The sequence below is a fragment of the Lemur catta genome, chromosome 18, assembly GCF_020740605.2.
Source record: "Lemur catta isolate mLemCat1 chromosome 18, mLemCat1.pri, whole genome shotgun sequence".
Lineage (NCBI taxonomy): Eukaryota > Metazoa > Chordata > Mammalia > Primates > Lemuridae > Lemur > Lemur catta.
This window is the reverse complement of record NC_059145.1, coordinates 47560324-47631935: the sequence shown is the minus strand read 5'-3', so window position 1 is coordinate 47631935 and position 71612 is coordinate 47560324. Positions and strand designations below refer to the sequence as shown.

The 71612-nt window shown below is 48.9% G+C and overlaps 3 long non-coding RNA genes across 3 annotated transcripts; 1 reads left to right on the top strand and 2 right to left on the bottom strand.

The window, feature by feature from the left end:
• Window positions 1-14680: 14680 nt before the first annotated feature.
• Window positions 14681-28344, bottom strand: LOC123623157. Its single transcript, XR_006729810.1, has 4 exons — window positions 28233-28344; window positions 22398-22659; window positions 22134-22216; window positions 14681-14784 (listed from the first exon to the last, which is right to left on the bottom strand). It is a non-coding gene; the product is annotated as an uncharacterized LOC123623157 (long non-coding RNA).
• A 31319-nt stretch (window positions 28345-59663) lies between these two features.
• On the top strand, window positions 59664-64353 carry LOC123623533. The gene is made up of 3 exons (XR_006729877.1): window positions 59664-59816; window positions 60272-60456; window positions 62526-64353. It is a non-coding gene; the product is annotated as an uncharacterized LOC123623533 (long non-coding RNA).
• A 634-nt stretch (window positions 64354-64987) lies between these two features.
• Window positions 64988-65897, bottom strand: LOC123623534. The gene is made up of 2 exons (XR_006729878.1): window positions 65576-65897; window positions 64988-65434 (listed from the first exon to the last, which is right to left on the bottom strand). It is a non-coding gene; the product is annotated as an uncharacterized LOC123623534 (long non-coding RNA).
• Between the last annotated feature and the right edge of the window lie 5715 nt (window positions 65898-71612).

Below are 71612 nucleotides of genomic sequence, written 5' to 3'. Positions count from 1 at the left end.
TCATAATTTAATTTTTATAGGTTTTTGTTGTTGTTGTTGTTGCTGTTGTTTATGGCCCATAATAAGGGCTGTTGGCTTACCCCGTAGTAAATAAAGGGGGAAAGTTTTGACGTCAAAAATTTCAATGTTGTTATCACGTTTCACCGTTGGCAATGCTCGACTATCCAGTTTCAGCCTAAGGTTGTGCTACGTTCATAAATAACAATCTCAGAGAGGCGAGTGTGTACACACACAAACTCGCCTCTGTTTTTTAAAAAGTGACATTAACTCATTTTCTTCTTTTCCTGTTAAAAATGTTCTTCTCTCCTTAAAAATGAGACTGAGCAAATTTTACATGTCTTTGTCTTGAAATAACCTGTGCCAACCTGTGATCATCCGTAAATATTTCCTAAGAATCCTCTGGATCTTAACAGCAACACAGTCGGTAAGTCCCTCCGCAAGCCGGGGACTCCGCTCAGGGCTACAGAGGATTTTGAGAAATTACGGTGCACACCCTTGTTCCCAGGGGTTCAGTCCTTCATAAACTGTGAGCTTTCAAATGGCAAAATAAAAAAACTTCTGGATAACTCGGGAGCTGATGCCAGGCGGTACGTGTTTGACAAAGGAACACAGAAGATCTGTTGGGCACTACAGATGCAGAGATTGGTCCAGGATTTAGCTTTAGAATAACTTTCAATCGGTCCAGATAAAAACATCTGTGTTGAGCAAAACACGGGAGAGCAGGTGCCCTGTGCCAGGCACAGCTGTGAGCACCTGGCCCATCTGGTTCTCACAACACACCGTAAAGTCAGTATTACTGTGTCCCCCTCTCATAGACAGGGACACTGAGGCCTAGAGAGGTCACGTAGCTGCTCCACGCCCCTCGGAGAATGGCAATCGTGGTGTGGCGTTTGTGCGGCGGGAGGGGACTCGCGCTGCTCCGTGGCAGGGCTCTGAGCCTCACCCCAGGGTGTCAGGACGGCACCTGTCCCCTCTCCCTCAGCACACCTGCCCCCTGTCCCGCGTGGCTCTGCGTGGAATGTGAGCTCTTGCCCGGGAGGTTCCAGAACGACCAGGCCATTCTCTGGGGGCTGCACTCAAAAGCGTGGTGCTCTTATTCCAAGACAGCCAGGGCCATCTAATTCTGTCATTAAATTAGTAAACGTCATTAAATTAACAAAACTCCAGGGGCTGGCCAGTGACAATCGAATTAAACTTTACAGAATGCAGCGCAACTATGTAACAAGGTGGGCTGACTTTCAGATTAGTTTTTGATACACATTAGCTGGTTAATCAATCGCCTGCCACGTCGTGTAGACTGGGATTAAACATTTCCTCTCACGCAATCCTAAGTACGTTCTAGCCTCAGCTCAGAGTCTCCTTCTGGGGGCAGAGGTCAGCAAAGATTATGGATTAAGTTAGAATTGCCGCCTGCCCAGATATGACCCGGGCAGGCTGGAGTTAGAGGTGTCTGCTTGTCCGGGACACATCAAGACAGCCTGACAGTTGTTTATTAAGAGCTTACGGCCGGGTCATTCCACTTCTCTGGAGAGCAATTGGCAATATCGAATACAGTGAAGGGGCACGCTTCACCACCCCGAAGTTGCACCTGTGGATATGTCCCCTAGAGAAACCCCCACACAGGGGCACGATGAGAGGCACATAAGAATAGTCCCTGCAGCTTTGTTTGTCATGGAGAGGTGCTGGAAATACATGTTTAGGGGCAGAATGAATACTAACATTTTAGTACATTTTTATAATGGCATTTTTTTCAGTCATTAAAATAAGTGAATTAGAGCTGAACATATCAATGTGGATAAATCACAAAAAAATGTTGAATGAAAAATACGAGCTATAAAATGACACTTATAGTATTCTGCCAACTACATAAACCTGAATTTACTATTCATGGGTATATATGTTCACAGACGCTGCAAACATCAGAGCATTATTGGCACTAATTATATACCAAATCCACGATGACAGTTATCTTTCAGGAAGCGTAAAATAGAAAGAATTGGGGAGGTGTGTATGGGAGTTTTAGGCTGTAACTATACCGATTTATTCCTTCAAAATAACAAGAACTGAAGCAATGACGCGGATTACTGTGTTTAATGATACCAGATTATGCATCTTTATCATGTAGTTTTCTGCATTTGCTGGGATGCTCAGAATAATTCTTCATAGAGAAAGCGTCCTGCGGGCTGAGCTTTGGGGCACTCGGTACAGCAGCACTAATGCCTGCAAGCGAGACACGGGCGGCAGGGAGGGAGCAAGGCAGCCCTTCGAGATGTCCTTGTCCCTGGTCCCTCCAGCCGCAGACAGAACAAAGTCCTGACATGAATCTTGTCTTTGATACGAGCAGACTTTATACGACTCTTGAGCAAAATTTACTCCCAAAATAACTCCCTTTCCTGAATTTTTCTCTTTATCAATGTGACATTCATAGGCACTCGCATTTCAAAGCAACTTGTGTGGAATCGAGGACGAGTGCAGGAGGGTAGCAGACTTGCAGAGACTCCCTTCCTAGGGGGCGCCGGGTTGCAAACCTTTTGATTTCATTACTCATTTACAATTACTTTGGCTGGTGACATTATAGGGAAAGGAAGAAACACACAGGTGGCTCGGAGCACCTGCCGGGCTTTTGATGGATGGAAACCTGGGCTGGAGTGCGCCGCGGTCCACAGCAGGTCGCTACGGCACCTGCTCCTCAGTTTCCCGCTCGGGTTTTCTCCCTGGCTGTTTAGAAACAGCCTGATGCTCCACTTGTCACGTCCGCTCCATGTGTAGATGCATTTGGCAAAAGTCAGAGAAACAGTCAGTAGCCAAACAAACGGGAGTAGTTTAAGCTGCAGATCCTAAGCTCCCAGTGGGCAAGGACTGAGCCTTCACCTGTTCTCCAAGATGCTTCCCGCAGCTCCAAAAACATGCTCAGATGCTGATTAGCAGGACTCCGCGGACACGTAGCCCCTGTGGGACAGTGTGGCTCAGGATAAGTCAAAGTTACTTTCCTCGAGTTCGCCGATCCTGTCTGGAACGTGCAGATACGTGTGCTGCTCAGCACTCCTGGTATGAAGGACGCTGTGTTGCTACCACGGGTAATTGTTGGAGATCTGTTCTCCAAGGCAAGTGGAGGCCATGAGTTTGTGAAGAGGTAGCTGTACATGGAGGTCTAAAATGATGTTAAGAGTTTCTGTTTATTTGTCTTTTTAATAGCTATTTTATTTAATGAGGTACATAGCAAACACCTCTGATTCCCCACATCACATCTCATCAGTCCACATAAGGTTTATGTTTGTTTTTTTTTTGAGACAGAGTCTCGCTCTGTTGCCCAGGCTGGAGTGCAGTGGTGTGATCATAGGTCACTGTAACCTCCAACTCCTGGGCTCAAGCGATCCTCCTGCCTCAGCCTCCCGAGTAGCTGAGACTACAGGTGTGTGCCACCATGCCAGGCTAATATTTTCTAGTTTTAGTAGAGACGGGGTCTCGCTCTTGCTCAGGCTGGTCTCGAGCTCCTGACCTCAAGCGATCCTCCCACCTCAGCCTCCCAAAGTGCTAGGATTACAGGTGTGAGCCACGGTGCACAGCCCCACGTATGATCTTGGCTAAGGCGTGGTACACAGTTCCACGGGAGTGCAGCTGTCATGACAACATCCCACCCCAAACCCGTGCTGTTTATTATTCCTTTCTGCTTCCTGTTCTTAATACTTGCATCTCTTTGGAGATGTATGTGCATTTATTTAGCAAACATTTATTGAACGCTTACTAAGCACCAGGCACGCTGCTAGGCTGGCCAGAAGGTGACAATTCACTAACTGGGAGGTCTTTGGTGTTGGTTTTGGGGAGAGCTGTTGCATGCTGTGGTGGAGACGTTTGCTGTGTCCTGGCCAGCCCCACTAAACGCATACCCTTCCCCTCAGGGAGCCACAGCCATCATTCTAAAATTAAGATTTGCTCTTGTGAATCCATTTCCTAAAACATTCCAGTGGGTTCGCTTTGCTTTTAGCAAGATTGGCGGGAGATCCTCAAGGGGCCCACTGACGCCTGCAATTTCATAACCCTTCCAACCTATGCCCTTTCAAATCAACATACATTTAATGGGAAAAGCGAGAAACTTGTTTTTTTTTAAATCAAATACCATTGCCTCTTCTGTATAAAATAAGCCACTTGCTACACGCACTGAATAGTCACAAAATTACCGTCTTATACATCTTCATTTTGCAGTGACTTCAGATTCAACAAACCATTTGCCCCCTTTCCCCGGTCACCTACGGATGCCATCGACGTGGTTGGCACGGCCTGAACGAGCAGAACAGGGCATCATAGAAATGCCACAGCGTGATCGGTCTGCGCAGGTCACAGCACGTGGTTCATCCCTGAACCACGTTCCCACTCGAGGATGCTGTCTGCTTCCTGAGCCGCCGCACCACAACCCGCAGCCCTGGTTCCATCCATGGCGAAACAGACCTGAGTTACTGGCCACCCGTCTCCGGCTTGTTCCGAAGGTGGGTGCCTGGAGCAGCGGCCCCGGCCCCAGGGTGGGCTCAGCGCGTGGGATCCCACCAGCCACCACGTCTCCCCGGCTCCGTGTCTCCCCACTCTTCCGGAATTTCCCATCCTCCCTTTGGCTCCAGGTCCAACCCCGGAGCTCTTCCGGATGCCTGACACAGCCCTTTCTCAGACTCACCTCAGGTGGTCCCGCTCGTGTCCCGCCCACCTCGTGCAAACAGGCGGCCACCAGAGCTGTGTGTCTCAGGGACGTCATGGAGGGACTGAGCCAGGCGTGGATGAGGTTTAGGTGACCGGGGGAGGGGGACACACTGGGGCTACCACCCCAGGAGCTGGGGAGGGAGACCCCACGGCGCTCTCGCTGACTCCAGGGACGTGTGCCCCGCTGTGACAGCAGAGACAGACGAGCTGGGGACTCTGGGCCGGAGAGCTCAGTGAGGGGCTGGAGGAGGTGTCATCAGGGAGTTGACACTGGAATAACATCCTATAGGAACCAAATCCTTTTCTCTAAAAAACAAAGATTGATGAAAAGCTTTGTGAGCTCTTACAGAAAAGTACCGTGATAATTTGTACCTATCATTTTGCTGTTGAAAATTACTTTAGAGATCGCGTGTGTCGTATTTACAAACCTCATTATGAATATTTAAGATCCATGTAAAACGCTTACCTTTCGCATTTTGTGCCCATACGTGTTCCTTGCCGGTGTGCGTCTGGGCTGGTCCGCTCTGCGGCTGCTTTATGGTGTATACACACCGTTTTCATGGGATGAAATTCATTATGATTCATTAAATTTGCTCATAAAAAGAGCTCGGCATCCCCTGGGGCAAGTTCATTAAAAGAATCTCTTTGGTTCAATTATGAATCATTTTTCCCTGTATCCAAAGGCAGCTCCCAAGCTCCACTGTGGGCCAGGAGGCCCCACAAGACAGATTCGGGAATCCGAGAGCCAAAACCCAGGGCCTGCCCGGAAATTTCTGAATAAAAATACGGCAGTGGGAGCGGGGGAGCCAGATGGCTGTCGGTGGTGCTCTGGCTCCGGGCGACTGCGTTTCCAAGGACTGCCCTGCACAGACGGCGACCACAGCCGCGGTGCGGGGAGTGCTGGGCAGCGTCTCCGTGAGCTGCCGACGGGATCTCCTGGTAGATGAGAGCAGATCTGCTTCGTTGTTCTCCACTGAAGGATTTCAGACACGTATCTTCTGAAAGCCACAGCTCGCAAGAGAGAAATTTGGCTCTAAGACGTTGCTCCGTGGTTCTTTCAATCCTTCTGCAACCAAAGGACCCTCTGCACGAGCTGGTGTTTTCATTCCAGTCCCGTCCCTGGCCTGTCCTTGCAGGTCACCCGAGGCGGGACCCTTGCCCGGTTGCCTCACCGAAGAGTTCAGTAGCAGTAGCCGCAGGGACGAGGTATTTCGAAGAGCCACCTGCAAACATGACAGGAAGAGAGCGTGGGTTCCCAGAGCACGTGTCACAGGAGGGTCTCAGGGTGTCACTTGTGTGCCTTTTCTGGCACCGGTCTCCCCGCAGAAGATATCTGCAATGCTGACGGTATTTGTGCGCTTAGTGGAAAACACACCATTTGTCCCTTGCCAGGAGTGGCACAGCTCTGAATAGGAGGGTTATTTATGCATGGGGTCCTGTGGCCTGTGTGGCCCCTGTGGCCCGGGGCTGGCTGTCATATGGCGGGACGGATGGAGGGAGCCGCTGCGGTGGGGTTGCAGCTGAGAGCACAGCGCCAGAGGCCCCCAGTTTGAGCAAGAGATCTCCCCCCAGAGACCCCTCCCAGGAGAGCCAGAGACAGGGCTGGAGAAGACAGACATGCCCCAGAGCAGGGGCAGGTGTGTGCTCCAGCCGCTGTTCTCAGGGACTCTCACGTCACCTCCTGTCCTCGGGTTCCAGGGAAACCCCAGTGGGCTTTGGGAGCCTGCACAGATGCCCCCCAACCCCCCAGCTCTCCATGTGTGTTTTTAAATAAACACATTTGTTGGTTTCTTAATATTTTCCATCTTTCAAGAAACTTGGAGACCATGAAACGGTTGGGGGGGGGCTGTGTCACGAGGTTGTTCCTTTCTGTTGCTACGTAGCAGCCTATTCTGCGGATGAACCATGGCTTGTACAACCTTCACCCACCGAGGGAAATTTGTGCTGTTCCAGTTTTTGCTGTTACGAAGAAATCTGCTTTAAACATTCAAGGACAGCTTTTTTAGTGGACAAGTTTCCACTTCTCTGGGATAAATGCCGCAGAGTAAGTGCACTTGCTGGGTTACCTGGGAGGCACCTGTTCAGTGTTGCAAGAAAACGCCAACCTGTTTTCCAGAGTAGCTGCACCATTTTCATTCCCAGCAGTCGTGTACGAGTGATTCAGGTTCTCCACATCCTCACCAGCATTTGGTGTTATGACTATTTTTATTTTAAATGTCCTAATGGGTGAGTAGTGATATCTCATTGTGCTTTTTAATTTGCACATCTCTAGTGGCCAGTAGTGTTGAAAGTCTTTGCACATGGTTACTACCATCCTAGCCCCTCTTCAGCAAAGTGTTTCCTAAGTGGGCTGTTCCTTTACTATTGAGATTTGCGAGTTCTTCGTATATATTCACATGTACAAGTCCTTTGTCCAATGTGAGGTTTGCAACTAGTAACTCCCAGTCTGTAGTATGAGTTTCGTCCTCTCAACGTGGATTTTCAGAATACAAAATTTTCAATTTTGATGAGTTCTACTTTATCAGTTTTTTTCTGTTGTTTAATGTGGTTGGCATCATGTCGCTGAACTCTTTGCTCAGATTTAGTTCCTGAAGATTGCCTTTTACTTTTACTCCTAAAAGTTTTATAGCTTTACATTTAAATTAATGATCCATTTTGAATTAATTTTTTATACAGTGTAAGCTCAGGTAGGGCTAAGGTTCTTTTTTTTTTTTTTTTGAGTTTATTTTTTTCAGTTAACCACGTGTCATGGATATTTTTCTTTGTCATAAAACGATGTTTTACATGAACCATGGAGACTCCATGATCCCTGCAGATACGTGACGTGATGGGCAAAAAACGATGCGCAGAAACTACCCACATTTCTGAGAACAAAAGAAGAAAATGTTGAGTTACATGTGGCAGGAAAGACCATCACAAGATTTTGGCAAAGAATTCACAGAGGCTGGGATTACATTTAAAATAAAACAAACATCTGGATCAAAATTTCAAGATGTGAGAATGGACTGAACGGTTCCCGGGGACCCAGAGGGGCGTTTGGGTGTCTGTTCCGATGGGCGATTGATCCCAACGGGTCCCGACGGAAGCCAGTCTGTCCTGGACACTGACACAATCCCGCCCGGAGGAGGGGACAGAACGGGAGGGTCTCCAAGGTCCCCACCGAACCTGCGCTTCTGAGATTTATCTGAATAACTGATGCTCTAAATTGCAATTATTTCCCCCTGCAGGGTAGACGGGTGCACAAAGGCCGTTGTAAAGAAACACGTGCCGCGTGCGGATGCTCCCGTGGGTCGTTCAGATGCCGGGTTTTCCTACCTGCGCCTGCCGTGGAGTCAGTTCCTTGTGTTTAAGCGTCGTCACTTCGGGTGACACTTCAGTGTCACACGTCAGCCTACCGCGAACTGTAGCGACTTTCTTGTTCTTTTTCTGTATTTTCTTAAGACACAATGGATCACTGAGCAAGACATTTATTTCAGCCCTCCGTTGTATTACCCTTAGTAATTTGCATATCACAAGATTAAAACTTTGCAGAGGTTTTATAATTATCGTCTTAATCTGGTAAAAAAAAAAATATCTGGAGAGAACGAATTTCCCGGGATGCAACTAAGTCCTCACGTGCACTCAGTGACGGTGGCAGCGATGGGGCTGACCTGGGAGGTGACAGCCACAACGGGACAAGCCTTCGGAGCTGCCCTGCAAAGTGTTCCTTATGCTAAATACGCGACCTCCCTCCCCCAGGAGCACAGCCTGTCACCTGTGTTTGGTTTCACTCCTCATTTTCTCCAATTTTCACTCTACTTATACTTGAGAACCCTCCATTTCCCCTGGATGAAGTACATTAGTTGCCATGGGAACGGTGCTATCGGCAGCGAGGATGGAGCTGAGTGACAGGTACAGCTGAGGCGTGGAGTCGGCGGCCACGGTGGCAGACGGGGTGTCCTGGCAGGAGAAAACCCGCAGGGCCGAAATGAGAGGGACGACCCGGCCGGGAGGGGGCCCGGCGCCCGGGTGGGAAGTTCTGGAAGCAGCACGGATAGCAGAAGCCCCCCGGGAGGCAGGTCCCGGCAGAGGCTAGAGGCCTAGAGACTCCCTTTCTCAGAAAATGGAAACTGGACCTCCAGATGGTACTTGCAAAGCTAAAAAAAAAAAATTTTTTTAAAAAGACTTTTTATCTTGATCGGTGCTGTAATCATTCTGTTTAAGCTGATTTTTGTTTATTTTTGTATGGGATATGCTGTCCCTTCTCCCACGCGTTTTGAGCTCACCGTCCACAGCGCCACGTGTGGGCTCCATTTTCTGAGCTCCGGCCGCTCAGAGAGCTGGCAGGTGGGCGCCCGGCCCGTCCGTCTGGCCCCACATCCCTCTCTCTGCCCCGTCGGGCACTCGGCCTCTTCCCCGAGCTGCAGAATCCAAGGGCTTCACCCAGGTCTACGCAGAAGAAAGCGCCTCAAGGTCCACACCCTCCCCGGGGTCTTCCCTCCTGAACTTGCCCTCTGTCCATCTTAGTTTTTGGCCTCTGTTCATTTCTGGAAACGACAGGGAGCGAATTCATGAGAAAAGTAGCCCCAGGTAGCCTCACTTCCTTCTCGCTCATTTCTCCCTCTCTCTCTCTCCCCTGACTTCTTGCCTTATGGAGCTCTTGTCAAGCCAACAGGGCACTCTTTCAACATATATGAGAAAAGACGTTCTATAAATCTAATAAGTGGACAAAATTCAGCTGTCAAACCTGGACGTTCACGACCCGGCTCTCCCGTGTGAGGTTTTCAGCCGCACGGTCGCAGTTTCAGGTAGAGCCTGTAATCGCAACAACCACGTTATTAGCTGACAGCCCTGGAGATAAAAGTAAAAAACACAAACCCTTACTTGGGTTTGCAGGGAAAAGGCGCCTGCTGTATCTGTCAATCGAAACGAGAAAGTCGGTCCACCGGACCCGCGATGCTGTTACCGAAGTGGGTGCCCTGCGTCTCGGGCTGTAATAGGCAGCGATGTGATTAAGAGCAAGGCTTTATTACACAGATTAACGACACAAGGAAGAAGGAAGGGAACAAGTTGCTGTCTGGATGAGGGATATAGACTTAGGGACGGGTCAGAAATGATCCCAGTTTACCAAAATTGCTTCTTTGTACACAGAGGTGTGCGAGGCCATTCCTACATCACTCATCAACTTAAGTAAATCTCATTAGGGTTAATGATTCTTTTCTAAAAGCATCTGGCCACTTAAAAAAAAAAGCCAAATGAGCCCTACCTCCCTTCCCTTGGCCACTGGAACAGGAGACTTTTGCTGACATGGCTGTTCACAAGGCTGTAAAACCTCTCCGTGGATGAGGAGTTCTGGAAGCCACGCCAGACCCCGGGTTCACCCCTGGTGTGGCCGTGCCGGGGCCTTCAGTCCCCTGCTCCCCAGTGCTGGGCTCCACGGACAGCGAAAATTCCGGAAGGGGTGGGAAGGCCAGGGCCACTAAATCGCTTCAGGGAGAAAAATACAAGGCAGAAATCTTAAGTTTAACATGACGTCTTGATAAGGAAAGGCAATAAATGTTAATGAATAATTAAAAGGAGTGCTTATCAGGCATCAACCCAGCTTAGAAAATGGAAAGAATTACAAATGTAGCAAAGCTTCATGCATTTTAACGAGGGCAGGAGACCTGCAAGAACAGGGTCGCTCAAGTCTGAGGAAGGAGGAAGATTGTGGGGTTGCGGGAGAAGGACTCGCGTGGCCGAGGCCCGTGCCCGGGGACTGCGGGCTCCGGGTGCCGCTCCGTGCCCTGCGGGTGCCCCTGACCCAGGGCGGGCTCAGGGTCACCCGTGTCCTTCCCACGGGGAGCGGGGCTGCCACCGCCTGCATTGCGCTCACTGATAAACCCTTTCTAGGGTTGGTTCCTGCATTTAACAAATGGTAGGACAAAGAATTGAGGAGACCTTTGCTTTTCAATCAGCTTCTCTCTGCAGCATAGCAGGGTGACAAAGGGCACAGCGTTCGGGCCCAGAATGGACTGGTTCAAGTGCCCTGAGCTGCCACCAAAGGGCCTTCAGCTGCCCCACTGCACTGACCAGACGCTGGGTGCCACTGCGTCTGTGTGCCGGGCGGTCCGAGCTGCACCCACCTGCGGGCGTGTCTCGACGGTGGAGCCCAGGTACGGGGAAGTCCTGGCGTGGTCATGGCGGACGGTGAGTGCTGACACGTCAGAGCTGTCATCGTCATTCCAGTTCCCACAGCTCGGTCCCTGCAAGAGTGACACAGAATTCTACGCACGCACAAGGGTCCGACATAGGAAAATCACTGGGCCTCCAACGAAGGATCAAAGAATCTTTTATTTATAGGAAACAGAGAGATAAAAAATATTCCAGAGCTTCTCAAACTTTTCCACCACTGAGCCTCAGGAGGCCCCGGTCTTTGCACAGGGCTCTGCTCTCCACAGCTTGAGAGTCTTGATGCTTTCTGAGCGAGAAGCCTCCGTTTTGGCTTTGCATCGGGGCCCAGGACGACGGAGGCTGCACCAGCAGGGCAGATGCCCTGTGCACGGGGGGTGAGACTGGGGCTTCTGGGGCTCCTTTGCCCCTGGAATCCGTGTCTGAGAAGCGTGGGCTCCCGCTGAGGCTTGCAGAGGTGGTGAATGAAAATGCAAACATTGTGCAGGACGTCTACACAAATCACGATCCACGGTTCACCTGGAATTGAAACTCAACCGGGCATCCTGCGTTTCATCTGGCAACCCCGTTCCCGCCCACCCACCATCTAGTGATCCCGGGAAACAGGCGCAATAATCACCGAGGTTTCTCACGCACAGGTGCCAGACGCCGCTGTTTTGTGTCTGCTAACCTGGTTCATGCTCACAGCACACACAGGTGGGTGGTGCGGCGAGGGCTCTGTGACAGTCAGAGCAGGGACAGGTCTGCATCCGGCTGTCTGGCCGGGACTCCCAGCTCCTTTATCTTGGTGTCTGGCGAGGAACTGTGCCGCGATGGCAGAGCCGGGCAAAAGGCACCAGGAGCGGCAGGCCCTGCTGGGCTGCGACTTAATGATGCAGAATGAGTAAAAGTGACAGATCACATCTTTCAGCCGTCGTCCGTCCCGCTGGCCCTGTGAGCCAGCGCTGGTGTTTCGGAAGAGAACAAACCCGGGTGCAGGAAGAGCCCTTCTCGGAACGATGTCCTCCAGGGGAGCTCGGATGGGGGTCATTGAACGGGGCAGAAAGTGGGTGTCTTCTCCTTTCCAGAAATTCTCAAATATTTCAAGTTTGGGAAAATTCAAAGCCTTGCTTTGCCTTTTTTGCTGGGAGGCTGTAAACCATGTGTATTTAAGAAGAAAGGTGATCCCCAAATTCCAGCGTCCGCCGCACTTATCTCATCGGTGTCTTCATTTGTCAGCTGACGCCCAAGTAAAAGTTTAGAACTTTTTTTGCTACAAAATGCACAAATTTTTTAAAATCTATTTTATGGTATGAAATTTTAAGTTCCTGGAGAAATGCACACCGATGTTTCTTTGTATCTTTCTGCTGAAGTTTTCCCAGGCGAGAGCCTACAGTATGACAGTGCCAGGGGCTGTGACGGACAGTCCCAGGTCTTCCAGGGGTGGCCTTGCCGACAGGACACCCCCCCCAACCCCCCCATGTCTCCTGCCGTGGGCGAGGTCGTGGCACGTTCCATTTTCCCACCTGTGGCTTTGTTTACCTGCTGCGCCTTTGCTCCTTCTACTTTTCTGGAACACTCGCTCTGCCTACCTGTCCCACAGATGGAAAACTCCACCTGCTAACGGAAGTTGAATTTAAATATTAACACCTTTGAAATCAGTTGAATGGCAGGTTTCTAATGATGACTCTCGTAATTCACGTACTATCTTCTATATTTTTGCTGGGTGTATTTTTAAGATGATTAAAGCATTTAAAATAATTTCATATGATGGGCTGCTGGTTTTAATTATGTTTTAGAGGGTTGAATTGGATGCGTTTGTACTGAATGTTTGCAGACCTGTGAAGATGGGTACATATTTAGAGAGATACCGATGTTTAATATTTAAAGAGTGTTAATTGTTTAACAGATTATAATGAATGATTTGAGCTTTAAAAAACATATCGCTGACAGCGCCTGCATCTTGATGCTCCTTTCGGTTAACAAATACGTCAAATTCACACGAGTTTGTTGTGGATGCGTCAGAAGCCCGAATGCGGCATGTAGTTGAATCTGAAGTAGCCCGAGCCAAAGACGAAAATGTTACGAAGTCAGGTTTCTAAAACCATGGACTGTGGAAAGTTGGTGTTTTCAGGAAGATGTATAAATGCTCTGCAAAACAGAGTTTCGGGGTCACGTTCGCCCGGGCAATGCTGACTGCTGCGTCACCTCTTAGGGACACACAAGGCCAGAGAGTGTATCAGAGATCTCGGGAGTCCTGCAGAGTCCTGGCCAATAAAAAAGCATCTCGGATCACAAATGCCATTTCAGCTTTTCTCATAATCACCTTGGAAAAAGCAAAAAGGAACAGATAAAATGAATTTTAATAATATATTTGACCCAAATGTACTCAACATCTTATCACCTTAACATGTAATCGATATGGACATATTAATGAGACATTTTACGCACCTTTTGTCATGTTAAGACTAAGAAGTCCAGGGTCCATTTTGCACGTATGAATTCCTTATTTTGGACCAGCCACCATCCCGGGGCTCCAAGGCCAGGTGTGGCGGGGTTTTCCTGGGCGATCCCTGGTTAACCTCCTCCCCCCAGATCCCCTAAGTTCAGACGTCTCTCCCGTTCCCAGCACAAACACATGTTCTGTTTGGAACACCTGTTGACACCTCGTCTCAGTGGACCTGCCTGTGCACTGAGCCCATTTCTAGGAAGGTCACTGGGCGCCAGGTGAGTGTGTGACATCACACATCTGTCTTCTAGCGCACCTGGCACCTGCATGGCCCCTCCGCTCTGTAAGCATCAGCTGTTTCTCTAAGACATTCGGTGCTGTCCGATGGCCTCCAGGCATCCCAGCGGCCCGGGCCAGTCTCCTTTCTCCACCAAATGTCCTCCCTCGTCCCCCTTCTTCATGGCGTGATCGAGGGCTGCAATGGCATAGAGATACCTCTGTTCTTGTGCGAGTTAACATTTTGTTTTCCTCTGACAAGAAGGGCCAAGCCCTTAAGAGGATGTGCCCAGGGGCAGCAGGAGGGTGTCGGAGCTGCCGCCTCTCCAGGTGGGAGAGCCCATCGGCTCCATCCTCTGTCCTCCGAGAGAGAGCCGGGGCCGCTCAGCGGAGGGGGGCATGGCAAGGGCTGCGCTCAACCCCCTCTCTGGAGTGTCATGTCCACAGGACACCCTGAAACACAATGGGCTCCTCTCTAAACGGAATGAATCCAGTGTTGCTTAAAAAGCAAAATCAGGGAGGGACCCACTTCACAGATGGATCCAGAGATCTGACAGTTGCTAAGAACCATTAGGAAAAACTCCCTGGAAATTATCTGAAGTTCTTTTTCAAAAACGGTGCTTGTGGAGGCTGCTAGACCAGCAGGTGCAGAAAATGCACCCGCCAAGGACATTCGGTCCTGGATGTGGAGTCTCTGGGTAGGGGGGGCAGGAAGGCAGGAGGGGGTCACTGAATACTCAGCTACTAGCGATCCTGATTCACTCATTTTCTGCTTAAAAAGGCACTTCAACCTTTTCCAAACCCAAATGTATGCTTCTTAAGGAAGGTCATTTCTGTGCATAAGCAGCGGTGGAGATTTATAGGAGAAACCCTGGTAGATGGCTCAGTCTAGCAGGAGAGATGACGCTGCTCGTACTAATTGGGTAAATGATCTATTTTATGTGGCACTCTATGTACACGCATACAACGCATAAATTACACAAAATAATTTCAGCACGGTTAATGAACATGCTCAAAGGCTAATAAAAAAATGCTTAACTAGGTTCTTTTATTTTTCTCTCCTTTATGCATAACAGCATTTTACTTAACAGCATAAATCAAGCTGAAGGACCATCTGTATTAAACTTAAATAACGCTTTCAGGTGTGTGTGAGCAGAACACAAGGCTCCGAGGCTTTAGAGTCGGGGGGTCCAGGCTCACCTGCATCTGTGTTTCCTTTCCAGGGGTCCCATTACTTGAGTCTAAATACAAAAGGACATTCGAATTATTTGAAGGTTTTGCTTTTTTTTGATGGTCGGTGCCCACATGGCTTGTCCACTGTGAGCACAACAGGCTCATGCCAATGAATTGTCTTAGTGTCAGACACCCGGAGCTTGAATCACATCCCGGCCACTCCACACTTAGTTTGCCTCAGTGTCACCTCTGCAATGGGGACAACAGCACGGCCACCCCAGTGTGGCGAGAGTCAAATGAGAGACATACAAACCTCTAGCCCCAGGCTGGCCACGGGCCAACAGCACCACAGATGCATGCCAGCCACGGACCACGGCGAGCTGTGACTCAGAACCTGAATCGTATGAACAGGAAGTTCAAATACCGGTACACGGGCTGAGACCGTGCACTCCCCACCAAAAACATCAATCATAGCACATGGGCAACGAGCACACGAAAGACGATCGTCATCACTCATCACCAGGGAAGCCCAATTCCAACCACAGCGGGACAGAGACCACTTCACACCCATTAGGACGGCTACGATCAAAAAAAAAAAAAATCGAAAATAGCAAGTGATGGTGATTCAGAGAAATTGGAATCCTATGGAGACGTCGGTGCGCTGTCGGGGTGGGAAACGGTGGGAGGCAGCTCAGAGGATCAAACGTGGGATTACTACTCGGTCCAGGAGCCCCACTTCCAGTGTGGCACTGATGCGGTTTGGACATTTGTCTCCAACCGCACGTTGGAATTCTCTCCCTGGGGACGGAGGCTCCCCGAGGCACTCAGCAGCAGACGCTGGCGTCCTGCTCCCTGTCCAGCCCGCAGAACCGAGAGCCGAATGAGCCTCTTTACACACTGTCCAGCCTCAGGTGTCCCTTGTAGCAACATGAGCGGACGCAGACGTACCCACGAGGGTGGAAGCTGGTTCCCAACAGGTGTCTGCACACCCGTCTCACGGCAGCCTGATCCACAACCGCCAAACCGTGGGAGCCGCCCGAGTGCCCAGAGGTCACCAGGGCCGGGGTGGCGGGTGGGGCGGGCGTGTTTAATGGGCGCAGGGTCCCAGGTTGGGGAGACAAAGAGAGTCCAGACAACGGAAGGGGATGGTGTCTGCACAGCAGCCTGAATGTGCTGAACGCCCCCGAACCGCACACTTAAAAATGGTTACGATTGTAAGTTTTATGTTGTGTGTCTTTTGCCACAATTTAACAATGTAAAATCTAGTACAGTTTTTCATGTTTCAAAATATGAGTCGTGGTAAGTTGCTTCTGTGTTTCTCTTGTTTTCCTGTGACGATTTGTTTCTTCATTCACGTGTTTATTCACTCCCTCCTCTAGTAGTAAGATCTGCTGCAGCTCCTGCAGGATTCCAGACGCCCCCGGGGGCAAAGGGCGCAGAAATAAAGTTGGAGCCTGACCTGCCGGACCTGAAAGTCTAGAAAGGAGGATGATCTGGGAACAGAGTAGTCAGGACATGTGACAAGTGCAACGGGCGTACAAGGAGCATTTGTAAGATACCAAAAAAGTAAAACCACAGAGAAACACAGAAATGAGAATAGAAAAAGCGATCGAAGGAAGACGTTCTATGTAAAATCAATAGGTGACCACGGGCATCTCAGGTTTTCCCTTTATTGTATAAAAAAAATGACAGGATTTATGTTATCACTTCAGTCATTTGATTTAAAAATTTCTAATAATAAAAAATCACTAAGTTGCTCAGGATGCAGAAGGTGATGCGATTGCTCCCTGCAGCATTTTGCCCACAGGGATGGGGGTCTGTAAGGTTCAGAGGCAGAGTAGTAAAGTTCACACGATTAAATTAGCGACAGACGTGTGTCTAGAATCCAGGTTGCCAGAAAGTTCCCTTTCCTTACATGATAGGGCTTTTCCATTCTGGCCGGACACCTGTTTGCTACCAGTGATCCAACCACTGAGCTCACGTTTCTGTGACACCATCTACAAGCTTTTCAAATCACAGCACACGTCATAGGACCCCCTTTTCATAGGGGGTTGGATGAAAGGGTGAATGACTTCATTCTGGTCAGAGAAGACAGGGGTGGTCGGGGCCCCGACAGGAGGATGAGACCCACTTGCTGGAAGGGGACGTGTCTGTTCACTCAGCTGTGTTCATTCCAGAGTCAGCACACACGTGGGGTTGCGTGCATCACCTGCAGCCGGGGGTAGCCATGAGAGGGATGGCATGATTTTTCCCATAAGAGCTTATGAATCTGGTGAAAGCAAATTGCCCTTAAGAACTTAAGAATCTGTGAAAGTAAATTCCACCTTCCTAATTGGCTACTAGGAACTGGCAGAAAAGGCAAAACTTCAGGAATAATAGAGCAAATGTTTCAATAGATAGCCTTTCATTGAAAAAAAAAAAAAAAAACGCCAAAAAACCCCAAACCAAAAAACTACTTGCAAAAGCTGCCCTGACACTGAGGAACAGAAAGAGAGTTTGGAAGGGGCTTTTAAGGGCTATCTTAAGAAAAAAATATGTAGTTAAACGAACCTTTGTACAATCTTATGAATTTTACCTTATACACCGAGAGAGAACACTCTAAGTATTTGCCTCTATTTAGTCTTTAACTTTTTATACAAAAAGGAAGATTTTATTTTCATATTTTAAAGGGTAATAGAGCAGAATGCATGGTTTTGACCCAATTGCTAGACCCAGAACCTAAGTTGCTTTGTTTAATAAGTGATCTCAGGTCTTGCGGGACATGAGCAGCACCCGGAAGAACTTTCTGTTTTGTTTTGTGTTTTTCACGTACAGATCCTGCTTCTCACGCATCCTTGGCTGCAAAGCCCCACGCGTCCTTGTTTTATCTGGAGTTGGTCCCAACCTCTCTTTTCCCTCCCGCAAAGCCCCACGGCCGAGGTTTTTTCCCCCAACAGTCTTCCCCACCCGGAGTCTCTAACAGGTGTCAGAATGGTTTTTTCTTTGGCATTGCTCAAGTGCATCTCACACCTGGTTAAGAGTTGGCGTGTTCCTGATATATCGTCTCGTGGCTTTTGACTTTCTCTAGGTCTCGTTCCGATCTAGAGCCTGAGAGACTGAACATCCGCAGCACCGTCACGTGACTCAGGAGCCACAGGGAAGTAGGCAGGATTTTACGGGGAAAGAAGATGATGGGTTTCGTTTAGGGCAAATTGAATTTGAATTTGCAGCAATGTCGCATCTGGGAATAGTCGGCAGGCGTTTGGAGATTTGAGTCTCGTCCAAATGAGAGGTTAGCGCCAGAGATGGGGATTTGCAAGCTGTCGACCAGAGACAAGTGCTGAAGGCCTGGCCGGGGTCCAGGGAGCCGGGGGAGGGGGGTGTCGGTTCCTCCAGCCAGAGACCCCCCCACCCGGGACGCCCCGGGGTGGAACAAGCCGCAAGAAGGGAAAACACACACCCCAGGAAGTGTGAAGCGCTCTAACAAGAGGTGCCAGAAGAGACTTGTAGAAGGTGGGCTGGTGTTGGGTGGTTTGGGGGACAGTTGTAGGAACGGGGTCCACTGTGGACCGAACGCTGTCGGGAAGCAGGGGCGATTCCGTGTCGGGGAATCCTCATCCATCCCCCCACCACGTAGGGCAGCCTGCAACACGGCCGTACGTCACAGTAACAAAGTGGCAGTGACACCTGTTAGCCCGGATCACGGGACGCTGGGTCACTTTCGAGGGCTGTTCAATGTCCGTATTTTGTCTGTGTTTTGCATAGTTACATGGAGGTCTTGCTTTTACCTTGGTCCTTCCTGTCTCAGATGCCAAGTGGAATTGTTCGCAGCCGCGGGGCCAGCGTCCGGCTCAGCTGAAGGTCCAGCCGAGGTCCTGGAGGTTGGGGCTGCAGGAGGGAGGAGAGAGCATTTTGGGAACACTTCCCCTGCCCCGTTACCCCACAGCCACCAGGAAGGTGGCAAAGAAAGTGAAAGTGGAATGAGGAAAACTGGAGAACACAGGCAACTCTTTCCGCTTTGCATGTTGAACGGAGGCGCCTATGCAGGGACACTACCCGGGAGACGCCATAGCAGGGTGGCGTTGTCCAGAAATGCCACCTAATGGAATGGATGGCACCTGTGACTCGCAGCTCACGCAGACAACACGGCTAATTCACTCAACTGAATTCCCTGAAGTTTGCAGTCCAGCAGGTCATCCCTAAGGAACTCTACAGTTTGTAACGATTTGATCTGTTACCAAACCTCTCGGGCAATTCCTTAAGAAATTGCAACACTGTCATCAAATCCTTGTGTCTGTCTTTTAGTGTAATTTCAATCTGCCTGTAAGTGACTGACTTGATCCATTCCCACGGAGTTGGTTCTTGTTAAAATCGGGTTTTGACACCCTTGCCCTTGCTTAGACCCACACAGGCTCGTCCCTCCGCTCCGGGTAACGGAGCCACCTTGCTTTCAGGGCCTCTTCCCAGACTCGGCTCAGAGTTGCTGCAGATACCATGGTTACGCTCCTTTCTCCCACAGCCGATTCTGCGCGTTTGCACAGGGTGGGAAACTGGGTCCGGTGCCCAGAGTGTGCCCTGTTTCCCCAGTTGAATGTGGCTCCTTTTCATCCCGACCACATTCTCCCACCGTCCCGTCCCCGTGGCCCAGCGCCCTCCATCCCGGCACCACGGGGACCCCAACATGAGTCTCCTCTGCGCCCTCGTCACATACAATGCCCGGGGTGCTCCCTGCCACCGTGCTCACTGGGACGTGTGAGAAACCTGGGCACCCCGCAGCCTCCTCCGGCTCCCCACGCTGGCGGGTACGGAAGGAGGTGAAAGTGCAGAGAGGGCGACTGGCACGGAGCAGGCTGGGGGCCTCTTGGCCGCGTCCCACCCGCCTGCCTTTCCGGGCCACTTTTCCCCTGGGAAAAGCCCTGGTGACAACTGTGCCATGTGTGGGTGTTTTCACATCGGGACATTCAACCGCTCGCTTTGATGGCTCCATTAGTTATGCTCGTTTTGATCTCGCATTTGAAGCGTGAGGCCGTCCGCACCGTGAGCACATGATGGCCACAATGGAGCTATTGTCACGCCAGTGCTTTAGACGCATAGAGGGGCCTGGGACCGCGGGTAGGACGCCAGCAGCAGCCCTGCAAGGCACCTCCTCTTGTGCACACAGCTCACGGACAGAAAAGTGCCAAGTTACGAGCTGCTAGGAGCCATCCTCAATTCAGTGCAATGATTTGTTTGCAGATTAGGACTCAAATCTGGGCGGTTTGAGTGTCTGATAGATATTCACAGGGCACATAACACCATTATCATTTAAATACGGTCCTTTGGTACGGGCGGTTCTTATTGATCTGAGCCCTGAGCACTGTGCCCTCTTCCATCCCCACTAACGTGGACAGTCGGTGTGGCGTTTGCGTGTGTTCCCTGCCAGGCCAGAATCGCACGTAATCTGTCAACAGCTGACACTGTTAATAAAGGATTTACACGTATCAGGTGAAATGTCCACACGCTGCTGCTTCCGTGCCTGCCAACTGGTTAAATGCAACGCCACGGCAATATATTCTAGAACTTTTCTTGGAGCCCTTTTGGAGTCAATTGGCCTTTAAATGAAAACATATGGACAGCAGAGATCCCAGGTGCTTCACATTAGTGGAGATTTGGCCAACCCCGTGGATTTTGGTAAATTTGACATCAGCAGAGTTCATTAAATCCGGGGCCCACCTTGCACCTGATGTTAGCAGACTCATCGATCTTGAGAATTCCCCGAGACTTCAGCAAAATATGCATTTATAATCCCCACGTGTCTACAACCTCTTCCTCCACCTAGATGGGGCTGACTTTTACTACTTCCTAAAATTGCATGAATATTATGGGCTTCCCAGTTTACCTGTCTTCGAATCTTTCCATTGGGAGGTTCCAACGTGAATCTAGCAAATGGAAAAAAAATTTTCATTTTGTTTACGGAGATGTTTTTGTTCCTGTGAATCCTTATAACAGAGATGCACTGTCCGTCCTAACACAGTTGAGGGTTCACTTTTTGACACGACAGGTGCCTGGAGATGTGTACGTGGAGGCCGGCTACCGGTGTGCAGCCTCATTAGGTGGACACCCTGCAATTCCTAGGCGGCCATGGTGGCACTAGACAGATGAGGCTGAGCCAAAGACCAGCGGAAGCAGAGAGCCACAGCCTCATCCTTGATAACTCAGTTTCCCCCATTTCACTTGTGCATTTGGGTTTGCCTATTCATGTGTTATAGTCAGTTACGCTTTCTTTCTGCCATGCGGCTGGCTGCTCGACAGTCTCTCAGCCAATGTCTATTCCAAAGGAGATTACTCGATATTTAAGGTGGGAACCCAGCTTCACGTGGTATCGGAAATCTACTCTTAATAGGTGAACCCAACGTATAACGAATCCACATTAAAATCTCACAATGCAGAAAAAATGCTGCTTAAATTAGAAATGTGTTCTATAAATACAGTATTCCATTCTTTTCTTTTCGTTTTGCCACTAGGTTCTGCTTTAGTAATACAAATTTTAAAATAGAGTTTAGGGAAAGTTTCTAAATAAATATGATCCTGCTATGCTTGTAACAGTTTTTGCTTAAGCGGTGAGAGAGAATTACTTTCTCCAGATGGGGCCAAGGAAGTAAGAAAGTTGTCACAGTAAATCTGAGCAGAAATTAATCTAAATGAAAATATATATAAATATATTCTTCATGGATGTGGCAAAAGAATCGCACTGTTATTTTATGAAAATTCTTTAGAATAAGTTCATGGGAATTTAATTTTTTAAATTATGAAAACAACTATAGTACCTTAACTGAACAATAATAGGATTTCATATCACCACCTACCAAGATTCTGGATTACTAGAATAAATTAACATTTTTTAATCAGAAAGAAAATGTTATGATTATTTTAAAAATCTCTCCGCTGTACTGAGAGGCGCAGGCATTTTAAACCTTATGTCTTGTACCTTCGTTTCTCTTTAGGGCTGAATCTCAGAATTTTCATCACAAGTCAATTGTTTCATGGAGGGGGGATATTGCCCCTTGAATTCCACGACGCTTACATTCTTTCATTGTGTCAAATGATTTTAGAAAAACCACAGTCTTCTTTTCCTCTAACCTTGCTTGACCATGACTCTTTTTTGTTCCAGATTCTTGCTCTGATCCCCCCTCCCCCGCCTGGTGCTTTTGGAACGGCGACGGGGAGGAAGGTGTGGCTGGTGGGCACTTTGGAGGGTGCCGGTTCCAGCACTTGCAGGTGTCCCAGAGGAGCTGGGAGAGGCCACGCGGAGAGGCCACGTGGAGAGGGAGAGGCCACGGGGAGAGGCCACGGGGAGAAGGAGAGGCGCGGGCGGGGCAGGGGGTTCCAAGGAGCCGGAGAGCCCACTCTGGGGGGCTTAGTCATGTGAGCCTGTTCGCCCGCCCACCCAGCCCCTTACCTGTGTAATGAGCAGAACGGGATCCACTACTCAGGTGAGACCAGACGGGGTAAGGTGCTGCCTCCTGTCGGCCGTGCGGGTCTCTAAGGAGGGGAAGAGACGGAACTAAGAAAGCTGGGAGTGAAGAAAAACCAGGCCACAGCTGCCAGCCTCCTCCTCGCCTCTCTGATCCTTCAAACCAGGCCCCACACGGAGCGGAGTGCTGAGCTAACTGGTCTGGTGACCTTGGAGAACTTTGACCCCTCCGACCTTTGGGTTTCTTACCTGTAGAAAGTACAGGGAGGTGGATGGGAGGGAGGGCCCTGGTGCCCCTGTGGGGTCGCAGCTGGCCACCCTCTGCTGCTTCCTGTCCCTTCGAGGGTCAACGCCACCAAGGAGGACGAAGGGGGGAGGGACGGCTGCTCTCTCTGCTGTCACCGTCACCCAGCAGGTACTGAGGACGCGCCCGGCACTGGGCACGGTGGGCGCAGTGCCAGGGCCGTGATGCTGCTAGAAGCCCATGGAAACATCTTCACTCTAATTTCTTCTAAAATGAGAAAAAACAAATGGATACAGTAATAATAACTTCAGCTTGGATTATATCCATCTGCATATCAACTAAGTCATAAAATGTGCCTTTTAATGTTTCTATGGAGGAAGGCCCCATCCCCCAGGAAAAGGGGGTAGGACCCCGGAAGTCCTAATGCTGCCCCGATCTCTCGGGTTCCCCCTCATAAACCCAGCGCTGGTGATTCAGAGCTGAAAAAACACAGTTTAGGTGCTTGCTGTCATAGAACTTATATTTGAACATAGGAAGCTATGTTGTACTGAGTAGGTACACGAAACATCGGATATATGCACAGTGTCTGCAATGAGTAGGGTATAATTTTGGGATGTCAAAGAATCATGTGTCATTCATACCTAAAAAACAAAAATAGGGTGGCATTCAGGTAGCTCTGTTGACCCCTCAGCCCTGTCGGGTGGGCATCACCCCTGCCAGCCAAGCCCACTAAAGCTGTGCGTGGGTGGGCGGGTGTGTGGGACTGCAGCCAACCCACGGGGCTCGCTACGTGGGCAGGTTTGTGGCTCAAGTGCATTTTGGAAAATAAAAGTTCAGAAGCTCCAGAGAAGTGGTGGGAACCTAATGGCACAAACCGGGAAGTCTGCCTGGGACGTGGGTGTGCCATTTCCACGGTGTTCCTCAGTTGGGTTATACAAAATCAGGAGCTATTCTATGTGAAGCGACTCCTCTTGAGAGAGCACAAAAAGAAAATGTTGCTTTTTGCATAAGCGTGTCAGTGCTTCCAACTCATGAAAAACGCTGCTAAAAGCGGAGGTTCTATTTTCATTCCCGCAGCCTGGCCACAGCGGCGGGCCTCTGCTGCCAAAAGAGGAGGCACGCGCAAGTCTGGTCGATAAATGCCACCGGCTAGAGGATCCCAGCTGTTATTCCAGGGAGAATATTCTCACTGCTGTCTGTCGGGTCGCCCTTCCCAGAAAATAGATCCCGAGGGCTTTTTATTGTGGCGAAAATAGATGTGGTGTATAAGTGCACAGTTCAGCAGCATTTAGTACATGCATACTGTTATGCAACCGTCACCACCATCCTCCAGAATTTTTTAATCTTCTCAGACTGAAACTCTGTCCCCATTAAACACTAACCTCCCATCCCCCACCACCCCCGCCCCTGGCAACCAGCCTTGCACTTTCTGTCTCTGTAATTTGACGACTCTCGGGACCTCGAGGAGGTGGAGCCAGACAGTGTTTGTCTTCCAGCAACTGGCCTATTTCCCTAGCATGATGTCCTCAAGGTTCATCCACATTGTAGCAGGTGTCAGAACTTCCTTTTTCTTGGCTGTATAATATTCCACTGTAAGGATGAATGCTATTTTGCTTGTCCATCCCTCTGTTGATGGACGCGAGGGATGTCTCCACCCTTGGCCCATTGTGAAGAATGTTGCTATGAGCACGGAGGTGCACGTATCTGAGTTCCCGCTTTCAATGTTTGGGGTATGTATGCAGAAGTGGAATTGCTGGATCCTATGGGAATTCTAGGTTTGATTTTTTGAGGAACCGGCAGACCGTTCTGAGGAGCACTGAGGAGACCTGGGGCGTCCCGGCCGCTGCGCAGAGGAGAAGGGTGGTGCAGGCGACGGCGGCACATCCTACACCCCCACAGGCGTGACAGCCACGGGCAGATGTGCTGTTTCATTTGCAAGAAAGTTTAAAAATCCTTCAATTCTACCCACCCCTCTGAGAGGTGGAAAAACCCCATTATTCTGATGAAAAGAGAGTTGAGTTATGGCTCAGGATCAAACAGCCGCCTGGAGGCAGGGCTCTGGGGGTCCCCCAGGCCTCCCCAGATTTGCACCAAGCTCTGTCCTCCACGCACCTGCTCGATGACCCACCGGTGACGGCCACTCAGCCCGTCTCCTCCCGTGATCCGGTCAGCGCCCGCCCCGTCTCCCCCCGGGGAGGCACCTCTGAGGCAGGTACGGCTTCTCCTGCCCTGGGGGGCGTGAAGGGATAAATCAGGCGCAGCAGCGTCAGGCCATCATGTGCAGAAAATCACCGTTCAGGTTTTGGGGCTCTCTGGGCGGCCGTGAATACCGGGTGGTGATTTTCCTCCTGCGTGTGCGCGATTCCTCACAGACGGCTCTGCCATCTGGTGAATATTAAGCTGTTACCGCGGCGCGGCTCCCTCCACTTCATTTTATTTTACTGCCAAGGTTATGGGCTCAATGTTGTAGTTATAGTTTATTTCACTTATAATTAAAATCTATTTGGGTCACTTGTTGGCTTTCCCTAGCTTGTTTGTGCATCGGCTTCGTTTACGGGGAAAAGCTTCGTTTACGGGGCAGGCCGGGCGCGGGCGGGAGGCGTCACTCCCCGTTTTAGGGGCAGCAGCTTTCTGTGCTTTCAGCAGCAGCCTGGCCCCAGACCTGCTCGCGGTGAAATGGTTACTGTATTGGCATGATTGTTACTGTATTGTCCTTCCTCCTTCCTGTTTCCGTGTCCCTAACAGCTGCTCTGTCAACACCCCTGTGGTAACCATGTTTCTAGCTGTGCAAGCTGGTGCTCTCACGTCTGCCTGCACTGGACACGCCTTGTTCTGGACGACCCCGGGGTGTGCCCGGGTCACCTTGCCTTGCTGCCGCCTGCCCACGTGGGAGGGGTCCCTCTGGGCCTGCTTTCAGCCCCACCCCCTGCAACCTCGCCTGGCTTCATCCTCCAGGCAACGTCCACCTGCCCCATCCCCCCAGGGCCAGGTTCCAGGCAGCTAGGACAGTCCCCACGGCCCAGGGCCCTCAGAAATCAGCAAAACCAGCCAGTCCTGGAGCGCCCATGCCTCTGCCAGTCCTCCCAGCAAAGGGAATCTGTACTTCGCTGGATTCACCCAGGGGGGTAGGGGAGACCCAGCGTGATCTAGAAGCTGCGGAAGGCAGAGTACAGTAGGAAATCCAGCTTGTCATGGAATTAGACAGCAGGAAGTTTGGTGTTAGGGAAACTGGGGAAAGTGGGATGATACCGTTGGTTTGAGGCAAGATTATCCTGTGTGTCATAACTAAGTTAGCAAAGTCAACTTGGGAACAGACAGAGAGACCCCGTGCAGGAGAGCAGGGTGGGTGCGGTCTCCTGCTGGGGGGGGGGTTCTGACCTGGGGGGACGTAATCAGGTGCCCGGCAGAGCACCGCACAGCTGGACCACGGCTTGTCCCTCCTCCCTGCCCCTGGCGGGGGAGGGTAGCTGAGCTTTCTGTCCTGGTCTCAGTGGAGACTTGTCAACTCCTTTCCCAGGATGGCTTTTGACCAAAGATCTTGTGCCTCTTGTCACTTTCGGTAAGCCTGCTTTGCCAACTCCCCTCGGTGTGTTGGGCAGTTCTACCAAAGGGAGTGATGGAAAAGGCTTTGAACATGCCGAGTTAATGGGAGATGCAGGCATCGTTTTTAAATTGTCAGACCCTGTGCTGTGTTGTATGTTTAAAAAAATAGCCAACAGAAGACTTCACTTCAAAGTTTCTCACCCTTGGTACAGCTGCAATAATTATTATGCGTTCCGGGCGACCAAAACTCAGATCGGTAGTTGCAGATAGAGACGTATACAGGTGACGTCAGCGGCAACTTGTCAGTCTTTTTTGTCGTATTTTGGTGACAATTTACCTTTCACCTGCACGTATCGTCTATATCCGAAGGTCCCCTGAAAAGTGGAGCAGCTGTTTGAGTCACAAAAGATAAATGTATCCTGAAATGACTATTGTTGAGTCCACGAATCACTTCAAAGGACACTTGCAGTGCAAACAGACGATGTAGCTCTATGTGCTCTCAATAACACGTCTGCAGGTGAAGTCGTGTGAGTCCCAGGATGATACGAAGTCTGCACATAGACTGTCCCCCGCAGACAATATTGTGAATGAGACCCATAGAGTCCCCGTCCTGTGACCACACTGACCCGTGTTCTGAGCTAAGGCAACGTTCATTTTCTTAAAGGAACATACCTTATTTTATTTTGTTACGAGCTTTTATTATTGCAAACTTCCCGCACATAAAATGCAACAGTAAAATTTCTTTCGGTATGCTAGCAGCCTGCGTGCCACAAAACCGATAAAAAATAGATTAAAAATTAAACATTTATGACCCAAGGAACTGCTGAATAGACTACGTTGAGGAGAACATCTGTAATCATAAAAGCCAGACTCTTGAAATCCAAATTTGCCTGTTGTGCTTTCTTAATTACTGTGCGGAGCAACTGGTTGGGTCCAGATAGGGCAATGACTGGGTTGTAAAAAAATATTATTCCACCAGGGATTGTCGTGTGCAAATTCTAGAGGGGGAAATTCACTTTCTGATACCCAAGTGAGACTCCAGTCCTATTAAGTGGGGTCACGTGCACCGTGCAATGGAGTAGTGGCCCCAGAGTGGAGAGAGAAAGCAACAGTACCACGTCCCTAGATCATGGCAGCATGTTCTTTAACCTCTTACTTTTCAATCTGCAAGAAAAGAATAAAACTTGCACTGACGTAGTTAGGTGGATAATGCAGTTGTCGGTCGGTGCTTCCATTAATAAGAGTGTTGACTGACAACTTGGTATCTTCATAAAATAGAATACCCACTCTCAGGTTGAAATCCCTTTATACCAACTGTGTCCCCAGCTGGTTCTGTTCTGTTCTACGGGGGCCCATTTATTAGGGGGTCTGTAGTGGAGATGCTAAAGCCCTGTGGATGCAGCAGCCCTGGTGGGCACTGCGGAAATAATGGGCTCTTTAATCACGACCAGTGTGGGACGGAGGCAGAGGCCCTCCCAGCATTTCACAATACGGAAAATTCCTGGAGGAGAAACAAGCATTTGCGGGATATTGGCTAAGTATTTCACCAGTGCCCTTTAGGCCAGTACAGCAGTTTCCACGAAAACAAGCAGTTAGTTGCATGTGATGGATGGAGAGACATTCTAAACAGGGACACCCCTGTCGCAGCAATTATTCTAGAATGCATTCCTCCACACTTGTTAAGGTGACTAAGATAACAGTACTCTGTTATTTGGTATGGATTTTCCTAATTGCAAAACACCTTATGATTTATTATACAGTCTGTGATTAGATGAGGCTGAATCAATCGATAGCCTATTAATTACTCGTGGCTGTTTTACATGCACCCTACTAATATCTGCATTCGGAAAGTTGTTATCTCAGCCGGCGGCCAACATCACGCACATTTTTCATAAATACGAAAGGCTCATTTCATCAAAAGAGGAAGCCATTATGCTAAGAAAAATGGAATGCAATTTATACGGCAGCAGATAGATTACTTTGCGTTAAAGAGAAAATCGTTCAATTTGTTGATCATATCCTGTAGCAGAGAAAAAAGAACCGTTGGCGAGACCAGCGTGAGCTACCAGTAGATATCTCATAAAAATTAGCATGGCCGACTGTTCCTGACGATGTCATTATTCAAGGGAATACTAAAGTCTTTTGATTGATAAAACCCAAATCCTAATACAGCAGGACTCACGGTAACGGATGTGTCGTATACAACTGAGCCGGTTATTTCGATCGTCCCCTCCCTAGATAGGAGCAACTGGAGTCTCACGATTCCAAAACACATCACTCACCAGGCACATTCTTACCCCAGCGAAGCCGACAAGAGTGACCGGCCGGCGTCTGTCGGCAGCTGCTGACACTTGACCTGCACACAAATGTCTCCAGACATGTCCGGTAAGAGACTCAGTGACTTGAGGGGCCCCGTGACCCTGTCGGCACAGACCAATCAGAAGGGAAAAGGAAAAAAATAATTCCTGATTGTATTTTGGAATAAACATCACTCTTCTCATATCTCACATTTTACCCAGAAACTAGGAAATATACTTTTCTGCTTAGTGAAAATTTTCTCCTCTTGTAGGAGACACCCATGAAATGTTTCAGGTGACTAGTAAGGGTCACTGCTTCAGGCCACTGGGGACCTCATTCTCTGGTCCCCTGTCTGGGGTCCAGACCCAGCGCTGTAGACGGTGCACTGGCTCCAGGAAGGCGGCTCCCACCTGTCACGTGGCCCTGGCTCTTCCCTCCCCATCCTCTTCCTCTTCCCCTCCCCCTCCCCCTCTTCCCCTCCTACTCTGGCCCTTAAAGAACTGCTCTCCTGACGGGCCAGGCCAGCTCACACCCAGGCACTCAGCCGTCACTGCCTCTATATTACTGCTCTCCTCGTTCAGGGCCCTGAGCCGTCTGCTTCCCTGGGATTCTCCTCAGCAAATTATATTACGAACACTTGGCAGGAACTGGGATCTTCCCAGCTGTCATCAGCGCCCAACACTGAGCGCCGCCTGGAGCTTTTCTTCAATGGACAGAGAGAAAGAGCAAAGCTACCTTGAGCTTGCGGGGCTGCGGCGTCTCCCGGAAGACCCCACCGCCTTCTCCTGGAGCACAGCCTCGTCCTCACTGGCTTCGGCAAGCCGGCTGGCGAGTGGGTGCATACGGCACGCACGCAGGTGTGCGTCCCAATCCCGAAAGAATGACGAAACCCTGAAAGATGAAAACCTCTGAAGTCTAAATCCTTAAAGTCTAAGATCCCAAAGGTCTAAAACCCTGAAAATCACAATCACAGGGTAGTTGCGTCATGTTAGGTGGGACCATCACCTTGTCATTTTATTTATGCAGAAGAAAATGGATTTTGGTCGAATGAATCTCCAAACCATAATGACAGAAGTGGGATGAGGTTGATCAAGGCTTCTTAAAAGTGAATTTTAAAGTGTTACCAATAAAGTTAGTTTTTTGCATACAGCCCAATGCACTGGCGGACAACTCAGACGAGCGGATTGGCCATGTGACACACCAACAGAAACCTCCGTTTACAAATGCGTCACTCACCTGCCTGGGCACTCTCCCGCTGATGGCCCTGCAGGAGCTCTGAATGAATCAAAGCCGCATTGCGAATTGTGTGCGTGGTGGGCTGAGACGACACTTGGGCAACAGTGTTGCTTTTCCACCATGAGGATGGTTTCCGCCAGGTCTGTGGTCTGCGGAGAGCGTGCGGAATGGGTTTCTGTGCACCCAGAACAGCACGGAAATGCGGCACTGGAGATGGGAGAGCTAGCGAGGAACGCTCTTGTCCACGCATACAAATCACAGAGGAGTTTCAAAGAGAGCAGGGCCACGTGGAAACGAACCTGAGCTGCTTCTTCACAAAGAGCCATGCCCTAAAAGAAAAAACAAGCAGCTATTTATTATAATGCAAGACTTCAAAAAACGGTGAAAAATTGGGAAAGCCAACCAGCTCTTACAGACTGTCTCCCACAGCTGCCCATGATCTGTCCATCCGATACATCTTCCTGATGTCAAGATTTTTTTTAGTTTTTTTTGTTTTGTTTTCTTTTTCTTTTAGTTTTTCTTCATGATTTTAAATTGCTGTCATTGTTTTTTACAATTCATTATGCTATTTTATCTTCCCATCATGTCCATCCAACACTGGAGCTATAAATTGGGTAGAGATTTCTAGAGAGTTCTAACTCGTTTTATGCATTTTTGCAAATGTGCCTCCACGAACGTGCATTGTCACAATGCTGACTCTGTGTGTAAACATTATGTAAAAACATGGAAACTTAGTTGATAAGTGAAGAGATGTCCTTTTTGTACATCTGCATGTGTGAGAGATAAAATCACTCCAGAGCTTGGCTGTCTGGGCACCGCGTATGCAGTGGTGGTGATGTGGTGACCGTCGTGGTTTCTGACAAGGCCCTTAGGCTGTCCACCCAGGTATTTCAGATGAAATGTGAACCCGGAGATTTGAAAGAGGCCCCTGGGCTCCCAGAGTGGCCCTGGCCCAAGAGGAGGCAGGGGGAGGGGGAGGACAGACAGGGGCTTCGCTGGGAACCCATGAAGCAGGGAGCGGGAGAATTTCGTGTCCTAAACTCCATCTAAATGGCCCTAAACCCTCACCACACCCTGTCTGTGCTCCTACCCAGCCCCGTGGGGTAGGTGTAGATGGTTTTCAGGGTCCTGAACTGGGCTGGGTTGTCTTTGCCGACGGGGCATTAACAGCAGGGCACTTCAGTGGTCCACACTGATGGGGCCATGTCGCCAGCCAAGAAGGTTGTGATGGAAAACCGCAGACTTGTGGGAAGAGATGTCACTGGATTCGCAGGGTTGCTGCTCAGGAGTTGGGGGCACAGAACTGAGAGTGACACCGTGGGCCCCTGGGAGAAGGAGCCAGACCAGAAGCGCAGCCTCCCTGGCCCGCACCTGGGGAGTCAAGTGACACCCAGAACCAGACAGTCTGTTGGCTGCACCAGGGACAAGTGACCTTTCTTCCAGTCACATCTGGTCAAATCTCAGACTGTGCTGCACACCCGGCGATCTGTCCAAAAATGAGGGCTCAGCCCAAATTCCACATACCAGTCCCTGAAATCCCTGGTCTTGTCAGGGGAACACCTCAATCTCTGATCTTTATTGTGTTGTTTGTTTCATTCTCTGCGCTAGTTTCTTGTGGTTATTAAATAATTAGGGGAAAGAAGTGACACAAGCAGACTCCCCCGCCCCCGCTTCTGTGGCTCTGTTGTGTGACTGAGACCCAGTTCTCCTCCTGGAGGTGGTTGGGGCTCCCCCTGCCCCTGAGTCTCAGCCGAGACCCCCACGTGTGTCGGCGCTGGACCGCCCGACCCAGTGGAGCTGAAGAGCCATCCTGCAGAGCTATGGAATAACAGGACGTTTGCAACACTTGTGACTTTAAACCACTACGTCTGGGCGTGGCTCATGACACAGCAACAGGTCACCTACGGCAATTCTGCATCAACTGAAAGAATCACCCAGAAAAAAGGAAGGGGCTGTTCTATCCCATTTCCTCCGGGGTGGTGACAGGCACTGTCCGGGGCGGCCGTGGAGGTGATGCGCCCAGCGGGGCATCAGGGAAGGGGCACACTGACCCCACAACCGCGATTCCACACCTGCTGTGGCCGGAGGACATGCCTGCTGGGACGGGGTGCTGGTGTCAGGGACAGCAGTGAGCAGCACCAAAGACATGACGAGTCTGCGGGGTGGCTCGGGTGTGACCTCAGGTAGAGAGAAGGAGGTTTGCCCCCTCCAGGAAGTAAGATGAGTTCATATCCCTCTGCGGAAAAATAAAAAAAAAGAAAAAGCGAGACGGCGCCTGCCTCCTCCTCACTCAGGCTCCTACCTGAGCAGGCTCCGCCCTGGAACCTCAAACCCAAACTCTAACAAAGCAGGTGCCAAGTCTCCTATTATATTTTTCAACTTACCATAGAAACATTTCAAGAAAAAAAGATATAAACTTGACTATATTTAAAAAAAGACAATTTGAGGATAAGAATCAAGAAGCAGGAACTTAAACAATCTGTTATAATTATTAACATTATGAAATGCAATTTTTTCGGAGGGTAGGCAGGAGGTTCTTCTTCTTAAATTTAGTCACTTTTTTCCCTACAATAATTCTTATTTAGTCTGAATTTTCTTAGGAAAAGAAAAATATCAAACCTTTCAGTTATGTTTGCCTAACAGATTGGATTATGGTTGTGGGTGCCAAGCAGAAACATCATTTTCTAAAGGGGGAGAGAAGAAAAAAAAAAAACAACTTTTCTTGAGAATATTCTAGGCATTGCCATTCTCCAACTCCTTGTCCTCAGACCTTGTTATCATCATTTAAATAAAGCACTGAGTAGGATGCCAACTGGAAGCTCAGAAAAGATTATGATAAATGATTCTTTTCAAATGTGATGAAGTCTTGGTGAGCGTTGGCCCTATAGTTGTCCCGGGGGGACGACCTGAAGTTCTTGCTGCAGAGACAAATGTTAGACAGAATGCGGAAAGTTAGTAGCAAAGTCCTTGCAGACCTCAAAATGTCACTGAAGAATCATTTGTGCTGTGGGATTTGGCGGGGGGAGAATCAGACAGACAGACCCAAGGCGGCAAGTTCTCCCAGAGACCCAGGGGCAAATTCTCTGCTCAGTGACTCTCCAGGTTTAGGGCTGCACTGAGTGCACGTCTGACCCGTCCCTGGGGTGGGGACCTAAGGTGCCATCGGGACCACGGGCTTCTGTGGGTGCCAGGCAGAGAAGTAGCCCAGGTGCACTTCCCAGTGGTGTGGGGAGACGAGATCAGCATTAAAAACCAAATAAGCACAGGTGGTTAACAGACAGAAAAAGGGGAGAAAACAGAAGCTACATGTGCACAGGGCTGCGAAGGAAACAGCTGCAGAGCTGGCTGGGCGGCACCAGGGCTTCTCCGGTTTCCCAAGCATCCGTCCAGAGTCCAGGGTTAGAAACATCAGCGAAGGAAGAAAGAATGAATACAGGAAAAGAAATGTAGGAGTCATAGGGAACACAGTCAAAATTCCTAATGTGATGTAAAAGGAATCCCAGGAGAAGAAAGAGAATGAAACAGAGAAAAGAAAAGAAATATCTGTGAACTCAGGATTCTGTGTTCCCCTGCGCTATTATTTATGAACGAGAGTTGCGTGGTTTGAATTCGTGCCCCCAAAAGCATGTGATGGAAACAGTCTCTGATGCAACAGTGTTAAGAGGTCGCACCTGTAAGAGGTGAGTAGGTGACAAAGGCTCTCATATTTTGGACTGGAGGAATGCTGGTTTTTGTTCAGTTATAAACTCACCAAATCTTGAATCTCAAATCACTTAGGAAGACTGTAAGCTACTCACAATCATCCTATTGGCACTTATTCCAAAGAATCCACCAAAGTCTTTTGGAGTTATTTTTTTTAAACCGCTTTTAGGGCTCTTCTTAATTTCTTCTGATCCTTTTCAATGATAGAAAGTCTTTGTCTTGGAGACTGAATTTGGTTTTTGCAACTAGCGTCAAGTCATTTAGAGTTAAGTCTCTTGAATGAAGGAGATAACTGACTATTTTAGAAGGGTGAGATTCATTTGAATGAACAGGCCTGACATGCCTATTAATCAAGAGCCTCAGAACTTTCTAGTTCTTCCTCATCTCCATGGACTTCGCGTGGTCCGGGCACCCCCACAGCGTGAGCTGAGTCGAGGCGGAGTGCCCCACCTCTCTCGGCATCTGCCTTGGCTTTGTCCATGGTGCACACTTTCCTTCACATAAACAGAAAGGATTGTTTGAACAACACTAAGTGAGCGGATGTGTTAAAAAAAAGAAAGTATGTTATTTAAATGCTTGAAGACTTTTGAAGATGGTGCCACCCATAAGCCTGGGGAATCTTAGGGTGGGACTTGGTTTGTGGAGCATCGCCTTGAGTTTGGTTGTGGTCACGTTAGGTTCAAGTTGCAGTGGAATAGTCAGGAAGATGGTTAGAAACATGGACAAAATCTGGAATGTATTCAGGTCTGAAATAAAGATTTTCCATGTAGAGATAAGAGCAGCATACATAGGAAGCTAAAATATCTTCGAGGAAAAATGCCACGTAAGAAAAAGAGGCTTGCACTGGATTCCGGGGAGACCCTACGTTGCTCCGTTACCTGTTCCATCCTCCAGACTTAAAGTGAAAGCTGGAATTTGAAATAAAAACATTTTGATGTTTTAATATTTATTTCTTTTGACCGAAGGAGCTGAAGAGGGTGATGTTTACGTATCTAGGGCTCCAGTGAAAGTATAAAAAGAAGCAGAGATTATCTTCGTAGGGTAAAAGAAGTCCTTGCCGGCCTCTGTGTTGGTCACCTGCAGCCAGCAGTGAGCACCTCAGAACCCCTCTCTGCAGCCTGTTACCAGGGGGTGTTTTGGAAGGGACCTTGCAAACGTTCGAAGGGAAAGGGGGTGTCCGTCTTCCCACCACCTGGTGCAGGAACAACAGAAGCTGCTGTTTGTAAAGCGTGGTGATCGTAAGCGCTAATCATTGCTCATTAATTTAGAGAGACCACAGAACGCATAACAACAAATTATTTATTAAGGCTGTTCAGCGATTCTTATTTACCCTGCCCAATAATATATGAACAAAAGGCAGGTGATAAAATTAGAAGACAGCCCATTTAGAACAGATAAAAGGGAACATTGTATTGTTTACTCACCATGTAATTATCTTGTAAAAGTCTTCACTACAGGATATTATTGTGACAAATAGTTTCAACTGAGGATCAGGCATTTATAATAAGAGGAACGTGTACAGTCACAACGTTCAAACCAAACGAGAAACCCTATCAGGCTGTGTACTGCCACGTGGAAGTTCCTAAATTAAACTGGAAAAAAAAAATAGAAAATTTCCCAGAAAATGCAAGGCTTGGGGTCTTCCAATTTCCCCAAAACACTCAGCTTAACTATTGACGCACAAGATAAAGTGTTTTGCTATTATTAGTATTTCCCTATCTTTTTCATTAAATAGGAAGAGAGGAGTACATTCAGGCTCAATTTTCCCCTAGAATTTTTGGCTGACTTAATTAATTCGGGGAAGGATTGACAGCTGGAAGAACAGTGGACATTACGGATGATCCAACGTGATTGCATTGGTCACAGAAACAGAGGATTCAGTCTCCTAAGGACTTTGGCTGGCGACTTGATCGCCTACATTGATAAAATAACTCTGATGATTACTAAATTGCTACTTCTCTTCTTTTAATGTGAAAATAGCTGGAATAAATGGTATGCTTTTCTCTAAAACATCTGGGCCTAAATTCTAACAAGGACTCGATGAACCATTATTCTGTAGCGGCTAACAGTTAAAATTCCCCTCTGGTTTGGCTATAACCAAAGCAGTGAAAACTTTAGTCAAACCGGTTTTGCCTGGCATTATAAAAACTACAGCAGCAACAACAAAAATCCAAATATTCACTTTTGCACAATTCTATCCTGTTATACTTAATTAATTTATTTAAATCCATTTGCATGTACAGGTATAACTTGACTATGTCTGATTTTCCTAAACCTTTGTACGTTAGAACTATGCTTTATAATAGGCAGTAAAATACTTTATCCAGAAATGCTTTATCAATCTGGGAATTCCCCAGCCCAGGCATGGCAGGATTTAGAAAGTGACCTAGAGTAACCTAAGGGTAATCATTATGTCATTAGCTTGAATTTGTATTGTGGTTCAGCCCCCTCCCCCAGGTGGGCTTTCAGAGAGGGAGCTCCTATATGCAGATGGAGTTTTGAGGACCCCTGTTGATCATGTGGTAACATCCCACACCTCCTGAGAGCCACCCCCAGACTGGGCCAATAAAAGGAAAAATCTGAGAATTCAGAGAGAGAGAGTGGGTCAGTCAGTGAGTCAGTGAGTCAGTCTGTCTGTCTGTCTGTCTGTCTCCATTCGCGGAGACAGACCTGTTTTGTTTTACAATAAAGAGCTGCTTGCATGAAACTACTTCCTGCCTGAGGCCCTGCTGGTGATTTTTCCAAGAAAAGGAGCGAGGACCGGGATAACAGTCTGGACTTGACACTCTGGTGTGTCTGGTCATTCTTCAGCCCAGAGCCCACCAAGAACCGAGGGCAGACTGCCACCCTGACTCCAGCATCGCCTGGGGGGCTTGTCCACACACAGACTGCCAAGCCCACATCCCGAGTGTCTTATTTAGTGGGCCTAGGGTTGTCCCTGGAGTGTGCACTGCTGCCACTGAGTGACTGCCACCTTACACCTGCCGGACAGAGACACGCCTCAGAAACTGATACCCGGTGTTTGTCTTCAACGCTGAGATGTGACCTGGAGTCCCCGACGCTGGCTGCTGGCTTAGTCTTTGGGCTCCTGGCACTGATGCACACAGACCACAGATACTGCTGGAGCCTCGTGGTCTCAGGGGTGTGTGTGTCTGCACTTGTGTGCGTGTTTGGGATTGCAGGAACACATGCACTAGATAAGATGTGGTCCACCACAAACTCCGTGGCTGTAACTCTTGTGTGGTCAATACATTGTCCAAACTATTCTACTTCCCTCCACTCTTGCTGCTCCCCATGGGACAGAAGGATTAATACTCACTAAGGTGTGAAGCTTTCACCTCCTAGGAGGATCAAAACTCTGCTTGTAGAGCGCAGGTGTGGGCTAGGACAGAGAAAAGTGAGTGCAGAGGTACGAGGGCAACGTTCAGAAAGAGACATGAACATTCACAACACCAGTCTGTGTGAGTGTGTTGGCTGGAGGTCGGCAATGGTGCCAGATGAAACCCTAACCCTGAATTCCCTGCAGAGATGGCTCCCCAGCCCCCAAGCGCTACGGGCCCTTCTGCTCCCAGCACTCACCGTGGAGGTTCACAAGTGACAAGGCAAATTCAGGGGAAAACCTGAGAACGGTAGAAAACAAGTTCGACAGTGAGCTCTGACAGCGAGGGTGTTGCAGAGATGCAGAATTCCTCACGCTGCACCCAGCAGGGATCCCCCTGTGTAATTATATCTCAGGAGCCATCACTAGACGAAATTCTAGCCTGTCAGGGAGCAGGGTTCGATTGTTGTAAAAATAGTAAACGCCTGAGAGCTCTGAGAGTGTGTTCAGAGGAATGAGAGATCGCCCCTGAAAAGAAATTCTATTCGTTTAAAAATAGTTCACACCAGCGTAAAGAGTGTATTCAAACACATTTCATGACATCATCTCGAAAGCATTTTTGTCCAGCAAGCAAAGCAGCGGGACCAAGAGCGATTTTGTGTTTTCAACAAAGCTATTTCCTGTCACCACCATTCAGAACTGTGGGGACCCGGTGACCTTGGTCGGGGCCCTGAGGATGCTATTAAGGGGGGAGGGGTAAGGGCTGTTCTGGGTGTTTTTTCCTCTATTTATTTTTGGTTTGCTGTGTTCAGTGTTTGGAGATAAGTATAGTGATATGCAGCAAAGAAAATGTTCCTACACACAATACCCGATCACACCCTGAATGAACTGAACTCCCTGCAATAGTAAATATTGACCCGTCAGCACATACCCCGGCTTTCCAACACCCAGGGACACGAGATTCAGGACCTCTAGGTTTCGTACCTGCCCTTTCCCCCAGATAGATTATTGCTCTGATGAGGACAGATGAGAGGATGGGGTAACCATTGCCTTGAGCTTCTGTTTAATTAAAAATGACTCCCCAGAAACGAAACAGACAACACTGGAATATCTCCTTCCAAATTCCAACCCCCGCAATCCCATTCATAACAAAAGACTGTTGTAAGAAACAGGGATTTTGATACACATCAATTAAGAGACTAGATTTGTTCCTCAGAAATATTATTCAAGTAAAAAACAAATCATTTTGGAAGATATTCTAGAATGTTCCTCTGGGGAGAGGATAGATTAGCAAATGAAAATCTGTTTCTCATCCTCAATGCAAACAGGGCTTACATATTTTAGGGGATGTTAAAAGATAAATTTAGGCACATTAAAATGTTCTCGAGTTTACTTGAGCAGACAGAGATTCATGAATCGGGCAGCTACAAACCACAAGCCGGCAGCAATACGAGGTGCTCGAGGGGGAAGCTTTATAAGGTATTGGCGGAAGTGAGACAAAGGACACATCTGATTGGCTTAAAGTGGAAAGTCCCCAGTTAGGGGTTAATGATTGATTTCTGATTGGTAAATTCTCTACTTAGAGGTTAGTCGGTAGTTTCTGATGGGTTGAGCTTAAGTTTCCTTCTACTGTTTTTTTCAATTTCAAAGTATTAAGGGATACAAATGTTTTTGTTACGTGGATACATTGTATAATGCTGAAGTCGGAGCTTTTAGTGTGTCCGTCTTCAGAATAGTGTTCATTGCACCTGACAGGTGAGTTCTCACCCCTCTCCCCATCCTGGTGTCCGGCGTCCTTCACGTTGGGCTTTGCTTGGCCTGCGAGGAGCCCGAGGCCCTGGAGCTTCCCAGACCAATGTCCTGCCAGTCAACGCGGACGCTGGCTCTACGTGGGAAGGTACCCTTCGTCCTTGACTTTATAGTCCTATGTTCACCCCATTATATTTCTTCTTCCTCAGCCCTTCTAACCCAGGAAGTAATTAACTACCCACCGTCCACACCCTTACCTCTCCCTGCCCCCGGCCTCCCAGGTTCTGCCTCAGGCTCAGCGGGGAGGACCTAAATCAGGAAGGCGGAGTACAAAGTTATGCCTGCCATCGTGAGCCTCTTACCCATATGCTGACTGTAGAATGTAAGCACTCGAATTCTGAACCACTTTCATAAGCAAAGCACAACCACACACTGTGCAAGCGAGGGCAAAGTATCTGCACAGCGTGTTGCAGGGTGTCCCCAAAATGCCAGCCCAGGTTCCCTCCCGGTCCTCACTCCTGTCAGTGCCCCTGGGAGAGGGCGGGTGATCCAAGCACAGAGCCTAAGCCACGTTCCCCGGGGTTTGCTCGGCTGTGACTCTGTATGTCACCTAACGATGGGGTGATTCTGATTGGAGTTTAAAGAGGAACATCTGTTTGGGTGAGAAAGTGCTCGGATGAGCTTCCCCGGCAAAGACAGGCAGCAGACATGCCCCCAGGAGGCAGGATCAAGCTGTTCCCGGGATCCACTCCCAACTGTGCACTTGGGGAGGTCTCTTAGTTTTACCAATGCCTCGGGTTAGCACAGAACGAAATCTACCTCTCAGGGTTGTTATGAAGCTAAATAATTTAGCACCTATGAAGTCCTATGAGATGAAAGGCGCCATAGAAATGCAAATTATTATTTTATTATGAGACACCCATCAATAGGACGGAAAGTAAAACGTTCTCTTTGACGGACGAGCTGCCCCGCTGACTGACAGCGCCACGCGGCATCGGGGACTCCACGCCATTTAGCTGCGCGGGTAATTGCCTGCCCTCCCACTCTGTTTCCTCCGCTCCACTTAGGAACCGTCTTTGGTGAGTTTCTCTTCAGGGGTTACCCCTGTCATTTCATCCTGACATTCCCCAGCAAACTGAATAAAATCGTTGCCATAAATCCCCCAGGAGAAGCGATGCCTCTTCATTACAGTAATTATGTTTTACGTGGAGGCTTTTTCATAAAAGAAGAAATAGGTATCAAAGTTTTAATTTAAGTTCAAAGGATGGTAAATTGCTAGCGGCAATAACTTTAGCTGGAGCCCAGTGGTTAAATGGAGAGATTTGTTTTTTAATCTAGGAAAACCTTCTGAGCAGGCCCCCTCCCTGGTAACAAAGGTGGTCTCACTGCTTAACCTCCAAGATCAGACCCCGTGCCTGGAGCATTGGCAGAGCGTCCAGGGAAGAGGGGACTTCATTTGTGGCTCCAGCGAGAAGGCGCAGTGACGGCGTCAGGGTGCGCCGGCCTTGCTGGCGTGCAGGAGCAGGGGACAGAGCTGCTGAATTGTCCTGTGCACACCGGCCTCGGTTGGGACAGGCCACTGCCGTCTCCCAGGCTGGCCTGCGAGTGAATGACGTTGCATACGGGCCCTCACGGGGGCACACAAGGAAGCAGCCCAGTCCTGGGGTGCGACCCACCCACGGAGTGTTCTAGATCATCTCCAGGTACACAGGCCTCCCTTCCAGAGCCAGGAACGAGCTCTGCATCGCTCTTTCAAGAAGGAGAAGGTTACAGTTTTCATAAAGAAATCTCAGCATGACTGGCAGGAATATGAAGACAATTCCTTTTCATTTGGCTTTAAGATGTATCCATGTGTTGCGGCTGCTTTTCACATTTCACACGGAGTAGGGCTCAGTCACCGACTTATGAGATGCTTACAAGGTGCTTATCCCGCCACGGGGACCCCGATTTCCCACCGATGGCACTTCCGTTGATGGTGTGAACCCGCACATACACCAGCCCCGGCCTGTCGTGGCTCCTGCAGGGAAAGTCTTCAGTGGGGGCCGGACTGGGGGTTCTGGCTACCCCGGGGAGGGCGGGTGCTCAGGGAGACGCCGGAGCCGCAGACCGGGGTCCACCCAGCGGCACTGGGGGAGGGTGAGCACGCGGACACAGACACACGAACGCACAAACACACGAGCACAGACACTGGGACGCTCGGGCTGGGCACAGAGCGAGTAGTCTTCGAGTGGCCCCTGGTGACGTGCCCTTGGGAAACAGGGCTGGTTCCAGATCCCAGCTCCCCACGGCCCCAGGTTGACAGCAAAGTCTCTGCTTGTCACGCCTTCTCCTCACACGTAGAAAGGACAACAAAGGGGACGTTAGAACCTGCTTCCCGGAAAGCTGCCCTCGCGACCCTGGGGAGCTCCCGGCTCCTTGTTTCTCTTTCTCTTTCTCTTATAAATTCTCGCTGATGTTTCTGTGAAAGGAAACAGGTAACTCAGCCCAGCCGGTCAAGGTCAAGTTGGGACTTTGATTCCTTCTCTTCTCCTGAACTCACTCCAGGTCCCACAGCCAGTCCAACTGTAGAGAGTCCGAGCTTCTCACTCCGGGAGCCCCCGACGCTCTGTCGTCAGTGCCAGTCTCAGAGAAAGAAAAATTACTCACCGTGCGTGAGGATTAGTCATTAGAGTCATCTGGGAAGATACGTATTCTAGCTTAATTGTGTGTTAGAGAAGGAAAGCGAGTGAAGCATCATCACATAAGCAGAAGTGGTGCGAGATGAACTGTGTGTAAACCCAGTGTGGCGTATGTTGGTTTGGTGGGTCTGGAGTGTGGCCTGAGGTTTGGGATTCTAACAAGCTCACAGGTGATGCCCACGTGGCTGGGCCACGGGCGGGCACCATGTTGGGTAGCGGAGTCCACGGGCAGCTTGGCAGCTGGGAAGCCCTTCGGAGCCACCCGCAGAGGGCAGGGGCTGGCTGTGTCCACCCCACACCCCACCCCACGCATCGAGGGGTGATTAGAGGGGGGCTGCCCTGTGAGGTGGCACCTCAACACTGCGCACTATCCAACTAGGCACTGCCTGCCAATTAAATCCAAATTAATTAATTCAGAGCATAGAGTGGAGAACGAGGCAATGTGTGGGAGACAGATAATGGCATTTGGAGCTGGGAGACCGAGATCTGAGTCCTGTCTCTACCACTTAGAGGCGGCAACACAATGTGTTTAACCTTCAATTCCTGACGTTCAAAAGCCGCACTATGTATCACCTCAACCATGCAGGTTTCAAAAACAGCAAGTGAGACATTATGTTGCAAAGATATTGCCAAGAAGCTTTGGCTGGTTCTCACGACCTTAGGTTGTGATCAAATCCATAACCCGTACCACATTGTGTATGGTCTTGTCTTTATAACAGATAAAGCTATTACAGACATACAAAGAGTTTTGTATGCATTTATGTGTGTAGAGATGACAGGTGGTTGATAACAGATATAGGTAGATAATAGATGCGGACAGGTAGACGACAGGTAGGGAGATGCAGGTGGATAATAAGAAATAGAGATGGTTTCCTACGTTCACCACCAACGGCACAGTCCTGTGCCCTTGTTTTTGTTGTTGTTGTTGTTCTTATTGTTTGCTTGTTTGTTTTACTGTTTACCTGAAGTCACAGCTACATTTTATAATTTACTGTATCTGCATAACCTGGAGTTATTATAAACTGCCGATCTCAGGCGGAATGTTAGTTAGACTTTGGGAGAATGAACAGTATGATAAATTCAGGCTGCTGCAGGCACCTCCCCACTTTGACGGGTGGTTTGAGCATCGGTCAAGCGGTTTAGTCTCAGCCCGTGCGAGGAGGGCTCGGGGTGGTGACCCGGGGACCATGGCCTCGTGCTCACGCAAACACAGGGGATGGGGACTCAGCTCCCTCTACGGGAGAGAATCGGGACGTGTGTGCACACCGAGAGACGGGATGGATGATGCAGTGAGTAGCGAGGGCTCTGGAAGCGGCACAGATGCCAGGTCCTCCCCGGGTCCCGAGGGGAGACGGATCTCAGCAATTCGAGACAACACCGGCCCCAGGAAGGGAGAGCTGGGCGTGAGCCAGCCAGCGCCTTCAGACGGGGACCACGGGGGACTGCAGGGGACGAGCCCCAGGCAGGCACCAGAGCCGGCACACACGTGTCCTGCCTTGGCCGGGCCGTGAGATGGCCCCTGCGGTGGCTCACCTGTGTGTCACCTTCCCCGTGTCGCTTCCCTCCCGAGCAGCGTCGAGCCTGGAACTCCAACCCCTTTGCTTTCTTCGTCCTGTCCTGTCTGCCACGCGGATCTTGTGTTAAATTTTGTTTTGTTTTTCCTAGTAACCCCCCATCCTGAGCAAGCACCCCTAGGAACCAGCCCTGCTCATGAGACGGTGCCCACCGTGGGTTTTGTCACTCATTAGACCAGCTACTGCACGGGTTCCGTGCTGCACCTGGGCCCCGCATCCTCAGATGAGGTGAGAGTGGGGTTGGGTGCTGACACCACGTGACTCTTGGGTATCGCGAAGGCTTCATACCCCCAGACGAGCAATTTTCTCAGACTTTAAGCAAAACGCAGGTGAAGCAAACGGGAGCGGGGGGAGGGAGGGCAGACTGATGGTCGACCTCCCGGAGCTGCCCTGGGGCACGGGGGCAGGTGCGGGTCCTGCAGCCTTCCCGGCCTGTTTGGGGGACAGGCCTGGGCCCACCGTGGAAGACAGCAGCCTGTCACCTCGGCCTTTGGTGACATTCCCTCCTCCTTGCACACAACTGCTATCGACTGACATTTGCGGCCCATTTTTCCTCCTTTAATAACCGCTCCCCACCGCCCAGGTCACTGCAGCCTTTTCCCGGAGCCGGGAAGTGCGTCCGGGGCCGTCCAGGAGTGTGATCCGCCCCGTGCACCCCAGAGGTGCTCCAGTGGCCCCTGCACTCAACTCTCATCCCCCTCACCACTGCAGGGTCCCCGCACAGCGTTTCCTGGGGTGACGGAGGAGATGGCTGAACACCCCCTTCCGGGCATCTACAGACCAGCCTCCCCACCGGCTGCGCCAAGATGTGCCTACAGAGCAGGGTGACTGGCTGCCGATTCCCAGCGCCAGCGAAGCTCCCATCCTTGGAGTCACCAGCCGGCTGTCTCCCTGGGAACCGCAGCTCTGCACAACCTCCCCCCTCCATTATCATCCATTATGGGATGGAAGCCATCCAGCCCCCCGGTGAGGCGCGGGAGAGCACTAATGTCCACATGGGCACAGAATTATTGACCATGAACTGAGGAAATGTGTTTTTTTTTCCCCTCTTTCCTCCTGTGATTGGAATTACTAATAAGATCAACATGAAATTAAAACGATTCCCAGACTGAAGCACTTGGGGAAGAATCTCTTAGGTCCCTTTTTTATCACTGAGCCGAGACTATATTATGCTGTCAAAGTGCCAGATTATTCCAAATTAGCCAAATTAATTAATCTAACTCAGTCCTTGGCTATAGGAATCATCTGCTTTAGAATTTTATTAGAGAAAGTACGTGACTTTTTCAGCTCGGTGCATATAGATGAAATTCATTGGCAGGTGGTTTTTCTTCTGTTCAAAGCTGGTGTTTTAAAATCCAAGCAGTAATAGGGTTCCCTGAAATACACTCACAGCAAATTTCACAGTTTCTTATTTTATTTTGTTTGCGTTTGAAAATATCTACCTTTCTGCTGTTAGGATTGCAAGGAGGAGTGAGCGTTATTTTTTTCATGAGCACCCAAATGTGCTAAAAAGACTGGCTTCCATGCAACTCATTTTTTTTTTATGATTGGTCTCTTTTAAATGCCAGAAATTCATAAGTACCACTTAAGAAGAGATTTCTGCTGAAGTCATTTATGAATCCCTGTAATTCTGGATTCTCCAGAAATGCCCAAAGCCGAGTCTTCGGTGAGGCAGGAATGGGAACTGTACTGAGCACCTGCGGCTTTCTCACCCCTTGTCTGGAATGAATCCAAGACCGTCGATGCCTGCTGTTCATTCAGGGATGTGCACATCAAATTTGCATTCTTGATTTATTCCTCGCAGTTTATCAGAAAATGCCACTCCAGGAAAAACAGCACCCGTGGTGCTGAGTCCCGGCACGGCGGTCAGCCGCCCAGCCTGTGTGAAGGAGCGTCTGTTATTTTCACCGTCTGACAGGTTAGAAAGCCCAGGCGAGATGCCCAAGTTTGCAGCCATCTCATCTCGACTGGACAGTGAAATAGCTGCAGGGGAGCAGAGCTGTGCTCCACGCCGCTGTTCCTCCAGGTCTCTGCATTGCGAAGTGAGCAGGAAAACTCAGGCCATCTCGGCTGTCAGCTTCCTGCACAGGTGTGGACGCAGGCCTGTCCGACTCCCGGCATCCTGCATCCAACTTGAGGCTGTGGCTGCCTCTGGTCCCCACTCCCTGGGCTCCTGGCGGGTCTGAGCTGGGCGCTAAGTGCCGTGCGGAAACTGGCCTGGACGCCGGGCGGGGAGCCCTGCTCTCTCCTGCTGCGACTCCCCTCTGACTAGACATCTCTGGACCTGCAGTTACCGGCCGTGGGTGGCCTGCCAGCCGGGTTCCGGCACCTGCAGGAAGGACACGTGTTCTTTGTGGTCACCTTCCCAGCCCACCTCACGCACACGGTGCCGGCAGTGAGAACCACCATCACCATTCCTGCAAGCGCTGCCGGTGAGAGCAGGCTGGGTGCCTTTGACACCTGCCCCGGAGGGGCCTGGCTTTTATGATTACGGCTCATTTCCGCACTTTGAGATTCCGGCCGAGCCCCAGAAAAGAAGTGGACAAATACCGTGAGAAAGTGGCACGTGTGGTATTTCTGGCTTGATCGGACGCAGGAAGTACAGCGATCTTGGGGAAAACATGTTTACCCATTTTTCTGGATATGCATCTCTTGAGCCTCAGCCTCAAATTGCTGACCCACGTTAGGTCTTGCAAAGTTGGTGTGGCTGCCACCCAAGCGGCTCCTGTCACATTTTGGGGGCCAGAAAAAGTGTCTGGCACTGTGGTCCCCGCAGGCTGTGGAAAAGGCATTTCTGGGGGGCGCTGGGTGGAACGGGGACTTTGCAGAGCTTTGCTGAGAAGCACATTTACGTTTTTCCCACTGGTGGCCAATATTTGTCTGGGTAATAACCAGACTATGAAATCTGTAAATATCATGAAGTACTTGGGGATTTTGTTTAACTTAGGAAGAGAAAGTGCCTTTTTAGGACTCACTGGCAGGTGGGATGTAGAGTAGTCACAAACGGAATTACCTGAACAATATTTGCTGCCTGTACGCGTGGCCCGGGGCCTGCGAACTGATCTAGATCCGAGACGTGTGCGAGGATGGTGCCTTCTGTCCCTCCTGGACACAGTCATCAGCTTGTCCGAAGGCAGCATCGTCATGCACACCAGCCAGGTGGGAGCCCGAGAGCTGTCCACCTTTCAGTTAATTAGCCACCACCAGAAACCCCTCAGGGTGAAACCTGCCCCCACAGCCTGGCCCTCCTGCAGCCTGAGCCAGGAGCCAGCCCCCCACACCCGTCAGGACAGTGTGCTGGCTCTGCCCCTCGGGGGCCCCTTTGCCCTGGTGAAATCGGGGAGCTCATTCCAAAGACAGCACCTTCACCTGGCCCAGACCCCTGGAAATCAGAGAAAAGCCCCAGAGCACCCTTAAACATGCTTGGACCCCCACCTTCGATACATTTCTCCCAGGGCTTTGGGAGGCCATGATAGGAGGATTGCTTGAACTCAGGACTTCGAGACCAGCCTGGGCAACATAGTGAGACCCATCTCCACAAAAAATAGAAAAATTAGCCAGGCTTGGTGGTGCGCACCTGTAGTCCCAGATCCTAAGGAGGCTGAGGCAGGAGGATCGCTTGAGCCCAGGAGTCTGAGGTTGCCGTGAGCTATGATAATGCCACTCTAGCAGGGAGCAATCGGGAGAGACTATCGAAAGAAAGGAAGGAAGGAAGAGTCCTGATTTTTTTTTTTCACCTGCTTATCAGGTCTACACAGAGCTTGAATGGATTCCAAAGTCTCCCCTGGCTGTTGTTTGCTTCTTCTGTTTTTATCTGGAGTTTGTTAGGAGGACAATGAAACCTCAAAAGCTGCTGGAAAAAAATGTTAAGGCTCCGTTGCCTGGAACAGAAAACCAGGTGCTTAGTTAGAGAAGGTGTGGAGCTGAGTGAGGGCTCCAGGGTTAGACAGGACCCTAAGTGGTAAAACAGCAGGGAGTGAGGAGGTGATTGTGTTTTCTTATTTTCTCCTTAATTTGGAGGAAAAGGAAGAAGGAAGAAGCCCGTATGTTCTGCAGTCTCAAAATATGGTCCTAAGCTCTGCGATGAGGATCTGAAATGAAGCTCAAAGCTTGAAGCTTCCACGGTAAAAAAAAAAAAAAAAAGCTCCTGCTTGCCATGTTCTGCTTCCACACTCTGGGAAAAATCAACATGGTTTTCTTTTTAAAGAGCTGAGATACGGGGGAGGCGGGAAGGCTCTAGAGAGCGTCTAGGCGTTTGCATTTTAGAAGGTTTTGCTCCTTGAGTTGTGCAAAGGCTAATCCAATCGGAGCTGGAAAGCGCTGATGGCCTCACTGTCATATTCAGGCCTGTGCACCTGCCCTCCCAGGAGCCAGTGAGCCCCGGCGGGTGACACTGTGTCCGCCTGGCTGTGGTGTGTCCCTCTGGGCAGCTGCAGGGGCTGTGTCCGGTGCTGCTCTGCTGCCGCCTCCTGCCCGTGGCTCCTGGTGCTGGCGCTGCCGTTTGTCCTGCAGGGAGCGGAGACCCACGTGTTCGCCTGTGTGACTTGGGGGCTCTGACCCAGCCCGGCCGCAGGGCTGGCCCTGACATCACCAGTTGGCACAGCCCACACCCCGGCCACAGGGACCGATCCGTGGGGGGAACATTTCCTTCTCAGTGCCCGGAGAGTCGTGAGCAGAAGTTGGATCTGGAAAGAGAAACCTCCTCTCGCATCTGTGAGAACAGAAATGGGGAGGCTGGAAGGGGGCTGACCCCACAGAGACAGGAAAACTTGGTCTTCGGTGACTATTTTTGGGATTTGGGCTAAAACTGCATCTGAACCTAAACCTATGCAAGGACTTATTCATGAAAGTCGCGACAGCTCTCTTTTAATTTGACCTTGAGCTGGGTGATCCGCGCCTTGCAAGAGGAAGCCCCTTGCTCGTGGATCCCACAGGGAGGGCACGTGCCAGCACTGTGTCCCCAGAGGCTGGCACTGGGATGTTCTGCTGTCACTCGGCGATGGCTGGGACCGCGGGAGGACGGCTCGGAGCCGCTGCTTTCACTGGCCGGTCCCAGCCCTGCCTTCTCCTGGTCATAATTTTGCCATTATTTTTAGCATGTTAACATCAAATACCCAAATTAGTGAAGACGTTCCTCTTCAAAATATATACCCCAGAGAACAAAACGGGACCTGGAACCTCTTTGGCACGTGTGTTTCATGACTGACTCGCGTGGAACTTTTTAGCTGTGGTGGAGAGCGTTTTGGCACGGGCTGTGTAGCCGCTTTTAGCAAATTCCCCAAAAATCAAATGCATTTTACGCTCTGTAGCATAGTAAACGCTGGAAGGGTGAAAGCCCGTGAAGCCCAGAACCAGTGAGAAATCATCTCCGCGTTCTCAGAACGGCATCCCCCGCTGGATGGGGCCGTGGGACGCAGCACGGTGGCTGCCTGAGAGCCTGGTCCCCTGGATCTGTCGGGGTTTCACGGAGGATTTGTCACATCTTGTTCTACCTTCAAGCCCAGAATCGGTTTCCGTAGGTGACACCCAGGCAGGGAAACAGTGCGATCAGCTCTCAGTTACCACGTGGGCGTTATGCACACACACACACACACGCACACATGCATGAATGAGAAATGCATTCAAATCACATCTTCCTAGGGCTCTTCTCAGGAGCGATGGGGACCATATTTATGAAAGAATTTTAGCACAGTTCTTGGCACGCAGTAGACCCTTAAATATATATGTATATGCACACGTCCCCGAACCTCCAACCCTTTCCACAAATAAGTGCCAAACGCCGCCTCTCCCGTTAGACTTCCCTGATACCTCCCTCCCATCAGGATGGAAGAGAATTTTGTCTTCCTCTGAACCAGCAAAACACTGTATAATTATCTCCAATATTATTCAACACTAATAAATCATCTACACTATTAGGAAGTTATTTCTATAAAGTCCTCAAGACCTTGAGGATTGTTTTTGGTATGTCACAAAGCAAGTAGTTCAGTACATAGCACATAGAAGATGCTCACCTAATGCTACAAAGTGAATAGCTGAACACATTGCACATAGCAAGTTTTCATTCAGATGTAACCAAATGCATTTTAAAAATCTGTAACATGTGAGATGATAATAAAGTAACGCATAGCTAATTTTAATACTACATAAATGTAATTGAATACACATTTTACCAAAGAAGATATGCAAATGGCCAATAAGCACACAGGAAGATGCTCAACATCATTAGTCATTAGAGAAATAAAAATTAACACCACAATGAGACATCCCTTCATACCTACTGCAATGACTATAATAAAATAAAAATGTAGGCAATAACAAACATTGGTTGCAGAGAAATTTGAAACCTTCTTACATTACTGAAGGGAAGATAAATCATATTGCCACTTTGCAAAACAGGCTGGCAGTACAGTTTATATTCCCACCAGTATATAAATTGTTCATAAAAAGTTAAACATAAATTTACCATAAAACCCCCAATTCTAAAGCAAGGAATCCACCCGAGAGAAATAAAAATATGTATTCACCCAAATGTTTGCATGCAAATGCTTATAGCTGCTTTCTTCGAAATAGCCAAAAAGTGGAAACAGTCCAAATGTCCATCAACTGGATATCAGATAAATAAAATATGCCAGAGTCCTGCAGTGGAATTTTATCCAGCTACGAAACAGTGAACTATTGATCCATGTTGCAATGTGGAGAGACCCTGAAAACCTTGTGCTGAGTCAAAGTGGCCAGTCACAAAAGCCCAAGCAGTGTATGATTCCCTGCATATGAAATATCCTAGAAAAGGCAGGGCTGAGGTGATGGAAAATAGATTTTTGGCTGCTCGAGGTTGGGTGGGTACAGGAAGGGGCTGCAAGTGAGCCCTGGGATTCTTCTGTGATTCTAACATCGGATTGTGGCAATGGTTTCACAACTTGGTAAATTTACTAAAAATCATTGAATTGGACAGTTAAAATGGGTGAAATTTATGGCATGTAAATTAGACCTCCATAAAGCTGTTAGAGAAAATAATTGGACTTCCAGTTCGTGGCACCTTTATCTACTAGAAGAATAAAATAAAGCCCAGCTTCTTTTAAATAATTTTCCGGCAGTTGAGAAAGGCACTCAACCACCACGGAAGGATAAAATACGGAATCTGCCTGCTTCTAACTTATTTATTATATCTTGGCACAGTAGTTGTTTGGACTAATGGAACCAAATAGAAAGAATAGCTAGCTTCTTTACAAAAGCTATTGAAATTGGAATAAATTTTTAGAGAAAGGTCACACGATTTTTTTTTTTAAACAACAGTTTTGTAGAGATCTTAAATTTTCAACAATTAGGTTAGAAAGGAGTGCTTTCGCCAAGCCTTCATTGGATCTGATCTATTAGTCTGTTCACATAAATTGTCAGTACTTAGCAGTCTTCTACTGATTAATTATTCACCCCAAACTCTATTAGCAAATATTTACCACTTACAGCCTAATTAAAATTGAACCTAGGCTACTATAAAATAAAGGTCATTCTAAAGCTCTTCTCCAGAGAAATACAGACTTGCTTGTAGGAGAACTGCCAAGAAAATCCTTCTCAGAGGGTCATTGTTTTGAGATTGATAAGAAACTTAGGACTATGAGGGGCATTCAACACTCGGAGTTCTATTGCTGTTTATTTAAACAAAGCATCAGATTCATTTAAACTGGACAAAGACATAGATACGGAAATAGGAAAGTGGATTAACAGGGAATAATGAGCACAGCAACACTTCCACAATAAAACAGCAGCACCAGGAGCACAAAAGATCTTCTCCCCTGCCCGGAGAGCCTGTATCCTTGAAAACATAATGGGCCCATAAGAGGCCCCGGCTTCCGAGTTCGCAATGCAAGGTCTCGGGGGACTGTGGCAGGTGCATCTGCCATGGGAGGGACCACCACAAGCAGCACCCTTTGTCCTTTCATGGCTCAGGGAGATGAGAGAAGTTTTAATTGTTCTTTCTCTACTGTCTACATTGAATGCAGTTCTGCCCCTCCCCCGTTGTCACCGCTGTGCTACCTTGTAACACAGGCATGTTCTGCAATACATTGTTCTCTCTCCCTCCCCACTATGCTGGTGCAGGGGGGTCTTTGCTGGCAAGATTGTATTAATAGTTCCCCAACACTACATATCAATGTTAGAGAAAAATGGGTAAAGTCTCAACAAAAGTCACCCTTGAGGTTTTTCTGGCCGGACACTGAGGGTCCCTTCCAGCGTGTGCCATCCCCCCAGTGCCCTTAATGCAGCCTTTGGGTGGGGCAGGCTGTGCTCCCCGCCCCTGCTGGGACCTGAGCTGCATCCACCTGCTTCTCCCCGCTGACCGCAGGGCAGCCTCGGAGGGTCCCCGGCTGTGCCGCACGTAAAACGGGGCTGGGAAGTGGACGCAGGAGGGAGGGGAGCGGAGGTTTCCACGCTGGCTGGAAGCTTCCGTCTCCCTGCCTGCAATGCAGTTTTATAAAAGGCAAAGTCTTATTTTAAATTCTGACTTATTTTCCACAACAGCCACTCACGGAAAAGGAGCCTTAGAATGAAACGTAACCTTCAAAGATCAAAACAGCAAACACCAAAGACTTTAGTAAGGTCCTGAGTATGTTACTACGGACCAAATGCACCGTGGAGAGAAGACTGTGGGTTATGCACGAGACAGGAAGAAGCCCAGACAACTTAGGGGAAGAGACATTTCTAGTAATTGAACAGCCAAGACAGTTTCTCAATCCAGATATCATGAACTCTCTCCTTTTGGCTTGTCAAAGTGGAATATGAAAAAAACAGAAACACTAAGACATGTTGGTGAGTGTATTGGTTTCGTGTGGCCACTGTAACAAATTGCCTCAAACTCAGTAGCCTGAAACGACGCAAACCCACACTTTTGCAGTTCTGGAATCAGAAGTCTGACATACGTCTCACTAAAGCCTGAAATCGAGGTGTCAGCAGGAGGGGGTTCCTTTTGGAGGCCCCGGGGGAGAGTCTGTTTCCTTCCACTGTCCAGCATCTGAGCCCCCACATTCCTGGGCTCATGGCCTCTCCACAGCCAGCCCCGGTGCCCTGAGCCCTCATGGGGGACTCTGACTCCTTCTGTCCCCTTCGTCTGTGTCTAAGGACACTTGTGACCTAAGGACACTGGGCCCACCCAGATGAGGGTTAATCCAGGGTCATTTCCCGTCTCCAAGTCCTTGACTTGGCCACATCTCCAAGGTCCTCTTTGTCACGTGACACAGCATATTCACAGGGTCTAGGAATAAGGGTGCAGGCATGTTTGGGGGGCCACTCCTCTGTCTCCATGGTGAGGAAGTGGGAAAACGCTCATTCCTGCACCCCCTGTTGGGAATATAAATGCTGAAAACTCTCTGCGGAGGGAAATAGAAACAACCACCCCAAAAAAGCCTGATAAATATGTAAGGCATTTAATCCAGCAAGTGTTCTTTGGAAATTTGTCCCAGGATGTGACTGACTATCTCTATACACAAAGCTTTTCAAATCACTGCTTTTGGCACTAGAAAGAAGCTGAAAAAATTCAAACGTCTAACAACAGTAGATCCGTTAAATAACTCATAGTATATCTATCTGTATCCATTATTTATGGCCATGTAAATATTAAATAATTACCCTAAGATTTAGCATCTTAAAAATTTGACATTTACCGTGCACGCGGTTTTGGAGGGTATGTTTACCTGCGGGGTTTGGGCTCAGGTTCCCTTGCAAAGTTGCCACGAAAACGCCAGGCTGGGCTGCGTCACCTGCAGGCTTACCTGGGGCCGGTGGAGCCACTAACAGGGGCTCACTCACACCTGGGGAGCTGGCGCTGGTGGCTGTCAGGTGACCACATGGACTTCTCCATAGGGCTGCGTGGGTGTCCTCACGACTTGGATGGGGGGGGGAGAGGGGGGAAGAGGTGGGGAGAGGGAGAGAGGGAGAGACAGAGAGAGAGATGGAGGAGAAAGCCTTTTACAGCCCTTTACGGCCTTTTACGGCCCAGTCTTGAAAGTCAACACCTTCGTTTCTAACAGACCCTATTCCTTGGAGGTGATTCACTAAGCCCAGCCCACAACCAAGGGAAGGAGGAGAATTTGGATCGTCTTAAAAGGGAGATACGCCAAACAATCTGAGGAAATATTTTAAAACCACAGCATCCTATAATCAAAAGCACTGCATTCATCTAACATGATTTTGCAAAAATATATCCAATAAAAGATATCCATAATATCATTGGGTTACTACGAAAGTACATTGCAAAACTGTGTATGGTGAAATCTATGGTCAGGAGCCAAGAGCTTGGAACCCTGTTGTGAGCATGTTGTGTGCGCAGCCCCCTCCGAGGGGAAGTAAGCAGGGAATGATACAGTCCTAAATGTTAACAACGGTTTTCTCCGAGTGCCTGTGATTTGTGGTGTTCTCACTTGGCACTTTGCTGATTTGCATCTTCCGATTATGATGCGTTTGTTTGAGGGACAGTGTGATCTTGGGAGAAAGAACATGGGTTCTGGAGTTAGACCTCCTGGATTCAGAGTCCAGCTGTGCCACTGGCTTGCTGTGTGGACCCCGGATGGTTAATCATCTGCTCTATGCCTCGGTTTCCTCATCTGTGAAATGAATGTGCTAGTGATAACATCTCTAAGCACCACCAAAGCCTGACTTCCACACCCACACATTTCTGTGACCATAAGTGTGGCCTGAGAATGGTCATACCAGCTCCCAGGAAGGGCTGTGGGTCCACCTTAGCAATCTCCCAGGACGGGACAGTCACGGGGGAAGCTGGCCACCGCCACTAGGGGAGAGGCGTGGCTTTGGTGGGAAACATGTCTCCCTCGTGGTCCTGGCCTCAGGATACCCCCCAGCTGAGCCTATCCCCCTGCTGTAGGATAGCAGGACCCGGTGTCTGGCCCCACAGATACCATTTATGTCAGTAATACAAATTTCTACCTCAACCCCTGTGAGTTTGGTCCATGTGAGTCTGCTCTTGAAAAATATCCCTTCTGACAATCAGGCCTCAGACCCTGGGTGGCAAAAGAGTAGCCCAGGAGGGAAGTGACTGATCAGTGATGTTCCCTGGGGACGTTGGGGGGCCTAGCTTCTTGTCTTCACCCCACACGTACCTGTTCCCATTTTAGCTTCTACAGTTTCTGCGAAGCATTGGAAGGCAGACATACCTCTTTATGAGAAAAAAAACGTAGGTTGGCGTAATGCAAATTTGAGACTTCTGAGAGGAAGAGTTAGAAGACAGAACATAAACAATACTGAACGTCTATTGATGGCTCACTTTTCAAAGCACTCATGCGTACATTTCTGCATTTGCTCTTCACAACTATCCCGCAAGGCTGACCAGGAAGATATTGTTTCCATTCTACAGCTCAGAAGGGTGAGGCTTGCGAAGGTCAGAAGGTGGAGCTTGACTCAAACACAGGTGTTACCAGTCCCAGCCCAGCATTCTCCCAACGATGACGATTAAAACATTTCCTTTTAAAATATGCTGAAATAGAACATAATACAATGACTTCGGAGGAGGCTATCATGGCTCGCTGACTTGCAGTGACTGATCTGAGTTGGGGAGAAAAGAGACACAGACGACAGGAGTCTGTGATCCTTTGGGGGTTTAGCACCAGAAACCTGCCACAGGTTTGCTGATGCGGTGCCAGGGTGTCGGCACAGCGGTTCCCGTGGGAGACCCCAGCCGGGTCCAGCGACGCCTTCTCAGCAGCTGGGGGAGCTGCCAGCCTGCCAGGCGGCTCTGCCTCCCACCCAGACCTGGGGCGCGATGTGGCCCCCAAGTCTTGCTCTGTACTGACAGACCTGCAGAGTGACTGCTTGCTCCTCTCTGAGAGCCCGGCTTCCTCTGGATCTTGTCACCCTCATCAAGCAAGCTCGAGGCCTCCAGGGCTTTTATAGACAGGAAGTGGCCACTTAGTCTCTGGGGTAAGAGCAATGATTCACAATCAGGGACAGCGGGTGAGCTTTAACCTCAGACTTTCTCACCGCCCCTTTTACCGGAGCAAGCAAAAGTGGTCATTCCTTTTCAGTCACCAAAATAGACGAGACTGTTTTTATTCTAACAATAAATAAACAACGAAGCTGGTCAAACCCAAGATTCTCCTCATCCGTAAAATGCAACATGCTGATTTTAAACTCGCGCTCATGGCGTTTTTCGTAACAGCCATTCCCAAACACGCCACAGGGAAGGGCGATCTGCAGTTACGTGAGGTGTTCCGTTAATTGGTGGCTGTCAACAGGAACCCAGCTGGGGAACTGCTAATGCACCATCAGACGAGGCTTTGAACATCCCGCAAACATTGCAAATAGCCTCGGCATAACCGATCGCTGTTCTTAATGGCATTATTAAAATTGAAAAAAAAATTGACTTTAATGAAGGAGGCTAATAGAGTGCATTTGATGGAAAGTGTTTACTCGTAGGTTTGTGTCTGGGACTGCATAATTGGCAATTTCGGGCAAGAAAGGTGGTGGGACCCGTAAGGGGCTGAGCATTCTGTGACTCCAACTCTACCATCTGGATCGACGCATCTTTGGGGTGTACCGCCGAGGAGAGCTGTGGGCTCAAAGTCACGTGAAGTTTCCATTCTCTAGGACTGGGGGAGAAAGGACTTACCTAAAATTTAACACAAGAGTCCCATAAACACACGCATTCCACGTCACTCTCCCCCGCCTCCCAGGCCCTCGTGTAAATACAGAATCCCAAGGGAACGAAACACTGCCCTTCCCTTATCAGCCGGGATGCTTAGCATACTTGACTTAAAAATTACACTGGAAGACGGCAAATCCCAAAGTAAGCAGCTTCTACTTCAAAACTAAGCCCACTTCGAGGGGAGATCAGAGAGATGGAACTTTCCAAATGGCAGTTGAATCTAACATTCCAAGAGGCGGGAGGGCAGATTAAGATAGGATTTTGCTTGCAATAGCATTTGGGGTCTGTTCTGCATTGCTGAACACTTAATATAGCCAAGACGGAGAGCTCCCATACCCCTCATCTCTCAAATTTGCTTCCAAAGCCCAGTGTCTTTCTCCTGGAGGAGAGGTTTTGTTGTAGGAACTGCTCTCTCCTTCCAGCAGGGGTTCCCAGCCCATTTCGAATCAGTGCTTTCCTTCCAGGGCAGCAGTTACAGGACAATAAAAACATCCTGTTTCTGAAAAGAATTGACAAACAAGTATAACAGGATATTCTCAAAGCTGGTGCAAAGAGAATCACCCACATTAAACACACAGGACAGGAGACAGATATTCGTACTGGTCATTGGGCACCTCGGTCTTACAAGGTAGGTGCTTGGTTGTGTTATTTTTGTTATGGTCATTATTTTGTTACTGTCATTATTATTATTCTTAATTTGCCATCTGTCGCTCCAAAGAGCACAACTGTGCATTTTTAAGAACACAGGAAGCGAAGGGGCCTGAAGGTCATTGTCTCTGCAGCCGACCGGGACCCTCTGCAGCCGGAAGCCTGGTTCTGTCCCGCTCTGGGCACGTCACATGTGTGGATTCCAGAACTTTCTTTCACGGAAGCCTCCTGAGTGACTCGACAGTCGTTTCATCTCTCCCCTGGATTTCTCTTTCTTCACTGCAATTCAATCTAATTTAGGAAAATTAGAGTATACAGTGCTGGGTGCCAACACAAGAAAACATAAAAATGCTACTTCAAAGAGATTTTACTCTAGAAGGAGCACAGGCATCCTCTGGTAAACAGTGTTTCCTTCTGACCTCGGTGAAAACGTGACACTTTCTAGTTCTAGTAGTAGGTTTGAGAATTTGCTATCACGCGGATCGTGTCTGTCATCCTCCTCCACCTCCCACCACAATGTCCTAAAGAGAGGTGCGTCTTCATCACCCGCTTCCGAGTGGGGAAATTGGTTGCAAAGTTTGCCCAAGGACACATTTTTTTTAACTGGTGGGGCCAGAGTTAAACTCACATAATGTCTTATTCTAAAATCTAAGATAGGGGTTTCTCATCTGCAAATTCTGAAATCAAAAAAGGTACACCAAAACTTAATTGGCAGCAAAAACTGCCAAGAATTTACATAATATTTTCAATAATCATTTCAATTGTCTATTCTGACCACATATAGAGTTAAGTGCAGAAATATTAATGTATTTTGAAAACAGATGATGCTCCAGCCCCTGCTGGGGGTGTTATGCAAAATATGGTGAATAAACCATTTTATTTTTTAAAAAATAAAAAAAAAAGACTGACTACTAAAATACAGATGGTCTCAAGGGTTTTGTGCAGGGGAGTGTGGACCAGGGGCAATGCCTCCCAGGGAGAAGGTGCACAGCAATGTCTATTACCATAGAATACAGTATTTTATAAGGCACGTGCATCAAAATATGGGAAATGAACAGAAATTTTAATGTAATCCAACTTCCTTCTCCATTAAAAAACATTCCTTCTGCAGTTCTTTGACGGTTGTCCCTTCAGCTGACCTGAAGGCCGGCCCTGGTGGTCTGCTGGTCTGTTAGTTACTGCTGGTCAGGTAAGGCTATTGGTTATACGCAGGTAAGAGCTTCAGATTTACAAATACTCAGGTCCTGGCTCTGCTTTCTTCACTAATAATCAGCTCACAGCTGTTTTATCTGGTGATTACGTGAGCTGAAGGGAGCCATGTTATCATCAAATACACCAAGAGGCACAAGTTGAATGTGATTTTAATATTCTGGCATGATATTATGGTTCTGACTTTGAAAAGTGCCCTGCTTGATTAAACCTCTTCACTTTTATTGAGGAAGGATACTTGGCCTCAGGTTAAAGTCAAAACAATGAAACTGCTTACGGAAAAATGACCTTTCTTGTCCTTACCGTATCAAGCAGATTCTCAGGCACGGGAGCCCAGCAGGGACTCCCCTTAACTAACTGGCTGAATCCCCCAGACGTGCAGAAACCGTTATTTTCCTTTATGACTCTAACCAACTCGTTCCATCAGGAGAAGCCCGTGAGTTTCCACGAAGTCACCTTGCTGAGATCATATTAATATTTGTTGCACCCAGCCTGGTGATATTAGCTTTTTGATTTTTTTTTTTATCTCAAAGGTTATATTTCCACATCTAATATGTATAGCAAGATTCCTGTTGGGAGGTAATCTCACCAACATCTGATACAATTAGGATTGAGAACCTCATTTAAAATCTTGCTCCCACACCTCAGATAAGGCTGAGCACTCGTGCTGTGTGACTATACATGTTAGTCTGTTCTTTGTTTCTTTCTGGAGTGAGGGAGTCCCCTGTATTTTTAGATATTTTTAAGTGTGTCCATTCTTAAGATGCATCATAGGACAGTCAGGACAGTTTCATTAACTTCTAAAGAGTCATCTGGAACAATATGTGTAGCTGATATACATGTTAATACAAGTAAAATAGGGATACGAGATGAAAACAATAGCATTAGTTCAAATGAGTACCCATCTGCAAACAGCTGCCTGTGTAACAAAAATACGTAACAAGAAACTTTTGCAGTGTCTTTGGTTTCTCTGCTTTTATGGATCTAGGCTTTTACATGTTCAGATAAAGCATTCATTGGTGTATTTATTCTACAAACTGGTGCATGGAAAATCTGGTTCTAGGTATTGATAAAAAAAAAAAATACCTCCCTTCCCTGTCACTTTTCTCTATTTCTACGATGATTTCTTCTTGTCAAGAGCTGTGAGTATCTGAGACTTTTTACCCTACTTACAAGCTAACGTGTTAGCCCGACGCAGTTTCTCGGTTGCTGGCAGAGGACTCCTGGGTCAGAGGTAAAAGATAATTTGTTACCCACAGCAATTACAGTTGCCCAAATATCGCCGTTTCTCTCCTGCACTCATTTTCCCGTCTGTCCGCATGTCAGCCTGGCCGATGAGTGTTCTCCTGCCTTCTCCCAGCCCGCCGTGGGATTAGCTCAACAGCACCGGCCTTCCCTAAGTGGCTCGAAGAGCAGGTAACGGGCGACCTCTGGAGTTTTATGTGGGTTGGTCTGTTTACATCACGTTGCAAAGTCAGCAAAGACTTTCTTCCCAAATTCTAAGCCTCTATCATCAGTAAGGTGAGGTTACTAATATTATAGTCTTATAACTATCAACTGGATAAGCATTTTTTTAAGTAATCTCCTCATGACAAACGTTCCCCCGGTGACACAGACACAAAACGATGTGACATTTACAGGCTACGGTGCAGACAGGGGTCCGGTGGGACCCGTGGCCCCGCGTGTCCAGCTGAAAACAGCTCTCGGTCTTCCTGAAACTGAAGACAGAAAGCGTGTTTCAACGTTGCTTGTAAAAATGTAACTTCAGCATTACAGAGACTTCGGGAATAAAAACTCAGCCGGAGGAGCGTGAGGCTGACTGTAAAAACTGACTGCAACCTCGACCTGGACGCCCGGACGGGAGACGAGAATGACAGGACAGACACCCCGGGGAGCAGAGCTGCCGCGGAGCATGAGCCTCTCGTCTGCTCTGAAGCATGTGCAGGCGGCAGCGGGTGGCCGTGAGTGCTCGTGGCACCTACCCTGCCTTAGCAATATGTGACGCGTCGGGGCATTTTCCAGAATAATTACAGGGTGATTTTTCAGGAAGCGTGTGCAGTGTTTCTATTTTAAACTTCAAGTTTGATGGAGGAAATCTGTAGAGTAAATGATCTTGCTCGTGAGGCTGTATGCCAGCTAAAATTAGTATTCAGTTGGTTGAAGGTTTGAAGAAAGGTGTAAGGGGATGGTAGATTTGAAGCTGTCTTATTAGGAAGTCTCTATGGATCCAATTTTGTGTCATCGAGGGTTTGTCTTTGCATTTGTTTCTCTATTCAGAAACAACTGACAATATGTATTTTTTAATCTTTGAGGGACCATTAGACTCTGTTCTTGAAAATATAAAAATAGCCATGTTTCGCAGTTTTTCCCTTTATGGCTATAAAAGTGTCATTATATCTTATTTTATGTATATAGACATTATATATTGTAACCTTCATATATGGCTGAAGATCATATAAAGTAAAAATTATGATATTTAGATTCTTACTGACCAAAGTTATTTTAAATATAAAGTATTCAATGTACCTTTTTAATTGTTACAGATTATATTACATGTCGATTTATTTCACCATGGGTAAGAGCAAAGTGATGTCCTTACACGCCTGTTTGCGTTTTCCGCCTTTGCTACGAGCTGGGGATGCACAGCGGGAAACTACGTGGACGTGGTTTTGAGTCCAGTGAGTCCGGCTCACAGAGAGCTTTTCTGGAAAGGCATTCGGGTGTTTTTAATAAGCCCGTTGGATACTGTTCGTGAATCCTTAAAGAAATCAGGAATAGACAGCTGCAGATTCCCAGGCACAGAGAAAATTTGACCCTGAAAGGTAAAGTTCCAGCCCAGACTTGGAAAACAGGAAGTTTCAGATGGTTTTTGGCAAAACACACAGTGCCACTCCTCCTTTTGGTGAGCTAAGTTTTCCCAAGTCTTTGCATTCCTTCTAACTCGGGAGTTCAGCACAGGCCAGAATTTCAGTTCCAGAAGGAGGAGCAGTAGCCGCAGGACCAGCCACCACCTCGCCAAGAGCCAGCAAATGCCACTGACCTGGTGGCTTCTCTGCAAAACTGCCAATTTCAAAACCCATGTCACCGGAAAGACAACTCCCAGAGAGCTGGGGAGCAACCTTCCACGTAGCAGAGGGAGGAGAGGAGGCTGCGTGTGCGTGTGCGTGTGCGTGTGTGTGTGTGTGTGTGTGTGTGTGTGAGCGGCCCTGCGGCTGAGCGTGGAGGCAGGGCTGGGTGGGGCGTGTGTGCTAGAAACACCCGTCTCTTTGTTTTCCAGCTGCCCCGAGACCTGTGAAAGCCCAGACCCCGCCCTCTCTTCCAGTTCGGAGGAAAACACCCAACAACAACATGGACAACAACAATAACAACAAGGACAAAGAGTGGGTGTGCTGGGAATTCCACCGGCGTGAGTGTGCCGGGAAAGGCCTGGCATGGGACGGCGGCTGGTGAAAAACAGCTTTGGTGCGTATTGTTCTGCCCTGTGAGTGAGGGGCCAGGGGACCGTGGGCGTGCGCTGGGAAGGAAAACAGACCGCAGCACGGTGTGTGAATCACTCTTGCTAATGGTTAAAGAAAATATCTATGAAGTGATTACTGAGCTCCTAAAATTAAGACAAAATAAAAACAAACAAGCGTTCTCCAACTCCCAATTCTTTTAGAAGTGACAATAGCAAATCAATGCCGACCAATGCAACTGCTGCAGCCTGGCACAGTTGGTGGAGGGGAGGTTTCCTGAAACCCTGTAAAATACCTCAGCGAATGAGCCTTCGGGCTACTAAACATGAGGCCAAGCCGCCCCCAGTCTTTCCTTAAGCCCCCGAAGGAAGGCGGAGAGCGCGGGGTTAGAATTCCACGGCCGACCCAGTGCCTGTCTGCTCCCAGGACAGGTCGCCGTGAATCAGAGGTTTGCGGTCGACCTATTCCAACAGGCAAGCACTCGGCGGTTTGCCTTTTGTTTAATTGGCTCCAAGAACACAAGACATTTTTCAGCAGAGTTTCAGAAAGCATCTTGGGAAATCCACAAAAATGGGCTGAATCATCTAACCAGAAACAGCCCACACCACATCTGACCCTCGGTGTCTCGCTCTTCCTTCCTTTGGGAGAAAGTTCTCGGCCCCAGCCGGACGCCAGCACAGGGGCGCGGGTGGGTTTGGGGCTGGCAGGGACGCAGCAGGATCCCGAGCGCTGGGACGCCAGAACTTTTCATTTGAGGCAGAGCGTGTGGGACACGGCTGGGCAGTCGCTTTCGGAGCGCTGGGTGGTCACGGCGCGTCACACTGGCCTGGAGATGCTCTTATGCAACAGTGACTGTTTCAATTTATGCTAAAAATGATCGTGGGGAGCAGAGTGGCACTCCGTCCACCCGGGACATGGGTATCACGTTCGGTCGAGGGTCAGGCCAAGCTGGGTTTGTTCTTTTCTCTCTCTTTCTTTCATTTAAAAAAAAATTTTTTTAGCTCAGGTACAGCACTTCTTGCTCCGAACCCACAGAGCAGGTTAGGTCTCCTTTGGCCGATGACCTCATCCCTAGGGTTAGGGGAGGTGCTAGTCTGTTTGCCCGCAGGTCCGTCCAGAGAGAATTCGGCTTGTCCACGTATAACAGGACTGGATTCCAGGCTTCCAACAGTTAAAACCAGTCTCAGCCCAGACTCCGGCAGGACGAGTGAAAGACACACAGAGGGGATGGGCCGTTTGTTGTTTCCACACAGTCTCTTTTCACAGGAGAACCTCATGTCAACCAGGGAGGCGGTTCCCCTTTAAAAATGCTTGTGACAGGCGTGACTCATTACACCCTTGCACACGGCCAAGAAAGTCTTGCTGAGCCCAGGCCTGGACAGACCGCAGTGAGGCTGCTATTTCAGCCTTCAGCTGAGCCAGCGCTTCCCATTCGGCCCGAGAGTGGGTGGGTGCAGGGGGGTCCCCTCTGTGGCCCCCAAAGCATCCTGTCGCTCCGGCCCTGAGCAGGAGCAGCTCCAGCCCCTGCCCTTCGACCCCACCCACTCGAGCGCCAGGAGGGGCTGGTTTTCCAGAGTCTGTGACATCTCTTATTTGAGGGGTTCGGCCCCGAGCGTGGTGTGGGCGGGGGAGGTGGAGGAACACCAACACCTCAGTCACCGAGGGGGGGACTCGCGGGTTCACTGCAGCGGCGAGCTCGGTGTCTAGCTCCCGGGAGGAAGCATGCCAAGCTGATCTTTCTTTAACAGGACTGAAGGGGCCACCTCGGGAAATGGGTGTTGTCCCACACAGGGCTCAAGTTTCAACCTGAATGCAGTCGTCCCTCCGTATCCCAGGGGATTGGTTCTGGTACTTTCCCCACCCACAGACATGAGAATCCACAACATGATGTAGGATTTGCATGTCACCCAACCTACACCAGCCTGCCCTGCAGTTTGACCCATCTCTCGACGACTCAGAATATCTAACACAGTGGAGCGATAGAGTGCGATGTAAATAGTTGTTATACCGTATCGTTTTTTATTGGTATCATCTTTTATTGTTGCACTGCCGTAGTTCATTGTTCTTTCTCCCCAGAACACCTTCCATCTGCGGTTGGTTGAGCGCAGGGAAGCAGAGCCCGCGGACGCGGAGCCCACCGTGTGTGTCTGGTCCTCGCGGGCACCTGTGTTTCCGTATTTGCTGTCGCATCAATAAAGACACGAGCGTGATCTTCCTCGGGGGGAATACTTTTACTTAAAATCAAGAACAGGGCAACTGCGGTGTCCCTGTGAAACGTGGCAGGTGAGTAACCACGTCGCGGTTGTGGGGCGCAGCCGGCGAAGACCAGCGCTGTGCTTTGTCCTGACGAGAGAGAACCGGGCACGGTCGCGGGCAGCGCTGCTGAGCTTTGCCCGACGTCCCGCCACCCGGACTGCGAGGGGCTGCTCTGGTCCTGCGTGTACCCCCCCGGGGGTGAAGGCTGAGGGGGTTCCTGCCCCCGGCTCCAGAACCGGACTTCAGCGTCAAAATGGCAACAGGCCGTGGGACTTATTATTAGATTTTCTCTTTCCTGGTACAAGCTATTCTCAGAAGAAAATTTTTATTTATTCATTTATTGTTTGCTAAGAAGCAAAACCCATATTTCTGGAGTGTGTGTGAGCATGGAGTCAAAACCATGGAATAACAGACACAGGCATTTTGACAATCTTGTCTCTTAGAACTGAGTTTAGAACCGCCTGCCGCTGGCCCCAGGCTGCCTCTGACGGACAGAAACGGGGTCCCTTCTGCAGGAGGCCTGGCCCTGGGGACGGTCCAGGTTTCTTCCGGGGGCTTCGCCGTCTGTTCTTGCTGTTGCTCACACGGCCTCAGAGGTTCCACGCTGCAGCTTCCTCCCTTCAGATGGATTCTCAACAAAGATTCTCTTTTCTGGTCAAAACTGTCATGATTACTTTCTTATTTTTAAAAGAATCCGGATACTTCCTGGTGTACGGCCCCCTGCAGCCTCTCAAAAGCCACAGTGGGGCTGGGGAGGCAGGAAGCCTGCTCGACCGTCCTCTGTGCACCAGACCTGCCGCTCCTTCGCGAGATGCGCTCCAGCCTGGCTTGTGACAATTTACCAGGTTTGCTGCATTTAATTTCCATCAGTTATGGAAAATCAGGACTTTGCTTCTTGCATCCCTGGGCCCGCTGCTCTGCACAAGGACACAGCTTGTCTTGGATGTGGGAAGAAGGCATGGGACAGACATCTTTATCTGGTATATTTCCTTTCTCCAACCTGAGCGTGTGAACCCCCAGCTGAGGGCGGCAGGTCCCTCTAGAGGACATGTCACAGCGATTAGGAGACCAAGCTGCCATGGGGTTTGCAAGGCATCCGATAAACTCAGCTCAGCCATATTCACGCACCACAACCAGGACTGCAAATCCTTGACAATGAACTTGTGCTGGGGCCGGCGGGGGGACAGGAGGCTGTGAGTGAGGGCATGGCGTGGCGCTCTCACTGGGACGGGATGGGGACGGGTTGGACGTGGGAACAGGAGCCCTTGTGTCGGAATCTTGTTGGCGGCAAACAGAGAGTTTCAGTGAGTGGCGCATTTACACTGTTACTAGGGATGGGAAACAATGAGAGTCTTATGAGACTTGTTTACACAACCAGAAAACACATTTAGCTTCTAGAAGCAGAGTGCTGGTGGCAAATGTCTGACATTCAGTTATGACACACCAAATAGTTCCCTTCCCCATGGGTCAGCAAGTTCTGGAAGGCCTCCCCTAATTCAAGGTGCCAGGAGCCATAAATCCATACTTAATTAGCTTTGTATGAAATGCAAAAGATGATAGACTCTTTGTGCTAAAAACGAAACCCAAACCGGTCTGGTTGATTTATGTCTAATTCAGAGTTGTAATTTAATTAAAACGACATGCTGAATTTAAAACATCTCTCTCTGGCAAAGTCCTTCCCACGTAAAATTCAAATTCAGTCTTAGGGCTTAGGAATCTCCATGTTCTATTTCTCTGCCACGTTGCTTGATATGTTTGCTCAACGCTCTTCGACAGCTCGCTCTCCCGACTCGCTTGTTTCTCATTAGAGCCCCGAATTTCTCAGTGACTCAAAGTTACGAAGCTCAAGTTTGGATACAAACACATCTTGATGTCTTCACGGATAACTTACCTGACAATTCTCTGGTTATTAGCTGCTTCTGCACAAGGCTCATGCTTGCGGGAGGAGGTCAGCGTGGAGTCTCAGCCGAAGGCGCCGAGGCAAGATTACAAATGACAGGGAAGACCTTGATGGATCTTTAACGTTATGTCAGAGGGTAGAATTGAGACAGCAATAGGAAAGCGAAAATTTTAGTAGTACATCTCGAAAACGCAGAGTTACCATCAAAAACCTTGTTAAAGAAGCTTTACAAGGAAAAAAAGGGAATTTCTTTTAATTAAAGCTTCTATCTTCTCTTCTTTTTACAACAGCAAAACGTAAATGGAGAATAGTTCTCCGCCATAGAAAACAGAAAACAAACAAAAAACCCCAAACAGCAAAACAGGACCGAAAGTTCGTGAAATAATTTAAAAAGCAGTTTAATGTTATTTTTAAATAATTTGAAAAATATGCTAACAGTCATATACGCCCAACTGTCACCCACCAGGGTGCCCAAAGGCTTTATTCTTGTTCACGCAACAGCATCCGTGTGACCACCCTCCGTGTGACATCATTCCAAACACACAGAAAACACTTCCGTCACCGCAGAAGGTGCCCCGTGCCCCTTGGCAGTCAGGCCCCACAAGCCGTCGCTTCCGGACTTCTCCACACCGACTTTCTTTGGCTCGATATATAAAAATGGAATGATAAACGAAAATGTTTGTAATAACAGAATTGGAGACAAATGTGAAAATTTGCTTGGGATGGTTGTTGGCTTCCAAAAGGAGTAGTTTTGCGGTAGAAATGCTGGCAGTTTGGTGGCGGTCTGGGGCCAGCTGCCTTTACTCTTGGTCCCCTCTTCCGACCGTCCCTGGAGGAATCAGGCAGGGGACAATGTCAAGGGACCTTTCTCAGCTCACACAGATGGAGAAGGAGAAAAGGGACCTCCCTGTCCCGGTGTGGGGGCAGGAGGACAGTGGTGACGGAACGGGAGACCCTCGGGGGCACCCACCTGCCCTCAGGGCTCACGGGGCCCCGCGGAGAGAAAGGCGGATGGTGACGGCGCGTCCCGGCTGCGGTGGCCCCGAGACGTGGGCGGGACCTGGGCCCAGCTGCTTCTGCCTCGCTGTCAGCATCAGGCAGAACACGGTGCTCGCGCTTCGCCTGTGCAGTTTCTCAGCCTGTTGTAACCTGCTGCTGCTCTTGCATCAAGTTGGTAATTAGACCCTTGCGCCAAGAAACCTGAAAAGCCGGCCGTGAGTCACCACCTACAGTAAAACACGGTGATGTCAGAGGAATCTTACAAAAATGTTACCGTGCGCATTTGAGGTACTTGTTAGGCGCCACAGTCCAGAGACGGAAGGAAACCTTTGTAGATGACCCTTTAAGTCTAAGTCCTTGAATGCTTCTGGGATTCACTTGTAAAGAAATAGTGCAGCACGGCCAGGGAAGGCGGGTGGGACGTTACTCTCCTGCTCCGTCAGATAAACACTGAGTCAGGCCTCGAGCAGGAAGGAATCCTGCACTGCACATAACAGTAGGATATTCAGGTGAGACTGAAATGACATTGAAGCACTAGAATAAGTACGTAGCAAGAAGGAGCTTTTTATTACTATTATTAATATTATTATCATCACTATTACTATTCAGCCTAACCTGGAAATGTGTTTTCTGGAGTTTAATTTTATTTAAAATATTGAAATAAGTGTCAGTACAGACACTAATTTCACAGCAAGAGGTTATGTTATTTTAAATGGATATAAAGAGGTAGATTATTTTGGAAACAGAATTTGCTCTAAAAGCCACAATCGGTGGTTACCCGGAGGTATTGTCCAGGCAACAGAGTGGCTTTGTGCATCACACGTCACAACGGCGAGTGACAAAGTTGTCCAGAACGTGTAAGAAGCCCATGAATGGCTCTGGTGTCAAGCGGAGGGGAAAGGTGACTCCGGGTGACGAAAGCACCAAAGTTGTCAAAGGTGGGAATTGCTCATTCGATGATGTTTAGGTTGAAATTTATACATCTACAATGACTAAATCACCTCTTTACTAAAATGTCTGCTTGCAAAATAAGTTTGCAATTATAAATCTGATATAGGCCGGGCGCCGGTGGCTCACGCCTATAACCCCAGCACTCTGGGAGGCTGAGGCAGGAGGATCACTTGAGCTCAGGAGTTCGAGGCCAGCCTGAGCAAGAGCAAGACCCCATCTCTACTACAAATAGAGAAATTTAGCTGGGCAACTAAATATAGAAAAAAAAATTAGCCAGGCATGGTGGCTCATGCCTGTAGTCCCAGCTGCTTGGGAGGCTGAGGCAGGAGGATCGATTGAGCCCAGTAATTTGAGGTTGCTGTGAGCTAGGCTGATGCCACGGCACTCTAGCCCAGGTGACAGAGTGAGACTCTGTCTCAAAAAAAAAAAAAAATCTGATATAATCTAACCTATATCCCCAACTTTTCCCACTGAAACAATAGTTTATAAAACAATGCTTAACTGTATAAGCTTTCTTGGAAACACAATTATCACGTTACAGCCAAACAGAGTGCACATCTATGCTATTTTGAAAACCAAACATTGTTTCTAGGAACATATTGCAAGCAAGCTCTGTATAAATAAATTTCAAGGACTGATTTTTCTTAACTGATTTTTTTTTTTAATTATCTTCTGCTTCAAAGTTCATGAACAGAAGTTTCTGCGGTGGAATTAAATAGTATCTTATGGTTGGTTAAGTGCTTTCATGTGAAGCATGTCATTTGGCTTCATAACAGGGATACCTGTCTGGCATCGTCAGAACGGGTATTATCCTCGTCTTCATCAGCGCAAATTAGAGCTTGGAGGAGCTGACTCACCTGAGGGTGTCGTCTCTCCCTCCCAGCCCCGGGCCTCAGCGCTTTGACCCTTCTCTTCCCAGACCTGTCATTTCAGTGTTCAGATCTCTGCTTGCTTTTGTATAGGAAGGAGGATAATCTCTCTGGTCAATTAGGATGTCCATATTCCTGCCCAGGAATAGATTACTTTTCAGAACACGTCCACCGTGGAAGAAATGATTACACGAGGCTTTATTGTGAGTTCTCTGCCTCATGAAACAATCCACCCCACAGCTCAGAATTTTTAAGAATTTAACTCATATCCCACAGCGTGGAGGAGAAAATAATGAGGGGACATTATCCCCTCTGTTCCTGCTGAAGGAGCTCAGGAAGTGTCACCCTCAATGGGACTCCTTGGTACGAAGCCTATTTTGAATCAAAGGCCCTTAGAGACCAACAGGTGTTGGGAGGGGCTTTCCCTCTTTCTTTATAAAAAATCAGACCCCAGAAAGAACAATCGACTCTCCTTCTCCTCCCTGTTATCTCGATAGATTGCAGGAAGGAAAATCAAGAATACAACCAGGCCTGGCCCAAATCCTTTTAAATACAATACCTGTCTCTCAGGTTCACTTACTTTGCTAAGAGAATCATTTACAAGTCAATCTCTTTCCCTCCATCCATTCATGTCCCCAGCAACCATTTATTGCCCCTAAACAGAATCACCTACACTCCTCATCTCCCCCTCCCCTCTAAAATGAGGGAATATAAATTTTTAGACCCCGCTGGGGTATTGGGTGATCACTGGGTGATTCTCCCTGTGCTCAGGGTAAATAAATCTCGTTTTCTTATTAATCTGCCTTATTGTGAGTTGATCTTCCAGCCAACCTTCCGGGGCGAAGGGGAGTTTCCAGTCGACCCCACACTGCTGACACTGAGAGATGGGACCTGTGCTATCTTCAGGGAGTCCAGAGCAGACTCTGTGTGTCATCTGCTATGTTGTCCCCACCAGAGACGTCTGCCAGCTGCCCACGGGTCCGCGTGTTCCAGAGTCCTCCCGTGCTTTCCTCTCTGCTACTCTGCCAGGACCTGCTCAAGCCACCGCGTCGAGTGCGGATTATCTCTGTTCCTGTCCGAGGTGCATGAACATCGATGGACCTCATGCCACCTGACTGGCCAGTGTCCCCAGTCTCAGTCTGTGTCCCGTGGGTGACCACCACATCCTCTTTGTGAAGTATTGATACATTCTAAGTGTTCAGCTCGGGGTTTGTCAGAGCACTTTCCAGTAAAGGCACGTTTTCAAGCCGTGGGAAGGTGGCTGTGGATAAACCACACCCAGGACGCTGAGTCACGGGGTTGGTGCCCAGCTGGCAGCAGTGGTGACGGGGAATTGTAGTCCCGTGGCTCTGAACGGAGCCTCGGAAAGTCGCAAAGCGGCAGCCCCAGCAGAGAAAGTGATTTCTTCCTCAAAGCAGCTGTATTTCCTCAAGAAAGTGGCTTTATGGCCGGTTCCCTGGGGAAAGCAGTGGGCTGTGCCCGAATGAGCCATCTACGCTGTGCGGTATTAAAGCAAAAGTGTGCTGGGCTCACCAGTGAGTCATCACGCTGGTTTGGCTTTGCTTTTAGTTCTTTCCTACTTTAGGGAAGAAGCTTGAGGGAGACTGTTGGGGGGAGGTGGGGACAGTGGGAAATGCAGGAAGGGACCGGCAGGGACGGGAGAAAGATTCGGAGTTCCAGGTGCCTGCAGGTGCCGATGGCCTCCCCTGAGCAGCGAGACGGTGAGGCCGACACGCACAGGTGTGCACAGGTGTGCACAGGTGTCCCAGTCCCCCGCAGCGAGCTGCTGTCCAGTAATGTTGGCTTTTGTTGTTAGGGCTATTAGGGTGCAGGGAAATTTTCGATGTGGGGTTTAGTACAGCTGCCAGTCACTGTAGGGCAAGACAACAGTGCGGATGTGACTCACGTGTGAATCCCCATAAATAAATCAGTTTGGACTGAAGACATGTTGAGCCACATTTGCTATCCACTATTTTGTGAAGTCAGCAGCGAGTTTGCCTAAGAAAAGTTTATACCCTCTGGGCAGAAAGGAGACTATGTCCAAACCAGAGCCTCTTACATTAATTTGAAATCTTGTGGGATAAATGAAACAAACAAACAAAAACAAAACAAAACAACGTTTGGTTGATATGCGATCAACACAGAGTTGGTTTATACAATAAAGTGTAATAAGAAAAACAAACAAAGAAAAAATGACTCTGCATCCCATAACCCAGAAATAACCACTCTCAGCGTTGTCTCTCGCCTTGCTAAAGAGCGTCTGACCATCCCTCCTCGGTCCCACATTCAGTCAACGCCACAGCCCGGGACGACGAAGGGTGTGGTCCCTGCCTTCCTGGAGCTCCTGCCCGGCGGGGCGTGCGGAGCTCAGGGCAGGATAGACGCTAGGAGGACCTGTTGCGTTAGGAGGACAGGCTGGGTGCCCGGGTGGGGGACAGAAGAGGGAGGTGTTTGCAGAGAGAACGGCCCGGGGGGCCTTCCTGGGGCAGATGACAAACAGACTGAGATAAACAGGGCAGGGGGGGGGTGACCCGTGGGGCTGAGCCTGGGCTCCTCCACGGCGGGCGTGCGGTGATGTCGACACGTCTGGCTGGGGTTCAGGGCACTGGACATAGGTATCTGTGAGCTGTCCCATGGTTCGTGTGACGCCCCAAGCCACGGCAGTGCCGGCACGTGGGAACCGAGCGCAGAGACAGCAGCAGAGAGGCCCAGATCCAGCCTCCGGAAACCCTGTCGGACTGAGAAGAAGCTAAGAGACGGAGAAGGGGGACCATGGAAGCAGAAGGAAACCAGGAGAGCTGGTGCCACTTGTCACCAGGAATCTCCCAAGAAGGCGAAGTGGAGACAACCAGACTAAAGCCGCTGCGTAAGCACAGACACGTGACACCCGGAATGCAGAGGGCGGCGTCACCGCAGACCCTGCGGACACTGGAAGTGAGGACAGCCTGTGTCCCCTTCCTACTGCTGATGTAACAAATCACCATGAATTTAGTGGCTTAAAACAATACAAAATTATTGACTTACTATCCAGGAGACCAGACAGCGGAGACGGGTATCAAGGGGCTGGCGTGCAGGTGTCGGCCTGTGTTCCCTCCGGAGTCCGCGGGGGGACCTCTTTCCTCACCTGTTCTGGCCCGAGAGGCCACCTGCGATCCCCAGGTTGCGTCCCCCGTCTGGCAGTCCCGCCTCTGAACCCTGCCGATGTCACGCTTCTTCTCTGCAGCTGAGGCTCCTGCCGCCCCCGTGCTCATGTAAGGAGGCTGGTGGTCACGTGGGACCCCCGAGATAATTGGCAATAATCTCCTTAACTTAGTCACAGCCACAGTGTTTCACAAATAAAGTGGAAATTTTAGATGGCATGAATAAATTCCTCGAAAAATACAATTTTCCAGAACTAAACCAAGAAGAAGTAGAAAATCTTTCTAATCCTATTTCTGTGGATAGAATTGGATCTGTAATTTAAAACATTCCTAATAAGAAAAATCGAGTCCCACGGGACGGCGGCATTAAATTACTAAAACCACTTACAGAAGAACTGACACTGGTCCTGCCGGAGCTCAGCCAGAAAATGGCAAAAGACTCCATGTGAGGCTGGCCGTAACTTCAACAGCAAAACTTTACAGGGACATTATAAAATAGGAAAATTGCAGGCAAATTGTTCTCGTGAGCATAGATACAAAAATCCTAGACAGAATATTTACAAACCAAACCAGTGGCATATCAAAAGCATCATATGTCACAACAAAATTGGATATTCTATGAATGTATGTCTGATTTACGATTTAAAATTTAAATTCAAACATGGTGACATCATATGAACATTAAAAATCCCACAAGCATCTCAACAGATGCAAAATAAGTACTTGATATTCTCCGCATCCACTCAGGATAAAACTTATAGCAAACCATGAACAGAGGGAAATTTCCTTTATCTGATAAAGATTATCTCAAAAAGAAAAAGTAAAAAAAAATATCATACTTGATAATAAAACTCTGAAAGCTCTCTGCTGCGGAACAGAAGTAAGACGACCACGTCCACCACAATGATGTCTATTTAATAGTCCCACTTAGTACAATAAGACAAAAAAAGAAAAAGAAAATTTGTGGGAATTGGAAAGAAAAAATAAACCTGTCATTTTGCATAGACATCGTGTACACAGAAAATGTATTAGATGACACAGATAATCT